This window comes from Chenopodium album, chromosome 23, assembly GCF_948465745.1.
Source record: "Chenopodium album chromosome 23, dcCheAlbu1.1, whole genome shotgun sequence".
Lineage (NCBI taxonomy): Eukaryota > Viridiplantae > Streptophyta > Magnoliopsida > Caryophyllales > Amaranthaceae > Chenopodium > Chenopodium album.
In genome coordinates this window covers 28,931,162-28,992,109 of record NC_137856.1, presented here as the reverse complement: position 1 = coordinate 28,992,109, position 60,948 = coordinate 28,931,162, and the positions used below count along the sequence as shown (strand labels likewise).

General features: G+C 33.9%; 6 protein-coding genes and 1 non-coding gene across 9 annotated transcripts; 2 read left to right on the top strand and 5 right to left on the bottom strand.

The window, feature by feature from the left end:
- Window positions 1–6,277: 6,277 nt before the first annotated feature.
- On the top strand, window positions 6,278–13,107 carry LOC145607294 (serine carboxypeptidase-like 13). Its single transcript, XM_081662999.1, has 14 exons — window positions 6,278–6,396; window positions 7,595–7,740; window positions 7,931–8,010; window positions 9,083–9,202; window positions 9,495–9,597; window positions 10,171–10,208; window positions 10,673–10,774; window positions 11,147–11,236; window positions 11,351–11,425; window positions 11,699–11,773; window positions 11,868–11,998; window positions 12,395–12,511; window positions 12,703–12,757; window positions 13,024–13,107. Exons 1-14 carry the CDS (start codon window positions 6,278–6,280, stop codon window positions 13,105–13,107), a joined length of 1,335 nt encoding a protein of 444 aa, XP_081519125.1.
- Window positions 13,108–13,936: 829 nt separating this feature from the next.
- On the bottom strand, window positions 13,937–15,172 carry LOC145607293 (putative F-box protein At3g23950). Its single transcript, XM_081662998.1, has one exon. The coding sequence runs from the start codon at window positions 15,170–15,172 to the stop codon at window positions 13,937–13,939; it is 1,236 nt and encodes a 411-aa protein (XP_081519124.1).
- A 662-nt stretch (window positions 15,173–15,834) lies between these two features.
- On the bottom strand, window positions 15,835–24,017 carry LOC145608202 (aspartate--tRNA ligase 2, cytoplasmic-like). The gene is made up of 10 exons (XM_081663816.1): window positions 23,399–24,017; window positions 23,185–23,295; window positions 21,558–21,671; window positions 20,447–20,737; window positions 20,248–20,358; window positions 20,051–20,104; window positions 19,673–19,752; window positions 18,921–19,036; window positions 17,306–17,420; window positions 15,835–16,124 (listed from the first exon to the last, which is right to left on the bottom strand). The coding sequence occupies exons 1-10, from the start codon at window positions 23,924–23,926 to the stop codon at window positions 15,998–16,000; spliced, it is 1,647 nt and encodes a 548-aa protein (XP_081519942.1). The 5' UTR covers window positions 23,927–24,017; the 3' UTR covers window positions 15,835–15,997.
- Window positions 24,018–26,123: 2,106 nt separating this feature from the next.
- On the top strand, window positions 26,124–35,791 carry LOC145609175 (uncharacterized). Of its 3 annotated transcripts, none has more exons than XM_081664724.1 (15): window positions 26,124–26,436; window positions 27,009–27,261; window positions 28,491–28,577; window positions 28,667–28,757; window positions 29,463–29,529; window positions 30,736–30,779; window positions 31,083–31,253; window positions 31,365–31,463; window positions 32,529–32,591; window positions 33,518–33,656; window positions 34,166–34,367; window positions 34,605–34,711; window positions 34,858–34,897; window positions 35,081–35,239; window positions 35,327–35,791. In XM_081664724.1, the coding sequence occupies exons 1-14, from the start codon at window positions 26,302–26,304 to the stop codon at window positions 35,236–35,238; spliced, it is 1,656 nt and encodes a 551-aa protein (XP_081520850.1). In that variant the 5' UTR covers window positions 26,124–26,301; the 3' UTR covers window position 35,239; window positions 35,327–35,791. The 3 variants fall into 3 exon arrangements, with proteins under 3 accessions (XP_081520850.1, XP_081520849.1, XP_081520848.1); XM_081664723.1 differs by having other exon boundaries at window positions 34,596–34,711; window positions 35,332–35,789; XM_081664722.1 differs by having other exon boundaries at window positions 34,596–34,711; window positions 35,327–35,788.
- Window positions 35,792–36,437: 646 nt separating this feature from the next.
- Window positions 36,438–42,675, bottom strand: LOC145609176 (uncharacterized). Its single transcript, XM_081664725.1, has 6 exons — window positions 42,274–42,675; window positions 38,707–38,898; window positions 38,397–38,513; window positions 38,166–38,315; window positions 37,105–37,163; window positions 36,438–36,790 (listed from the first exon to the last, which is right to left on the bottom strand). Exons 1-6 carry the CDS (start codon window positions 42,448–42,450, stop codon window positions 36,655–36,657), a joined length of 831 nt encoding a protein of 276 aa, XP_081520851.1. The 5' UTR covers window positions 42,451–42,675; the 3' UTR covers window positions 36,438–36,654.
- Window positions 42,676–45,833: 3,158 nt separating this feature from the next.
- On the bottom strand, window positions 45,834–53,207 carry LOC145607922 (outer envelope pore protein 37, chloroplastic-like). Its single transcript, XM_081663518.1, has 6 exons — window positions 52,656–53,207; window positions 49,694–49,783; window positions 49,198–49,368; window positions 48,862–48,956; window positions 48,647–48,767; window positions 45,834–46,156 (listed from the first exon to the last, which is right to left on the bottom strand). The coding sequence occupies exons 1-6, from the start codon at window positions 53,115–53,117 to the stop codon at window positions 46,025–46,027; spliced, it is 1,071 nt and encodes a 356-aa protein (XP_081519644.1). The 5' UTR covers window positions 53,118–53,207; the 3' UTR covers window positions 45,834–46,024.
- A 58-nt stretch (window positions 53,208–53,265) lies between these two features.
- On the bottom strand, window positions 53,266–53,339 carry TRNAI-AAU (transfer RNA isoleucine (anticodon AAU)). Its single transcript has one exon. It is a non-coding gene; the product is annotated as a tRNA-Ile (tRNA).
- Between the last annotated feature and the right edge of the window lie 7,609 nt (window positions 53,340–60,948).

The following is a 60,948-nucleotide window of genomic DNA, read 5'->3' as shown; positions in this document are numbered from 1 at the left end:
TGCTTCCTGCTCGTTGTGTGGTGCTGATGAGACCATTGTGCATACCTTATTGGATTGCGTGGTGGCTAAGGAGAAGTGGCAGCATAGCAAATATCGTGAGCACTTAACTGATGCGCCTTGCTCAAGTTTTGCTGAGCTATGGCGTTGGCTTTGTAGAAAGTTAAGTGTGGATGTGGTGTGTTTGATGGCGGCTTTAATGTGTGTTACGTGGAGTGGTAGGAATCTCATCCTATTCCAAGACGAGAAAGGCCTAATTTGGTGATGCTAACTGCTGGTTTCCTTAGACTCGTAAGGGATTATAACTCTTATGCGAAAAGGGTATTGACTTTGGGTCTTATTCGTGGGGTGCAAAGTGAGGCTGCTAGCTAGAAACACACTCCTGCGGGTTTAATTAAGGTCAATGTGGATGCCCATGTTCTTGCGGGCTCGAGATGTGGATTAGGGGATGTGTTAAGAAACGCTGAGGAGAAGGTTATTGCTGGTGCTGTAAGGAGAATACCATGCACTACCCCTGAAATTGCCGAGTCAATGGTAGTTCGATTTGCTATTCACATTGCTTGGAGGTTGGGCTATAACAAGATCGAAGTGGAGAGTGACTCGCTCAATGTCATCAACGCTGTGAAGTATGTGTCGCAAGGAGTAATGATATTGGAATTGGTAGCATGTTATATGATTTCTGTAATTTTAAACACATTAAAGTGTTCGTGTAATATGGTTGCCCAGTTGATTTGCTAGGTGGGAAATTAAACTGGTGTTAATACTAAATTTGTACGTTTGGACTCGTTTCCCCAAAGCCTTATAACTTTAGCAGAACACGATATTTCTTAATAATATGACATCGTATTGTTCCGTAAAAAAAAACTTGCTTTACGTAGTCTAACTTTTGGCATTTTATGATAAATATACACATAAGTCGGGGTACTACTTAAATTCTTAATAGGCCAATTAGCCACATTGGTATAAAAATTAGCTCCCTCATAACATATTTATTTGTATAAAATTTAGGCAAAATTGGCCTCAACAACACGAACTTTTAACAAGGTGCATAGAGCATGAAGTTTGACTAGTAGCCGTAACATCACCAACTTCTTCATTGGGTGCACAAAATATCATAAATGAAACCCAAGACCGTAAATTTTATCGAAGGCACGAAATCTTTAATATTTTATTAACTTTTTGTTTTGATATCATATTTAGTCCTCAAGGTCCAACGTCCCATGATCTTAATTGAGACAATTTATAGCATGCAAATCGATGCTTGTTTGTAATTTTTTTGCTAAATTTGATCTCAAAATTTATCCATATTGACTAAATTGACCTCAAAAACCTTATTTGATCATTTTTTTCCGCATACAAATTGAGGCACGCAATCGCAGACAATTTTAGATAATAATAAAATATTACATACCTAGTCTTCGGCAAAATTTTTGGTATCAAGCTTCATTATTAATGATATTTTTTGTGCACCTAATGAAAAAGTTGGTGTTGTTATAGCTACTAGTCAAATTCATGGTGCTACTTGCACCTTGTTAAAAGTTCGTGATGTTGAGGCCAATTTCGCCTAAAAATTATAACCGATGACATATAAATTAAGCTAAATGTGACAAATAAAGTGACAGATTAGTGTAAAATTACTTCGTAGTAAACAATGACAGTTAGCCCTTTTTTCATGTTGAAGTAAGTGTGTATCATATTATTTTTATATTTATTACTTTATTTTTAGCTTTAAATATTGTTTAATACTTTTAGAACTCTATTTTGACAAAATAATATTTTAAGAGCTCCAAAAAAAAGCAAAGAATAGCTAAAGAATAAAAAATAAAAAAAGAGGAAAAATTGAAATCAAATAAATAGAATTAAATTCAAGACAATGCAAAAGACTTATTCAAGAAAACTTGCATGATCAAGAATTAATTACACATTTTTTGCTTTACATTAAGCTTTCCATTTTTGCAATATAAAAGAGTGCAAATAAATGTGTTCCTAATCTCTATAATTTTATAACTTTTAAGATATTTTTAACTAGTTGTAACTTGTAAGACATGAAATCTCAATTCGACTTTTTTGAGAATTCTTTTGTTGTTATTATTTGTCAATAATCATAAGAAAATACTATAAATGTTAAAAACAATAATAAAAAAAAAAATTGCATGCAATTATATGTTACGCGCTTCCTCTGGCAAAAAAAAAGGATCAAATATCGCCATTAATTACCTTTAACACCAATATGTTGCAAGGGTGCTAACTTTTATAACAATTTGTCACATATATATTAATTTTTATACCAAGTTGTCACAAGGGTGTTAATTATATATCAACTAGATTAGGTCCCGTGCCATGCACGATAAATTAAATACTTTTATTCAATAATAGAAAAAAAAATTATAATGAAAATAACATAGGTAAACAACAACTATAATATATTTATTATATTCTTATTTTGCATGTATAATGATATGAAACATGAAATATAACGAAAGAGTCAATTAGACAGATAAATATATTAAAACTACATGTTAGACCATATGTATGTCTTAAAAATTCAATAATAAATTAGTATCAATTTTCTTTTTATTTACTAAATAAGTATTTAAAACTATCCTGTTCACTTCAGCTTAATTTCAGCTCAGTTCAATTCAGCTCTAATCAGTTCAGTTTAGTTCAGTTCCTAATTTCCTTCTCTCATAATATATTAATTTCAGTTCAGTTCAATTTAGCTCCAATCAGTTCAGTTCAGTTCAGTTTGGCTCAATTCAGTAAATGTGAACATGCCTTTAATAGGCAAGAATAAATAATAACCTCGATCAACATTTGGTCAAATTTTTACCTAAAATATGATAATATAATAAAGTACTAGAGATACAAATTTTTAAGTCACATGATGGTCACATGACTGGTCAACGCCGGAGCAAAAAAGTCAAACACCGGAATCCGGCGTCAAGGTCCCTCTAGACAACAAAGCATACTTATAAGATCCTTTTAGACTACTTTGAACATATAAGGTCCTTCCAGACAAAAGAGTGAAGATATATGTCCCTTTTAGACAAATTTTTCTTAAATAAATAAACATTTTACAAAACGGGTGCTCCCTATAACAATACCAAGTGTTTCTTTCGACCAAATAATAAGTGGCTTCTCTAATAAGCAATCATACATATTCTCATGGAATCATACATATAAAAGACATTGAGAACTAGGGGTGAAAGTTCGGTTTTCGGTTTGGTTTTTTGCCCAAACCGAAACCGAACCACCATGTTTCGGTTTCATGTTTTCCCAAACCACACCGCACCACTTTAGCTTTGAAACCGAACCAAACCGAACCACCTAAATTTCGGTTTTCTTAAAAAAAAAATAAAACACCAAACCGCACCGAATTTTCATATCAAGCATCATAAACATCAAATTTTGCAAAAAACCGAACCAAACCACCCCAATCAAAACCGAAACGAACCAAACAAAACCAAACCCCACCCAAACCGACAACCAAAACCAACCCAACCAAACCCCACCCACACCAAACCGAAACCACCACCACTAATTTTTCACCAAATATAATGAAATTTACCAAAACAAGCACAAAAATTACTAGAAATCATATCATATAAATGGATTTATTAAAAATTCAAAAAAAATAAAGAAAATTGAAAACAAGAAAACATACCTTTTAAACCAAAAATGGCCATGAATTTCATCTCGAATTTGATTTTAAATGGTCAAATTCGACCATGAAAACTCTATATCTAGAGATTTCATGGTCGAATTTGACCATTAAAACCTTCGTTTTGGCCAACTTTCACAAATTTTGTACGAAAACCTTCGTTTTGACCATAAAAATATTTGCTTCGATGTAAAAACCTTTGTTTTGGCCAAAATAAGCGGAATTTGTGACATTGTGCTAGTTTTGATAGACAAAGAGGAGTAAAGGCGAGGAGAAAGACAAGAAAAAGGAAAAGAAAAGAGGAGATAGAAGAAGAGAAAAAAAGAGGAGATTGAAGAAGAGAGTCAGACTCTCAGAGTGCGAAGAGGAGAGAGAAAGAGAAAAGAAGATAAGAAGAAAGGAGAGAGAAATGACGGAAGGAGGCTGAAAACAGATTAGGTTTTTTTTTTCTTTATATACTCTATAGAATTGGGCTAGGGTTTTTTAGGGTTGGGCCGAAAATTCGGTTTGGTTTCGATTTTCGGTTTTTCATTTTTCGAAACCGAAACCGAACCATATAATTTCGGTTTCTTCATTTTGCAAACCGAAACCAAACCACTCTCGAAAAAAACCGAACCATATTTGTTATTCGGTTCGGTTTTTGGCTTGGTTCGGTTTTAAACCGAGTTTGTTTCACCCCTATTTAGAGTCCTAATAAGAAATTCTTGATGAGAGTTGATGATCGAAAACGGAGGTCTAAGGACCCTATTTATAGGAAAATAGTCCAGAAAACTGATAGAAAAGAGTTAGAGTTTCAAACGGAATAAAACAGGATCTGTCGTTAGGCGACAGGCTTGTCGCCAGAGCCAGCGACAGGCTCCACCAACGCCTGACGACAAACGACAGGACTGTTGTCAGGCGTTGCTTCACGCGGAATCCACTTTTTGATAAAATTAAGTCGTGAAATTCGTACTAAGGCTAAAATCATATTTTCATACAAAACACTTATTTTATTCCAAGTAAAACTCGTAAAATGTAATTATCAATCCTAATCCTACAAGGATAAAAAAGAATCTTCTAGATAATTCTATAAGACTATAATCAATCCTACTAGCTTTAGGAATAATAATAGGCGCTCCTCTAGATCATTGGGCCGTATATAAGGACCAAACCACACTCGGTTTAATATTCTGGCCATAACTTCCTCATTATTCATCGGAATTGGGCTTATAATATATCGTTGGAAAGCTCTTTTTGAGCCCTATCCAACTACACTATTATTGGACCCTTATCATGGACTTAACTAAACTGGACGCTATTTTCATAAAATAATGTAGGTTTTCGAAAACAAAAAGAAAGATTTTAATAAAAACTAACTGCAACACTAGAATTTTCACACTTTCACTTCATTTGATTATCAATCGACGCGAAAGGTATTCATCACTGGGTTTGGTTTTGGGGAGACACAAATGGGTGTCTACAATAGTATGTCATTGTGAGTCATATTCTTAATGATATAGTCATATTTTAAATAATTTAGTCCGATGATATAATTATCTGAATGCTTTGATTGTTGTTTGATACATTATTTAATGATACATTCACTTTTTGAATGATATATACATTTACTTTTTGAATGACTAAGGATTCTTACCGCACGCTATGGCAAGTGTTTGAAAAGAGTTTATAGACGATAAATGGGTTAGATGTTGTAACCGTGCAATACTCTTCGAAACTTTAGTAAAGTGAAATTTATATTTAGTGAGGAGTGACAAAAATTATCAAGTTCTAGAAAGATAAATGTTTAGATTTAAAAATGTAAATGTTTGAATATATACTTTTTTTAAGGTTAATATACTATTACCTAGGAGTATTTATTAAGAAATTGTATTAATTAATAAGAAAAAAAAAAATTCTTAACTTATAAATGGGAGCAAATATGTAAACAAACATTTTTATTTTTAAAAATAAAGGAGCTTCTTAAACTTATAAATAAGGGTATAGTAATTACTAATTATGTAAACCAAAATTTAAAGAGATTTAAATGTCTTCCTCCCGAATCCAGGAGATCCTGGGATCGATTCTCACCCCCGCCCTTGTGGCTTTCTAAACACCAAAAATTATATAAGATCTCTCTTATTCTGTTAAAGAGTAGGGATACATTTACATTGCATATAATATAATCAATTTCTGGATGATATACTTACATTTTGATACTAGTTGGTTGGGTGCACAATAAGCGGGGGTGTATTTTAGAATTTTCACCATTCTTTTATATTTGGATTTTTATGGCTAACTATTTTTTAAATGGTTAGACGGTCACAAATATCACAAGCGACGCCGATAATACAATTCCCAAGTTTGTCTGCCCAAATAATTTATTAGCATTTGAAGTATTTCTTTGTCGTACACCATTTAACATTACCATATACGAATGATTTAATTAATCAAAAAAAAAAAAGTTCGTAACTAGTGCCGAGTAGCTTGTTCAGACCTTCCTTAATTTCAACTATATAGTTGTAGTTTATATGAACGTCTCTCTTCATTTCTCAGTTTCAACATTTAATTTGTTTCTTCCCTATAATTTCAAGAAACGAAATGAGTAACAAATTTGTAACTCAACTAATATTAGTATTGACGATGAATTTGGTATCATTTGTGTTATGTAACAATCATCATACCACTCCAAATACAAATTCAAATGTTGTTCGATTTCTACCTGGCTTCCCCGGAATTCTTCCTTTCAACCTTCAAACCGGGTATGTTTTTATGTCGATTACTTCCTCTATTTATTTAATTGCATTATTGGTATATTTACTCTCATTAAGGGCCTGTTCATATTTACTTAATTTCAGTTCAGTTCAGTTCAGCTCCAATCAGTTCAGTTCAGTTCAGTTCAGTTCCAATCAGTTCAGTACAGTTCAGTTCAGTTCAGCTCTTAATTTCCCTCTCACATAAAATATCCATTTCAGCTCAATTCAGTTCAGTTCAGTTCAGTTCCAATCAGTTCAGTTCAGTTCAGCTCCAATCAGTTCAGTTCAGCTCAGTTCAGTAAATATGAACAGGCCCTAAATCACAATTTATATTACACATGGATTTATTATTTTCACGATATATTGAGGCAATTAACTCTAATAAAATGTCATGAAAATAGTAAAATAATTAGAAATTTGTGAATAATGTAAAAAAGACATGTTAATTCAATAAGGTTGTACCTTGTAGGCATTTTGTCCCATACCATATCTTGCCATTTATGGTGTATATATTATTTTTCTCTTTAGAAAAATTAATTCAAGTATACGAATTAAAGTTTGAATTTATTTATTTATTTATTTTTTTTTTTTTTTTGAGTAAAGTTTGAATTAATTTTAGTTGATCAAAAAGAACATAGGTTATGTTATGTTTCCCTTATTTAAGGTGTTTTAGTCTAATTTGAACTCTAAATTATAATTTTAGTGAGGTTAATTATGTTGTTAAGTTCCTACTTAGTATTGTTCTCTTCGTCCTAGCTAATATAAGAGGTTATGGCGAAATTACATATTTTGGAGAGGTTATGTTATTAAGCTGCTCTTTGGTATATTATTTAAATAGTTTGTGGATGTGAGCACCTAAGCTATTATTGACTTAGGACCTGTTCTCATTGACTGAACTGAGCTGAGCTGAACTGAAATGAATATTTTATAAGAGAAGGAAATTAGGAGCTGAACTGAACTGAGCTGAGCTGAGCTGAGCTGAGCCGAACTGAACTGAATTTCAACGTAAGAGGACATGCCCTTATTGTAGGTGATTAGAAATAATAAAGTATTTCATATTATATTAATTTTATTGGCCTTTAATTTACAGTATTTTAATTCTCTCTGTGCAAGTTTATTATTAAATTACTTTAAGAAAAAAAGATTAATTATTAAATTGCATTGTTGGGTTGCATGAACAATTCAAACAATATTATTATTGTAGATATATTGGAGTTTGGGAGGAGCAAGTGCAGCTATTTTACTACTTTATACAATCCGAGAATAAGCCAAAAACAGACCCACTTTTGATTTGGTTTTCTGGAGGACCTGGTTGCTCTTCCTTAACGGATCTTGTATTTGGACATATTGGTAAATCTACTTTTTTATGATTATTTATTTATTTAGAGTCTAGGGGCCGAAAAATTCAATTCTAACACTATTTTAGACGGATTATTAGAACATAATTTTATTCTAACATTATTTTAACAATACTCATTAATAGAGCTCAAAGATAACCTTTGTTAATTCTAATTAAAATATTGATGTGACGACAACAAAGGTCCTCTATCCTTCGACGCAACATCACAAAGGGAGATTGGTCTACCAAGACTTGAATCAAATCCTTATTCTTGGACTAAGGTAATCCAACTATCTATCTAATCATATTATCTTTATGTACTCATAGTTCATGCATCTAAAATGGAGTAATGCTTAAATAAGAGCTCTCGATCTCTGTCTCAGATCAATTCGATCAAACGCTTACATCATGTATTTTTAGTTGATTAGGCATTGGGTTTTATATGATACATTATTGAGAATTAGTTAAATTTAGTTTTAATAAGTAATTTGAGTTCGTTAAAATGATTTAAGTTTAACATTAGTAAAAATAATTCCAATTCAATGAAAATAATTATTTGAGTTTAGCAAAAATAAGGTGAAAAGAACAGGGCCTTAATATGAATGAAGGGAATATAAAGAATAATTTGAGTTTAGCAAAAATAAGGTGAAAAGAATAGGGCCTTAATATGAATGAAGGGAATATAAAAAGAAATTTTTTTAGTCCAGATTTTTTTATAGCCCGGGCTGAAGTTATAAATCATTTCAAATAATAAATTCATAAAGGGATATGAGTTTAAGAAACCTACACTAAAAAAAAGTGCAAACAAGGGGAATTGACCCCTTAACATTCCAAATCTATGCAACAAGTAACTAACAAACTAAGCCTGCTATAAAATTCAAATATTTGTACAAGATTTTTTACTTATATAATATCAAAATTTGGGCATTGGAGGGGGGCGGGGGCAAGGCCCGGGTAGGCCCCCCCTTGGATCCGTCTATGCTTGATACGGAGTTTATCATATCACATTATCATCTTCTATATTGAAAATTTTAGGTATTTATAAATATAAGAGAAACTTCAAAAATCAAAATTTCGTATTTGAAAATGTAAAGGATCACATAATTAATGGAGGAAAACAAAATAATTAAGGTTGTTTTAACTTTTTAGTGTGATCATAAAAAAATTATAATAATAATAAAATAAAAAATAAAAAAATAAAAAAAAAAACCATATGTTAAGCTACTAGCTTAGGGTGTACATTTATAAAGTAATTATCTATTATGAAGTAATGTATTATACAAAATATGATTGAAGTATTGATTTATCTATAATTTATTGTAAAGTCACGATACAATAAATGTTTTTATTTAGGTTGCAAACATAATATTTATCGATTCACCTGTTGGTGCTGGATTTTCCTATGCAACTAACAAGGCTTACCTTCCCGGTGATACAAACACGGCAAAACAAGCATATGAGTTTTTGAAGAAGGTTAGTTCAAATATCAGCCAATTGAGCTCTCTATACAAATAGGTTAAAAATTTAAAATTGATGCATTTCAAATGGTTCCTTACTTGCACTTCATCATGTGTTCGGCTTTACTAATGAGGTATTGGCCTAGCGATTAAGACTAATGGATCATGTGTGATGAATCACAGGTTTAAATTCAATCCCCCCACCCATATTTAATTTGAAATTTGTTTTGCCCTTGTGAAACATATATACATCTTTCCATGGTCCGGTTGATTTTGTTAATCGTAATTATAAATTGTGATGCATACAGTGGCTTATGGAGCATCCTGAATTTGCAAGAAACCCTGTATACATTGCAGGTGTTTCGTATTCTGGAAAAGTTGTTCCATCTCTTACATTAGAGATTGTAAATGGTACTTTCGATCCTCTATTCATTTTAATAAATATATGTTAATATGTACTCCCTCCGTTTTTAAATACTTGCTTCATTTTTTTTTTCGGCCGTTTTCAAATACTTGCTTCATTTCCTTATTTGAAAAGCTTTTATAATATTTAATTAATTTATCTCACCTAGTGGACCCACCATAAATCATATTTAATTAATTTCATATGCTCTCTCCTTCATTCTTTCCACTACCTTTATCCTTTGCTTGTTACAATTTTTTATTCTTCTACCTACCCCACTACCTCCATATTACGAAGTATATTACTTTCTCCAATTTCTCTTAAAACTACACGCATGAAGAAATGAACCAAATATTTTAAAGACGGAGGGAGTACCTAAGTTATGCATGTAGAATAAGTCTATGTTGAAAACTTAATTTCAATATTTTTATAGATTAAATGAAATAAATCAATATTCTACTCTTCATTAGATTTATAAGACATAAATAACAAAGAATTTGGTAGAAATTATAATTAATTATGAGCTATATTAATGCATTTTTTTTTATCTAACACTTGGATATGAGTCTCTTGTCCGATAGGAAATGAAGCAGGTTTTGGGGCAAAAATAAATCTTCAGGTGTGTTATATGTGTTATATATTTTTGTTTTTTTAATGTCGAGAGCATTTGATTTACAAATTTTAGGTATAGTCATATAAAATAGGTTTAGAAAGATAAAAATTTATACCTTGTTTGGGTAAATTAAAAACTTCCACAATTCCAGTATTCCACGGGGAGTTCAATATATACTACGGGCCTGTTCTCTTACGTTGAAATTCAGTTCAGTTGAGTTCAGCTCAGTTCAGTTCAATTCCTAATTCCCTTCTCTTATAAAATATTCATTTCAGTTCAGTTCAGCTCAACTCAGTTCAGTCAATGAGAACAAGCCCTACGTATAAGAGATGGGGATAAGGATAGGGATAAAAGTAAGATTACTGACAAGTAAACTACTTTAATTTGTATGTACGTACTAAGGGCATTATAAGTCAATATTAGAATTTTATTTGTCTTACGATCTCTTTCTCCAAAACGTTTGCGTCCAGGGATATATTCTCGGGAATCCGGTGACTACTACGTATCTTGAAAACCAAACGAAAGTTGAATATGCTCACCGTGTATCCGTGCTATCCGATGAGATATACGAGGTTAGTATATTGTCACTTTACTTTAAGCATGTTTGTGTCTCAAATAACCTTGAAACACATTATGCCATATGTTTGTGCAATACATTGATAGTTTGTCCATAAATACATACAACGAAACTTGGAAGGACAATGGTTAGCATAGCATTGTCAGTATTCCCTCCGTCCCTTGATACAAAGCCTCCTTCTAGCATTTATTACTCACATAAAAAAGATAAAGAAGTTTTGTATTAAGGGACACAGGGAGTACTACGTATCAAAGTTTTGAATAAGACATTATTTATGTTACTCTTTTACATAATTTGTTGAAGTGTTGCTTTTAATTATATTTTTGCTAATGGATCATCATGTAATCATGTATATTAAAATTGTTAGTCGGCCAAAGGAAGTTGCCATGGTGATTATCGGCCAATTGCAGCCAAAGATAATGCACAATGCAAGAAGAATCTTGAAACTGCATCAAAGGTGAGTTCATCTTTATATTCTTTCGCATACATAAATCTAACTCACATAGTCTACGTTAGAAACTTAATATCATGTACGAATATGTAAGATCTAACGATTATCCTACATATGCAGTGCATTAATCCATTAGAAGACGAATTTGTCCTTGAATCGAAATGCTTCCATCCATCACCAGATAAGTGGTGTCGGGTATTGCTTTGTTTCTCACTTTCACTCTTTTTTCAAAGTTAAGAGGCATATAATTTGTGTGTAGCTACTTATATACTTTCTTCATTCTTTTAAGATTTTAAAAGTAATTCTATAATTATAGCAACAGCAAATTTATTTATAAATGTGTATATAATTTTCCGTGCACATATTTTTGTGTGTAGGTAATGGTGTATATTTAATGTTTATATATAACTCTAAGGGCTGTGTATAGCTTTTTCCTATTTTTATTTATATTATTATTCGGTGGTACAGCAATACTATCATGATCGCATGTCTGAACTATGGGCAAATAACATTAATGTCCAAAAAGCTCTTCATGTTCGAGAGGTAAGTAAATCGATTCTCAATATAATCACTTTCGTATTAGCTAGTTGATGTTATCGTGTAGCCTGTTGCAGTCTAATCTTGAGAATGTATTTAGGGAACGATTAACCAATGGATTCGTTGTCGCGGTCACAACAATGATAAGTTTAACTACACTCACGATATCGATAGTAGCGTCAGTTTTCATCAAAATCTTTCTACACACCCTCTCAGGGCACTAATCTTCAGGTAATTGCCGTAATTCATTTATACTTGTATAACTATGACTAAAATGATTAAAGTAACAGGTGCAAGTTACAAAAAATTAACTATTTCATATAACCTTCGTTTCACTAAGATGGTTACACTTGTTTTATTTCCAATGCATACCTTTAACTACTTTAAGTTTAGTTACATATTAGTAAACATTTGATATATATTCTAAATGTTGCACGAGTAGATTAAACAAGACCTCACAGGACAATAATTTGATGCTTGTATGAGTAACATCATTAATCTGTGACAAATAAAATATACAAGGTAACAAACTAACAATTTAAGTAAAATGGAAGAGTAACATATAAGAAAAAACTAAATGCATCACATTAACTTAGATTATTAAACTGACTTTAATTTCTTAAACAGTGGTGACCAGGATATATGCATGCCATATATGTTCACGTTGAAATGGATGAAGAAGCTAAATGTCGTCCCAACTGATGTTTATTGGAGTTCTTGGTTTCTTTATGGCCAAGTTGCAGGGTAAACTTCCTACACTATCTCTCTTTGTACGAATAGCTTCACCATGGAAGCCGCGTCTGCATTTTGTGCTTCCATCATGATGAAGGTGTCTGATAAATAATGTGAATTTGTGATGCAAGTAATTATTCTGATAAATGGTTAATATAATCCCTATAAACCAATTTAGTCTGAGAATTTCTTGTTTCATACAGATATGTCACAGAGTATTCAAATGACAACTACAATTTGACGTTTACTACAATCAAGGTATAGAATTTCACTTAATTTTTTTTCAGATTATTGATTACTTCGTAAAATTTTGCTCCAATTAATATAGAATTTCATATTGTTTAATTATTAATTTGTGTATAATGTACAATTTCACCAATAACTAGATAACAATTTTTGAGGGGCATCAAGCGCTTTCTTAGTTTCTAAACGTACATTGTTAATCTCTTTTTAGTTAAGCACAATTAATATTAATCAAATTGTTAATTTTGTCTTGTCAAAAAAAAAAATTGTTAATTTTGTAGGGAGCAGGACATGTTGCCCCTGAATATAAGCCGCGAGAATGTTTAGCAATGTTTCAAAGATGGATCACATTTAGTCCTCTATAATAATGAAACTCATCTTTGTTATATTTGTTCATTGAATTCAAGGAAATTAAAAAATTTTACAATACCTTAAAGGCATGGAACTGTAAGGTAGGTTGATTTTTGCACTTTAACTCTCATAATGAATCTAGCACTTGTATTAATTTAGCAGATGAGTGTTAGAGTTCGATTCATTATGATTTTGTTATGTAACATTAATATGTTCTATTCTCTCAAATTGGTTGCTTAATCAGGAAACTAATTATTGGAATTCAAAGAAATTGAGATATTATTTCATTAAGTGATTTTTATACCTTTGGTCCATACTTTGCTCTCATGACGTATTATCATACCACCACCTAGAATCAAGAAGGGAGCTCTAACCACCTGAACAATCTCATCGTACCACATACTCTCAAAAATATATACTCCCTCCGTCCCTAAATTACATTCCTCTTTGGAAATTTACACGGGAATTAAGGAGGAAAGAATAAAACAAATAATAATAATTAGATAATGCAATGGGAAGTACAAAGATAGATAGTTATTACTTATCACAAGTCATCAATCCTTTGCATAAAAAAAGGACCAATCACATGCTCCTAATTAAAAAAAATTTAACCAATCACATTCATTGTAATTTGGCACAATGATTATGAGTGAGATTAGGTGAGGATGAGTGAAAAAGCATTAAATATAAAACAAAAAAAGAGAGTTGATTTACTAAAAAAAACTTACCAAAAATAGAAAGAAGGAATGTAATTTAGGGACGGATGGAGTACAACATTGCAAATAAATGCGACATAAATTGAATTTGCTCTCAAAAATATATACTTAACCTAAATCAAGTATCTTAATGATCATCAGTAGCAACCACTGTGCTGGTGATGGGGGTTGGCCAGAGAGGTGGACGATAAGGAAACAATCTGAAGGATGGGATCGGAGAAAATACGGAGGAGTTGAAATCCGAGACTAGTTGCACCGTCTTGCTTCTTAGATTCACAGCCATTAGACAATGATCTTTAGAATAAACGTACAACACATCTCCGTTGAAAGGATCGAAACCTTTGATAGACATACGCACATCAGCACGTTGCCAATTAATACTTGTGAGATCCACAAAATGCTTTATATTCCAAGTAGCATGGCCATTCGAGTAGTCCTTCAAATCCCACACGGTGACTGTTTGAGTAGAGGCAGTGATGTCGTGCCAATGATAAAGCCGCAGGTGTTGTTCAACGTTTGCTATGCATAAACTTCGTTGTTCAACATACATCTCATCGATTTTTGCTTCCTGTGGAAGATCAATAAAGTCGGGGTTGTCCCTGTCGAATGGATTATATACCATGATCATGTTGGTGCACCAATAAAGCGCCCCATCCAAAGTGGTGGCGTATTGAGCATCCGCTTCATCTGCTTTCGACACCGCCAAAAAGTTTGGTGGACTAGGCACAACAAAATTACACCAACCGCCAGTATCGGAAGAGAAGACGTAGATATCTAAAATCTCACTGCTTCTCACAATGTTGCATCCACGCCTAATTAGGCGCGGCGAGTTCTTTACAAGGACCACTTTGTATTGGGTGGGATCGTCAACGCTACATATGATGCCTGTGAAGTCAATAAGAGGATTTCTTTGATTATCATCAAAGAAACAAGGCGGAGGTTGAGGGAGCCTATAAGATTGCTTCGTTAAGGGGTTCGATACGTGTAGATGTAAGGAAGGACCACCACCAACACCAAGATTCGACGGCAACGACACTGTCAAGAGTAAATCATTAGAAACCAACAGCACCAAGTTCATAGGCCATTGTTGATTGAGGAAATCTAAGGATACTAAGGGCTGGTTCTGGTTCTGGTTCTTAGGTAAGGCGTGGACCTCTCGAACCAGTGGACAAGGATTAGAAGGAGCATTGATCATATAGTTGGCAAGTAGTATATGATTATGTTCATCATCAATTGTATGATTCACATGCTGTTTTCGATGGCAAAGGGCAAAGCTTTTACTTGATATCAAGCCGCGCCAACGCTTCGAGACCAGCTTACATTGATGGCCTGATTTCACTGGTAATCGCACAAGAATCTCCATTAAGGTCTCATCCCTTAATCTTCTATTTCTGATTTTCTCTTCTTCGTAGCCATATTAGATTTTTTTTTTTTTTTCTATACTTGATAAAATATGTATTAATGTATTATTCAAGAAAGGCAGGAGAGGGGTATATATAGATGGATACACCGACTATGCTACGATTCCTACTTTGTTTCAACTTTCAAGTCATAACAAACTTCTAATTCAGATAATATGGCCTTAAAATTTATCAATTATCTTTTAATTATTTCATTACGTCATAAACAAACTAACTAGATAAGATAAATCTATCATTATTTTTTTTCTTTGCTTTTTTAATATAGATAAAATTCATATGTCAATATTCTTTAGATTTTATTAATATATAGATAAAGAAAAGATAAACTTTCTGAATTTTTAATTGACGATAAATAAAATACTTACGACATTGTTAATGACTTTCATACCCCTAACTTATACTTCATACTGCCCCTCCATATAAACAAGCACTTGTTTAATGAAGGGTGAAAAGATTTTGCTTATGCATTTAAATGATAAATTGGGAACAAAGCCACCTCAAAAATACAGAATTTAAGGGTAATAATCTGCACTTTCATGTTGCCAACTGGGAATACAAAATTACTTCATACTTCGTAGTACAAAGCATGCAACACAGCCAAATATGAAGTAGAGACTTCATTCAAAAAAATAACTCGTCATATGTAATTCAGCAGGGATTACATGAGATTTTATATGACCAATTTCTGACCTAATTACTCTAAATTACCTGTTTTCAAAATCTCAACCTTGGAATGTAATCACAATTTTTAAGCCAAGCCAGCAAAATCAAGGTGCAAGCCTTTGAGGATCACGAGGGAACAGTGAGGTTTTCCGAATGTTGTTCAGGTTGCAGAAGAGCATAACAACACGCTCCAAACCTACACCAAAACCTCCATGAGGCCAAGCACCAAACCTGAACAGAAAATTTTATTAGTTGTGTGAAATTAATACACTTCCTAGAAATGCAAGTGTTAAATATGTATGATGGTTCAGAAAGTGCATTAAGGCAATTGAATAAAAAAACCAAAGGCAACAACATAACAATATTCCCACCACAGCAGTTGACTCGGAATGGTTTTGGAAAGGCTAGGCCACTTGCAGTCTAGGAAGTTTGGGGAAGAAAAATAGCACATGGGCAGTAGAAGATAGCTATGATATGGCTAATAACAAGGAGATGTTATGTACTGTCCACTTGGCTAAGCAACATTTCAAAGTCCGCCTCCATGGCGCCTTAACCAGATAATTCAAGTTTTGAAAGCAACAATCTTCTTTCAGTCCTTGCCCAATAATATAATGCCACCCATCCTTCTAGAAAGCTCCACCAATCGCCTCCAGCCCTTATTCTAGATAGACAAAAGTGAATATCGGGCCTCCACTGTTACCTTTTTGCAATATATCAGAAACCATACAAATTTTAATTACAGCCTCCAGAAATACTGAGTGCAGCTTGTACACACTTACAGACTGACTTCCAATATAAGAATAAACCTGTCCAGGTCAAATTGTTGATTAAAGATGCCTAGAAAAGAGCCTTAGTAAACCCTTGTTTATACGTCTCAAACACCTGGACTCTAATGTTACCAAAACTCAGCACACCAACATAAATTTTCAACACCCACTGAATTCCGACTATCGCCAATGATTGTAATTACTGATCTAAATTCTAGGTCTATCACTTCATGAAGCATGTATGCCATCAAATCATGATGCCATCAACTATTTAACCTAAACTCCACCCCCAAGTGTCCACAATCCACCACCCCAGGTAAAAGAGCAAGGCAATTTAGGCTCCACTTATTTTAATGAAAACATTTTCAGATACCAATTTTCAAGGGAAATACAATTGTAAATATTGTTTGCCTTTATTGGTTAGTTTACGATAATAAAACATTTTCTAGGAAAAAATTTCCGTCAAAATAGACGGAGCCTTAGCCCCTCCATAGATAATCAAACTTCAAATATCTGACATTGATAATTAAATAAATCATAATCTCCCAACAATTCAAGCAACCATAGCATTAGAGTTATAGTCATCCATAATTAAGCATTTTAATTAAAAGACAAACCCATATTCAACAAGAAAAACAAACTTACTTGAAGGAGTCAAGATAAGTAGCTATGGTCTTGACATCGATGCCACATTCTTCAGCACGCTTTGTCAAAAATTCAGGTTCATGAATACGCTGAGCTCCCGATATTATCTCCTCACCTAAAGTGGAGACAGAAATTAAGAAGTCAGAACAATTGAATTAAGAAGCATACATGAATGAAGAAACACCATTTCAGTTCCAAAGTTCAGAGACATAGTAATCCACCATAGGAGCCCATAGTTAACTGTCTACTTTGTGAGTTAATGACTATAATAGACCATTTCAAGCTCATTTAGATAAAAATATATAAATAAATAAAATTAAAAAAAAAAAATGGATGCACTGATAGCTTCTACGCCTAGAGTTTTATCGATTCAAGCCACTTTCTGCTTTGAGATGCACTATTCAGACAATTTTCAGTGGCTTCATTAAGCATAGCTCGATTTGCCAGGTCAGTGACCAAATAGAAAACATATAAACAGTCAAATGCCAACAGATCACATGCCACCAATATTTGGCTGGTCAAAGTTGTACCCATCTTTAGTTGTACCAACAAGCAAACCTCCATACACAAATACCCATCACGTATTCCTTTTGGGATGTTCACACAAAATCTTCCTATCACTTGAAATTTCACCCAATCCATGTGATGTAGACCCCTCCATAAACTCTTTCTCTTACACTTTTTTCATATTCTATTTCATGAGGTTCCTATTGTCCACTATGGGCACTATAATCAATTTATCTATCCTTAGTTCCCTACTATCTACCAAATTATCTACCTTGCCCTACTAAATTCATAGATATGAGTGTCCAAATTTCAAACCTAATAGGAAGATAAATTGAGGAATGAGGACAAAGGAAATATACTACGTTTTCTTTTTACCAATTAGGCCATGAGAAAATTTTGTTAAAAACAGTGGAATTAAGAAACGATATGAAGTTGTGATGACCACAAATTAATTGGCAAGCACTAATGCTGTACTTTATTTACAGTAAAGACCCATTACCTTTTCGTTGACTTTCTTTTTTTTGTGTCAAAGCCACAAAACAGGTTAACTGAGGTCTCCAATGCTCTTTACACTCAGCAAGATGCACCAATCCAGGAATTATTTGCTCCTAATTCCTAACAGCATTTTTCAAGTATAGAGCTAGAACTAAGTCCCAATAGAAATGACAATATTTTCACACGTGGAACAGAAACAGTGGGCAGGATCCAACCCCCTTCAGGCTACCTGTTTCACTTTACTTTAAGCACCCAAATTATAGTACTCAATAAGTCAATATTGAATTGAGACCAACCCTTGCCATTGCTCAAATACAGTGCTTACTCAAGGGGATAATGCTGAGAAGTTCACTATCTCACGCAGTCATAGTGACCCACTCTTGCTACCAACTTCAATGAAGTTAAAATATTTAGAGTAATAATCAAAGTCAATACGTTAACTCAAGAAAACCTACGTATCATACATCACACAAAATACAGAACCGGAAACAGCTACCAAGCAAAAATAGGGTACTCTCTAATCGATAGAGCAAGAAATTCATTTCACCTCAAGGTAAAAGATTAATAAAAAAAATTCTAATTATACGCTTCGTAGCAAAAAAATCTAACTCACCCCGTATAAAGACATCAAATGAATTGCTATATGACGGGTCATCATAGCAAGGCATGGTATAGAATGGCCTAATAGCTGATGGATATCGGTGGAGAATGTAAAACTCAGTGTCATATCTGCAAATAAAGAAAGACCGGTCAGTATCCAGCAAAATATAGATGAGAATATGATACATGTCCCCAATCAGTGAAGAGATTTCTATGTTCCAGCAAGGCATTCAAGTTATTTTGTAATAGACTAACCTAGAGGGATAGTATGGGTATTCTAGTAATATTAGTTTATTAGGGTTAATAGTCCTTAGTATAAATAGAGAGGTAAGGGTAAGAAGGTAGGTAGGCAAATATTGGATGAAACTTGTTGAGAGTTGTGACCTCAAGTCACTCCTTGGAGAGTTGTGAGCTAAACTCACTTTTGAAGATTGATAGCCTTGAGCTATTATCCTATCTTTTGTAACCATTCAACCATTATCAATCAAAATCCAAGCTTTAATCTTTATTTACTTACATTATCAAATCATACTATAATTCCAGAAAGTCAGTTCATAACATATTTTGTGTGTGTAATAAAGATGAGGACAATCAGACAAATTCAGGCCGAAAGGAAGGGGGTGTTTATCAATCAAGTAGAACATACATATGAGATAGACTACCAATAAGTATGCAATTTGCATCATTGTAAAATGATTGTCAAAGTGAAAGGGAAGTGCTATAGAGCTTAGTATGGCAAAAGATAAAACGCAGAGATAAACTAACTTGTCAAGGACTAATTTGCCAAGCTTTCTCTCAATATCAGTATTAAGGTCCCCATAAGGATCAACTTCAATACCCGCCTCCTGCAAAAATATTGTCAATTGCAAATGAAATTTACGTGTAGAAACAACAAATGCAAAAAGGTTAGATCACTTAATGCAACAAGACTTTCAGAGCATAATATCAAGAAACTCATCTCAGCATTTAACATGCCCCGGATATAAATCAATGAAATCTATATGCTGCATAATGTCAGAATATTTTACAGCATATAAGCAAAGGAAGCTTAATAGGCTGCAGAAGTTTCTATAAAATTTTCCATTCATCATTGTATGCTACTTTAATAGATTTACTAAGGTAAAATGTACGATATTTCCTTACCTTCAGCATTTGAACTCCTTCTGGAAATGTCAGCTGCAATGTCTTCCTCAAATACTGCAAGTACATAAATCCCAAGTAAATGTGCAAGCACATAGTAACATGAACGTATAAAACTATGAAGCTGTACAAAAGAAACCAAGAAGTTTAATCAATTTTCATAAACACAATGAACTAAAACAATTAAAGGATAGAAAAACCTTCAAAGGCTGAAATGGATACTGCCTTGAAACAGCTTCAAGTTCTCCTTTGCAGTTCTCATTTAAATGGTTAAAAATGGTCACAAACAACCGGTCAATTATGTCCATAACCTGTATGATGCAACCAGAAACCTTATTTAACCTGCAAAAATGTGAGATATTTGAACCTGGACAAAGAGATCTGAAAACCCTGTTCTACCTCTGAATAATGCTCTTTGATCTCCATTTCTGCATCAAGACCCGTAAACTCACAGAGATGCCTATGAGTAAAGGAGTCCTCAGCTCTGAAAACAGGACCGATTTCATATACTCGCCTAAAATCACCATTAATCGACATTTGCTTGTGAAGCTGAGGTGACTGAGCAAGACATGCAGGCTGGCCTTTGTAGTCAAGTCTGAAAACTGCTGCACCCCCTTCACTTGTTCCTCCCATTAACTTGGGTGTATGAATTCTTCGAAAACCTTCAGATCGCAAAAATGAACTGAATATCTGCCAAAAAAAAGTATAAACTCAAAAGAGGGCCCCAACTAAGACTTCCAGGCATGGAAACAAGAAACAAGAAACAAAAAACAAAAATAACCAAGAAGATAATCTTCCCCATCAATATCACCAGAAGTCCAGAAGCACATCAATTGTTATTTAAAAATAAAAAAAAATAAATAAATAAATAAAAAAAAAAAGAAAGAAAACCAATGATTGACATTAAAGATTCACCATCTTCATACATTTACAAAACTGTTTTTGCTATGTTAAGTTATGGATAACAAGACAGCTCAACAAACTCATTATGCAGACTAACATGCAACATGAATGCTTGAGAGCTTTCTTATAAAACCTAACAGATTTCCCAGCAAAAATACAAATTCCTCATCTCACCCCCCCCCCCCCCCCTCCTACCACTCGATCAGAGGATCTAAAAGACATCAGTACAAATTTGCTCTTTTCAATAGTAATAAGTTCAGAAAAGGGCCAAAGGTTAAGAGAAGATTAGATGAGGGCTACCCAAATTCAAGGCACTAAAAATACAAGTACAGCTTAGGGCCAATTTGTGCATAAAAAGCAAAATTTCAGAGTTTTTCAGTACATATACAAAAATTTTATAAGCACATATCATTATCATTTACCAAGATACTTCAATGCCCAACAAAAAATAATAAAGTTAGCAGGTACTATACAATTACGACTCTATTAAACAGCTCCCCAACACTCCATATAATTTTTTTTTTTTTTTTTTTTTGACGGGAACACTCCATATAAAGTAAATACTATCAATGTTAACCAATCTAAAGCAGCTAAAATCATTTCTTACAAAACCAACTTCACTTGACAGATGAAAAATGGCCTGATTAGCTGGGGTCCTTATGTCTAAGACTCGGTAATTCAACCGTGTATCTTGGTTTACTCGAACCAGTTGCTTTCCATCCTGCATACATGTAAATAAAATTGATAAGCTTTATTTTTTATTTTCTTTAATTTGTAAGCAACAAAAGTATAGTATCAGGACACCAAAAATGTGTAACCCATGTACATAGAAAACTAGGGAAAAAAAATAACGGGGTAAAATCACACTCTGACATTACCAATGCACGCTGTTTCATTTACAATATAAAGCAAAGATAATTGTTGCTCACAATAAGCAACAGCTATCTGGCATCATTTGATTTTGGAGGGGGGACAAATCAATATGAATTGTAGGCAAGAACAACAAGGGAATTAAAGTAAAACTCAGTGGTAAGAACAAGTAAAAATCACAATGTAGTTTAGTAAATGCTACAAAACTAAAAGCTTTGATTGCACTAGAAGAATGATATGATGCCTAAATAAAGAGATCAGAGAAAAGTAGGAAATTAGGGATATAAGGACACTTCAAGATGACTTTGCACCAAAATGACCTCAGCGCTAGGGCCTCAAATCTCTCATGTGCTTCTGTAAAATTTGCAATAACACCACCTTTTTTGGATAAGGGTGGACAAGGTATCCTCTCAAGATATTTTAGTCAAATACTTTTAGCCAGGGCCTCTCAAATCTCTTATATGCTTCTGTAAAATTTGCAATAACACCACCTTTTTTGGATAAGGGTGGACAAGGTATCCTCTCAAGAAAGTACTAAAATAAGTTACAGATTAAGTGATTAACCCAATTCCTTCGTATCTCCCTCATTGAATATAATCTCCCTCATTTTTCTGTTGTCAATTTTCAAAATTGTCATGATTTTAATAAGTTTGACTAATTTTTAATTCATTATATGACATATATCATATGATTTTAAATTAAAAAAAAAAAAACAAAACAAAACAAAAAACTGAAAACTGAAAACCACAGTGATACCAAACAAACCCTAAGGGTGTTGCTTTACAAAATTACAATATTGTATATCCTTGTCTTACCAAATTCTAAGATCATTGATTTTGAAAACCATGTTTCACAATAATAGGAATCAGTTCTAGTGTATGACTATATGGTGCTTACTTTCAGTTCTTGGCTATTTGCAGAACACCAGATACACCTAGACCTGGTGAATAGACTTGCAAAATCAAAATTAGTCACCAGCCAATCAAAGGGCAAAAACATATATTCACAGTTGACTAAATTGGAGTAACATTGTAACTGGTTTAAGGAATCAAAAACTCAAACTAACTGCTCATACAAGCTATCGTCGAGCAGGAAAAGATGAAGGTTGTCAAAAGATAGCCGGAAACAAAAAAAAAAAACAAAATCCCTTCGTTCTTGTCTTTCTACAATAAGTTGCCATCATGTCCATATACACGATTTCTTAGTACACATTTTTGTATTCATAAGACTTCCTCCCCTGCATTCCTAAGGTGCAACGTTCATATAATTCTAAACCAGTGACCCTGATTACTACAAGTAATAAAGAATTATGCGTCCAATTGATCTTAAAACCTGAAATACGCAGCAAATAAGTGATAAGTTACCTTCTCGGCTTTTTCAAACTCCTCCTCGCTCCTAGCCGCATCCTCGATATTGATAGGTAGTATTGCCGCAGCTCTGCTAATACAATAAATCTTCCTCACCTGAATTTCAACCTACACAATTGACACAAACAATAACCAAATTTAATTCAAATTCCACAAATCTTCTCAACAATCACAATTTCACACTTCAAAATCAAACCCTAAATCACATTACCTGTTGAGAAGTGCCTTTAAGGGCTTCACCAGGAACCGAAACGATTCCAGCAACATCAACAATCGATTCACGGCTCAATGCACTCGCAAACCTGACCATTTGCTCACTGACTTTCTCCTTCGCAACCATTAGAACACATTGAACCGTAAACAAACCTTCTCGAATGACAACGAACACCATCTTCTTCGACACGGCTCGAATCGCTTGCACTCGTCCTCTGATGAGAATCTCCTCGTCTTTGAGATCGGAGGTGAGAGATTTCACCTCGGTCCATTTACGACCAGTGACGGGCTTCGATTGGAGCTCAATGAGCGGGACATCGCCGTAGTTGTCAGCGAGAGGATCGGCGATTGAGGCTTCGGCGAGTGCTGCGGCGGCGGCTGCTGCGGCAGCTTCTTGCTTCTTCTTGAGTTTTTCAAGCTTCGCGGCTTCCTTTTTAGCGGCCTTCTTGCTTTGCTCCGCCGGTTGGTTGGCGTCGTCAGCGGCGGCGGGAGGCGGTGGTGCGGAGGTTTGGTCGGAGGAGGACATTGTTTCGGGTGGAGGAAAGTGAACGATTGGAGAATTGTGTAATAATATTGTTGTGGTGAGAAAGCGTATGCAATGGTATATACAAAGAGTGTAGGGTTTTGCGGGGGAGCCCCCATTCATCTATTTGATAAACATTTTTTGTTTATCTAATGGCAAATTTGTAATAAAAAGGAACAGTTTAATTGTACACATCAGATTTGACTTGTTGACATATGATGCATTGTTGGTTGGATGTGTTGTGCTGGACATATGATAGTAACTCTGTTTGTTGGTTAGGTAACCATGTACCATGAAGTCATGAAGCTCCTTCTTCCTTCCTCCATTTCCATCCATCTTCTACCGACACCATTTTCGCCATCTTCACTGTGTCAACCTCCACCGACCATTTTCACCATCTTCACTGTGTCCACCTTCCATCGACACCATCTTCCTCGTCTATACCTTCCACCATCAATATTACCGACGACACCACTATCTCCGGCGGCTTCGCTGCCAAATTAAACGAAAACCCTATGAATAAAGGGTGAAATTAAGGGCATGGTCAACCCCAAAGGGTAGGGGTGACCATGTCCTCCATTAGATTTGTCATTGAGCTTAAGATTAAATTTTTATATGGGAGATTTCAATTAAAAAAAAAAAAGTTAAGTTAAAAAAATAATTTAAAAAAAAAAAACAAATTATTACTACCCAACAATTACCGGTAATTGTTACTCCGTATTATAGGTACAAATAATCAAATTTCCATTAGTGACAGTTTAAGGATGAAATTTTGTTACACCTTAGCTTGCGAGAGGTTTCGGGCCAGGAAGGCGATAAGCCACTTCATTTCACGGTTCTCACCTTTAATGAAAAAACGAGTAATCAGTAAATCAAATATTGTAGGAGTTAATGAGAGTGAAAAATAGCTCAAGTGATTAGAGCTTGATTCGCGGTTTGAGGAGATCCTGAATCAATTCTCATTATTTGCCTTTGTGGCTCTCTAAACAACATCAACAACAAATAAACTCTTTGGGAAAATTTGTTCAAAAGGACCACTTAAGTGATTACTTTTGTTCAGAAGGACTAATTAAAACAAAAGTTGTTTTAAATGACCACAAAACACACTTTGGGTTATTGAGGGGACCAAGTCCTAATTTCAAGTAAGGGTCTGTTCACATTTAATGAACTGAGTTGAATTGAACTGAACTAATTGGAGCTGAGCTGAACTGATTTGAGCTGAACTGAACTGAACTGAAATGAATATTTTATAAAAGAGGAAAATTAAGTACTGAACTGATTGGAGTTGAACGGAACTGATTGGAGCTGAACTGAACTGAAATGAAATTAAGTAAATGTGAAAAGGCCCTAAGTCAACGCCGGACTCTGACGTTGAGTCACTCTTTAGGTTGAGTCAGTTTTTTTTTTTTTTCCCCTTTTTTGCCACCTTTTTCACGATTTCCTCTAACATTCCCAATTTTTATCCAACTTTTCCATTTCTTCTTCTTTCTTTCTCGTCTAAGCTTTGTTCATGGTATTTACTAAAGTCTGCCATTGTTGGTGAGGTCAGAACAGCGACAATTATATAGGCTATTAAAGGTAAATTCTTTGAACTACTCTCTCTTCCTGTCACTTTCTTTTCTTGTTTTGGAGTGTTTCCTCACCATTTTTATTCAATATTTTTTTTTCGACCTTATCAGTGGCAAAAGGAAAGGCAAAGGGCAAAAAATGCACAATTTTTAACCGACTTGATATTCAGCTACACTTAGTTCTCTTCATTTTGCCCAAATTCATGTTGCTGCAAATTCAATTTTAAATAAACACAAAAACGAACAACATCAACCAAAATTGCAGAAATTCGACAAATTCGAAAAAATTTCACAATTCACAATGCTTATACATTCTGTTACTTGTCCTCAATTGCATTGTGGATGTATTTGTTAGGAGAAAGAGGGCGCAATTGCACATTCTAGTCAATTTGTGTTTATACTTTGAGGAGAGAGAAAGAAGAAATGAAAAAAAATTGGGTGCAATTGGGAATTTGGGGGAAAATCGTGAAAAAAGTGAGGGAAAAAAAAAAAAAAACTCAACTTATTTAGTCACATGCCTGGCACGTGACGGTCAACGCCGGAGTCCGGCGTTGACTTGCCTTTTAATTCCTAAATTCTTATAAATTGGTATTACCTATTAGTTTATGTCTTTTAACCCAAATTATATTATTTCATACTCAAACATTTCCATCCATTAGTAGTGATTAAAATTATGCCTATAGACAAGATTGTGGAAATGTTGCCCTTTAATTGATGAAGATTAGCGTGATTGATATCTTAATTTTATTGCTCTACTAGATCTCTTATCATATTATAGTTTGTTAATTGATAATTATACAGCTCCAAGTTATGGGAGTCATTGAAGATGGTACTGCAAAAGGATTTTTACCTAGTGAGGAATTGTTTGCAGTCCACTACCCTGCATATCCTTCATCCATGTCGCGTGCTGTCGAAACCCTTGGTGGAATTGATGCAATTGCTAAGGTAAATTGTAGAGTTTTAAAACCAATTAAACGCAACAAATATTTAGGGTTTTAGGAATTGTTCTTTGAATTCAAGGTCAATTGATGTAACTGATAAAGGTTTATCTTTTTTTTCTTTCCCATACAAAGCCTAGATAAAAAAAATGTCAAATTGCCTGCTTTGCTTGCTTCTGAATACTGCTAAAAATGATTTTATTTTATTTATTTATTTTATTTTTGGGATCAGATGAGATGCAAATCGAATAATATAGCACATAAAGACTGGTCGAAGATTATGTTGTATGACATATCGTATTTCAACTCATAGATTATGTTTGACTTTGGTGGGCTAATATAACTGTAATTTTCACTTACTCTACCATAGTTTACTTGTTAAAATTGTGATTATGAAAATAATTTATATAATAAGTCTAGCAAATTTTTTCTAGGGATAATTCAATAGTAATTCTTGTTTTACTTTAACTTTTAGATTTGAGTCGGTTTATTAATACTGAAATGTTGTATCAAGTAGACTCTGCAAATTCTGAGCAACTTAAAGTAGTTGATGGTTACTTTTGCTTTCATTGTGTGCAGGCTCGCAGCTCCAAGTTAAACAAATTGGAGCTTCGTTTCCGTCCTGAAGACCCATGTTCACATCCTGCTTTTGGGCAGATTTATCCTTGTAATAATTTGCTGTTGAAAATATCCAAGGGGAATAGTGGGAGTATTCAAAATAATAATTGTGGCAGCAGCCAATCCAAGGATTGCAGTTCTGAAAAACCTGAAAAGCCTAATGTTCTCTCTGCCGATATTGTTGCTAGAGTGCCGGAGGCTTATAATTTTACTGGTGAGCAAACTATGATTTCTTTCTCTCTTTGAATTAATTTATATCGTTTGATTTGAGACATTATTAGAAATTCAATACAACGTGTAGTTAACTAGGGAGGGGGGGGGGGGGGGTAGGAGGGGACGGTAATCTTACAGATAATTTTTGTATTTATCTCTCTAATAATAATGGTTAGGATTCTGAGATATTGTTGAACATGAAGTAAAGAATTCTCAATGTATATATGCTTGTATATGCATTGAATACTGCATATGTACTTCTCACTAATTCACATAGGGAAGGCATGCGAAGGAATTTAATACACCAAATGCGTAGTTATTCTTTTGAATTTGTTTTAGCAAATGTGAGCTGTCACGTGTCTGGAAAAACAAAATCTTGTGCTGAATTCAGTTTGTATGATTCCACACTAGACTTTCCAACTGAATTAAGGAAAGACTGCTATTGATATTTTTGAACCGCGTAGCTAGAAAAGCTAAGACTTGTGTCATATGATCCCTGAAGAAAAAGCTAAGCTTCCTAAATCAATTGATTTGCTATGAAGACTTGAAATTATGTGTATACTGCCAGAGACAACAGTATATATTGATTTTCAAAGAGTTATTATTTGTCTATGTTTCCAAAGAGCATGAAAGAAAAGTGAAACAAGGACTCGTAAATTTTGTCCTCAATGTACTTTTCAGCAAATGTGAACAAGTCTTGAAATGACTCAGACGAGGCTTAAATGTTGCTGTAATGTTAAGTACTCTGTTTATCTATTTAGAATATGGTTATGTCAGGCATTTAAAGCTATATTTAGATTACAAGATTTATTTATTCCTCGTTTCCTAGTCTTTGAAGATTCTCCTCCTCCCTGTTTTTTTGTTTTCTTGCTAGCGGTGCTACATAGCCTACATAGGATATCAGGTTATCACTCTCTATAGAGGTTCCTACTTACCTTGTGACTCAACATCTCTGCTTATCTAACTTCCTGCAGGAGGACTATAACTTCACATTCTCTTACTTTGGACTAATATTCTTCTACACTGAGTTGCCTTAAGCACTGTTACATAGATCCGTTTATGATTTTTGAAGATTGATTTAACCAAAGACGTCGTTTTCATAGCATCTTTGAACTTCACTTGGTTCCATAGCCACATTGATCTTAAATGTGATCAGGGTGTCTAATTAGATTAGATAGTTCAGTAAGTGCAGTCATATTTCCTGATTTTTTAATTTTTTTTTAAATGTAGGAATGGTGGATTATCAGCATGTCCTTGCTGTACATGCTGATGCTGCACATAAGAAAGGAAGCTATAATGAAGTGAAGGGGCTATTTGGTAAAATTGTTTCCTTTTTGTGCAAGTATGATATTTATATTTTGTATTTAATTATTTATGTTCTCATTATTCAAAATTTACTTTCACAGAGAAGGGAGATCTTGGTGATGCTGATGATGAAAATTTGATGATGCTGGTACCTCCACTGTTTTCACTGAAAGATGTTCCTGAGAATATAGTGTAAGCTATGGGTTTTGCTTCTATGAGCATTTCAAAATTGAATTAATAAGGGGTGGTTGAGCAAATTGCTTGTGGTTTGTTTTTTGCTGTGGATGTTGTCGTTGTTGAACTGTTTTTCCTAAGCTCTTATCATAATAGATATAACTCCTATTGTGAGTGGTGATTGTCTTTTATTCTTTTCCCCAGTGCACCTTTTATATTGTTTTAAAATATTTAAGATAAGTGAGGATATCCTTATAAGAAAATTTTGGATAACCACCTTTGAAGTTCATGTATGAGTAAGCTCCAATCAGAAATTTTAATGATGAAGTTTCCTTTTGATAAATACGGATAATAATGAAAAAAAGGATCTAATTACTTATTGTCTTTTTATTTCCCAGTGCACCTTTTAATTTGTTTTGGAATTTTCAAGATAAGTTAGGATATCCTTGTTTTAATAATTGGGACAAGATGCATGAAAGAACTTTGGATAGCTAGCTTTAAGTTCATATATGAGTACAATCCAATCAGAAACTCTAACGATGAATTTTTGTTATAGATGATATGGTGTGCTTTGGTTTCATAATACTAGTACACTACTATATTGTGTTGGCCATGGCTGTTTCAATCTTATTAAAATTGATTATTTTACTGAACGTCTGAATATTAGGGAGTGATTTAAGCCTGTTTGAACTCATTTGTTATGCCTTCTTATATACTTTTTAGGTTGAGGCCATCAATCACATTGAGTTCCAAAAAGAAACAGGAGGGAGTTGTACAACATCGGTGGGAGGTACTCTATTTTTCTTGCTGCTCCTACTCTTTATTGATGAGATATATGACCAACTATTAGTTTGAAGTGAATATGTGAGTTATGATTTTTTGTTTAATAGATGACTTTTGGTTCTTTCTATGGAGCACAAAGTAGAGATTATCGATGTTTGGATTGTTAAAGAGTCGAAAATTTCTCAAATTGAAGAGTTACTTCTATATTATATGTTCATATGCATATGTGCAATCCAATTAGGTTTCATTTTGAATGTTATACTATTGAACCATCGTTTAAACCTTAGTGTCTACCTCTATGATGGCTGGACAACCTATTATATGCCGGCAGGCGGCAGCAGCTTGTAAGTTGCATAGCATGTGGCAGTCACATTCTCACAGACATCATTATAGCATCCTTTAGTTTCTGCTTGAAGTTCTTGCAGTGACATGATTATATCTAGTTATTTGTGCATACTTATATTTGGGGGATTATAAGCTGTAATGCTGTGTTCTAGTCATTACTATCAATCTCATATACACAAATAGATTATTTGAGTCTGCAATATGTATACAGGTTTTGGTGACATAATTGATGTAATTGACAATTTGAAAGGCTCCGAAGGGTTTTGTAGAAAATAAAATTTATGTACCTAAAGTGTGTCTCAGGTAAGAGGAGTGGTTTTAATTTATCTGTCACAGGTCGATAATCTATGATGCACACAAACTTTCTACTTACTGCAGATACTCTTTTTATGAAAAGACTTTCAAACTACATTGTTGATACTTGCGAGTGACTGCTAAGAGTGCTAATATTTTGAAGTTGAGGTTGTCTTGTGGGATACTTCTACATATATTAGCACTAGAAGGTTAAAGGAAAATTAAGCACTAGAAGGTTTAAAGGAAAATTTTCTGTGCTCCTTAAACATCTTATAGGTTATAGCTGCTGGGGTCAATGGTCTCATAATATTGGGATGGCCAAAGCCTAGGCATAGTTTATAAATCTATTAATTGATCACTATATGGTTGCTTTCGTTTTACTATGTTGTCATTCTTATGACGAATGAAATAAACTGATTTCTGATGCTTGGCAGTAAATATAACTGCTATTTTGGCTCAGGTTTCTGGAAATACTTGGACTTAGAAACAGTTAGTCCTCCTTATGTTTGTCTGTGACTCTGTGAAGGTGGGTTACATATGCCGAATGACTGATATGCCTTTTTCCTTTATGCAGATGGAGATTGAACCATGTCTAGCTATCGATTTCAATATCAAAGATATCCTCACTTGGAGATATATTTCTGAAAACCTTAAGTGCTTATATTCTTGTGAGGGTTTCCGGATTTATTTCATTTTCCATCTGATTGTCTGATATTCTTTATGCAATTTATATTCCTTTGTTAGAGAATACGTATAAGTTACGTATCTTATTCAAATTTTGGTATACAGTGTTTCAATTTCTGACTCGAAATATCTGTACTATCTACCTATTGAAGGCACTTTATTGTGCTCTTCTACAATTAAAAGTACACATTACTATCCATCTTTCCCTGTTGCTTAGTAGCACTTAACTATCATACAGATTCCTAAAAGGGTTAACTGGGAGGATTACATATCACGAGGATCAGATCAATGGAAATGGCAGATGGTTGTGTCTAACTTGTTTGATGAACGACCCATTTGGACAAGAAGCTCTATCCATGAACGCTTGTGTAAAGAGGGTCTGAAATTTGGAGACCATATGCTTAAGAGGTTTGTTCTGTCATTTTTATCTTAATGCTTGTTGATGTGGCAAAAATCTGTAGGTTTATATATATACATTTTTTCATTTGTGGCTTTTTATTCTGCTGTTTGGTGGTACAGGCTTCTTTTTCGGAGTGCATACTACTTTGGAAGTGGACCTTTCCATAGGTTCTGGATAAGAAAAGGTTACGATCCTCGCAAAGATCCTGAATCTCGCATGTAAGCTCATTTATAAATTTATCTATGGTGCTAAATAGCCTAAATTTCTGTCTTTATCCTTTTTGCATTGTGCACTGAGAGTTGTTCTTGTTACACTCCTACTTCTGTAATTCTGTTCGAGCTTGCAGGCCTTGGTGAGTCAAGTGTCTTAGATCAAATCAAGCAACTGCTTGATGATTTCTATTTTCCAGTCATGACATATTGATAATGCTTCTAAAACAAAATTTGCATGAAATTTAATTATCATCATAATTTTGTTATAATATTGTCAAACTTGCCTACGTGAGTGTCTTACTTGGAAAATTCATGTATTACATCACCTGGTAGATTTATGTATGCTGTGTTTACGAGCAGTAGCACTTGCTTATTCAATAGAAACAATTGTGAATTTGTAATATGAGGTTCAGCTTGAAATTCTTTTTTGTCCGCAAATATTTTTGTCTTTTTACGTGAAGACAATAGGATGAAGATGTAGAATGATGATTAGTTTATGTCTGAAAAAAAATGCATCTTTTGGACTTATGTCCATGTAGCTTTTTTTCGGGTCACATTGGGAGGACATTTATTATTCTCTGCAGTACGGTTTTACAGTTTGATTTGGGCAATGTGTACACCCCTAAATGCCCCTTTTGAGGAATGCTCTGTTTTCTTTCTGTTTCCGGGGGAAAAAAAAAAAAAAAAATCACAAAGCAGAATTAAATTTCATGAGGTTTTTCTGGGTGATTCTTGGCTTAATAACTCCTGAATTATAAACAATTGAATTAGTCATCTTTGATCTTTTTTTTTTGGGAGATTGTTCTGTGCCTTCTGGCTTGATTGGCCACGTGAACCTTTGATGTCTCTGAGACTGCTAATTTGACTGCAAGGATCTCTTTTTCAATTTCAACATGTAATTTGAACTCTGAAGAGGTGATAGTTAACCTGAGTCAACCTTAGATGTCACTGAGACTGCTAGTTGACTGCAAGGATTTCTTTTTCAATTTCAATGTGTCATTTGATCTACTGAAGGAGATAGTTAACCTTGGTTAACCTGAATTTTAATTTCACTATTGTAAACTTTGACAGATATCAAAGAATTGATTTCAGGGTTCCCCCATCTTTGAGAGGGTATTGTGATTCTGCTAGTGGGTAAGTTATCTGTTTGATTTGATCTCTAATAAAGTAGTTTAGTTTTTGTTTCAATGTGCGATTCTGATTTCTGATGATATTTTGATGATTAATATTTAGATTATGTTTTGTATGATATTTGTTCTGTTCTGTTATCATAGCCAATGTAATTAAATGATTTAAAAAATGGTAACACTTGCAGTTTATTTACTTTGGATAATATGACCTCTTATTGTATTATTCTTTTCTTATATTACACTACTGTACATTATTTTCATTATCTTTTTCTTACAATATTCCACTTTTTTCTCTTTCCTCTCTTACATTTCGAATGAAACCATGGTTCTAAATCTTCCAATGAAATGAGAAGTGTAACCATTATTTCGAATTGGAAGCATATTAGCTATGACATCATAAACTAGATCAAGTGAGCCAAAACCACCGGAATCTGGAAAGTCTTTTCAACGGTTACATTTGGTTTATTAAGCGGGTATTAAGAAAAAGAAGTTGGGAGTATGTATAATGAGAATATTTGTTTTGGGAGTAGTTAAATATTTTGTTAAGTGGAAATATTTGCTTTGGGGATGGGAATAGTTGCATTGGAGTGTGTAATACGAGGGTAAGTGTAATGGGAGTGTGAAAATATGGGGGTAAAGGTGTAAAATTAGTATTTTATTTTAGGAAAGTTCATAAATGTAACCACAGAAAGGATACACCCGAAATAGAATACGTAACCATAGGAAAGTGACGGTGGGAGTAGTAAAAATAAATTGCTTTAAAAAGTTGTTAATTAGATCAATTTAAATTTTTTTTGAAAAGTTTACAGGTCAGAAATTGACCTACTGAAAAGTTGTATTATCTGGAAAGAGGTATTATTAGTAAAAATAAGTGCTCAAATATCCTTAATTAGCTGAATTTTGTTTATCTTGTAAACATTTGTTTTACAGAAAGAAGCGTAACTGGGAGGATTTGTGCGCATTTCGGGTTTTCCCTTACAAATGTCAGACATATTTTCAACTTTCTGAACTTGCCGATGATTACATTCAAAATGAGATACGAAAACCTCCAAACCACACTGTTTGCACTGTTAGTCCGTACTCATCTTTTTTTGATAAAGATTTAATTACATTACTTCCTAGTTCATCTATAGAGCTGCCAGGCTTCCAGCTGCTCAGCATTGGTTAACAATATCCTCATTGCAATGCTTTATAAGACTATAACTTTGGTGCCGTCTGCGTAATTGCTGTCTCTAATCTTGGCATAAAGCTGAAGCATATATTTTGAAACTGACATGTTTATATGGTATCATGTTTATCATTATGCATTACCAAGTGAGCTTTTGCAGCCACCTGAACGGATTCATTAGGATGAACTTATACAGTTATCACAAATTGCTAAAGATAATCAGTTTTATAGAGGATTTACTATGTAATTTCTCATTAGCTTCCAGCACCCTTGCCCTATCACTATCTTTGTGATTTCTTCATTTTCTCAAATGAATACTACTCTAGATGCCATATACCTATCATATGCTCATTATACAGGTTCATTTCATCTTATCTTTTTTTTTTTTGTTTTTTTTCAATACTATGCAGTGTTCAACGGGATGGTACACATCATATGTTCTTGATAGTTTAAGATTAGGTGTTGCAGTGAGGTTTTTATCAGTGTATCCTCTGGACGGTGCTGAATCTTTGCTGAAACGTGTTTCTGAAAAATTTGAGAAGTCAAAAAAGACGCGCTATCAAGCAAACAATCTCAAGCCCGGGGAAGAGGGTGAACTGCAAGCTAATCCAGGTTTATTTTATTTTTTTCACTTCTTCAGCACTCAGAAGATTTATTGTAGATTATCCCTCTTTTAATTAGCAACTTACTCCCTCTTTAATTCTAGTAATGCTTTGCTTTTATCAGTAGTAAATGTTTGCACTTTAGTACTAATGTCGCATGTCAGCCTTCTCGGGCTTTTTCCTTTGTAGTTTCGCCTATTGCTTGCTTGTCAGATATAGACTAATTTTGTCATAGCAGAGATGACAGGTGATGAAGATAAAGGAGATGATGACGATGACGATGATGATGAAGACAATGAGATTGAGGATGAAGATGGTGAAGAGGAATTGGACATAAATGACACTGTATACCTGGTGAGATTCATACGCTTAGTGGTTTTGGTCCAGATTTTTCCTTAACTACAGGCCAATGTTGGGTTAGATGATGTCAGTATGCTACAAGTAGGTATCTGTTTTCTATATATCCCATTTCTAATGACGTGTATTTTGTTCTTTTGTAGGATGGAGAGGATGCTGATTTCACCCTGCAGTCTGATTCCTGTATCCACCTATTGTGCTATTATTTGTAATAATAATTGAAAACCTAGCTCTGGCCATGCCTTGCAGAAGTGAAGCTGTGCCAATTCTGTCACTTACAATATAATGTCTTTATTGTTGTATGTAGCGTTTTTTTTCTTTTAGATACATGTTCACTACCAATTGTATCTCCTTTACATAGTTCAGATTTAGGTGCAGAGAACATATCAAGGAATTACCTGCAGGAACTATTTGAAAGCTTTCCATCTACAGGAGCTTCTAATCAGCAGTTGGATGGTGCAGATGTTGGGGAATATCAGATATATGAACAAGACAGTGATGGCAACTACTCTGATGACTATTAAGGTTCGTTTGTATCTGCATAAATATTCTTACGCTACAGCCTATAATTCGATTTTTAAACCTGAAATTCACATTTGTCTCCATGAACAGTGCAGGGAGAGATGAGAACTGAAGTTGATGAAATGTCACTCATCTGCTTCCTAAAATGGTAGATCAATTGTGCAAATTTGATTCTGCTTGCACTGGGCCTCGTAAGGTTCACAGTATTGCTAATCTCCAGCCTTCCAAGTTTGGTGAGTAAATAACTAAATATGGTTTCAGAAGGGCTGTAGGATACTAGGAAATTTTAGATACAAGTAAAAAGGACATTTGTAATTACACTTTTAAGTTTTGACCAATGAGTTCTCTTTTGGCAATTTTAACTTATCACTTATAGTAAGTGATTTACTACAAACAAAAAATGGTTAGTAGAAATTTAGTGAGCAGAATTGATACTCCAAGTAGTAGCTTTAAAAAGAAAGTGCAATCTCAATTCCAACACCATTGCAAGGTGTCGAATCAGTCCCTCGGCAATATAGCAGCATCGTGGCGACACCCAAGGGGGGCAAGGGCTACCAACAACAGATCCCCCCCCCCCCCCCCCCCTTCCTCCTCCTACAGAGCTTTACTTTGAATTTGATACTCATTGAACACTCATTCTAGCGCGCTATCTACGAGTATCTAGTGCACACTTGTACATAGAATTCTCAAAAATAAATTGAAAAACTTACTCCATTGAATATTCTAGGTTTAGTTCATGAAAAAATAATAGTCAAACGGGAAACTAGTATGTCAATATGAAAAAAATTAATCTACATTATATTATAAAACTATTCCACGTATAGCAAACCAGTAAAATTGCATTGTGAAGTCTATTACAAAGTAAATCTTGGTAACTTGTCAAAAAAAAAAAAAAAAAAAAAAAAAAGTAAATCTTGGTAATAATTTTTCATTACATAACCTAAAATTTATTAGAAAACAATTTTATAAATTAACCAATAACACAGACAAGTAATAAGGATCTTGGAAAAAAAAAAAAGTTTAATACATGTAAATAATTTCTGACTACTAATTGTAAGAAAAAATAACAGAGAATTATTGACAAATGCTGAGATAATACAAATAAGAATAATAAATAAATGATTGGTTTGCAAAATGTACAAAGATATAAAAATAAATCAGCAACTACAAATCTACAACAATATGTAGACAAGGGAGCCAATGGGTTCCTTTGAATAAAACAATCTGCAAGAAAAAATTCAATTGTTTTGTATAATCTTCTATTCTAGAATGCTAAACAACCATTTCTCTCCTAGAAATTCATCCACCGGCATAGCGAGATTTGTTTAACTGCTTTCCTATTCATAAGAATCTCTCTTTCCACCTTCCAAAATAATATATGAACAATCAAAAGAAAGTTTGCTATCTTTGATTTTAATTCAATCTAAATAAAACAGAGTTACAATCTTTCTAAGGTTCTTTGCTTCTTGACATGTTTCCATGAGTAATTTGCTGTCATGGAATGCGAAACAAATAACCTGCTGAACTTGTGAAATGATGTCCATGTTGCATAACCTACAATTTTAAAAAAGTTAATCCAAATTACACAATCACGGATTCACGGCTCTATCTGTATCACAACATAAATTTTACAGGACAAAATTGTTTAACTATTAACTTTCATAAGAGTTTTTTTTTTTTTTTTTTTTTTTTTTTTTTTTTTTTTTTAATAGTTCTGTTTTATGTGGTTGACGATATAGTATAACACATGGATATGTAGACAATAATGTCAAATGATATCACATGTGGAAAGATTAGCATTAGTTTAATCAACATCAATATAAAGGACTTTAAATGTGAATTGTGAAGTACATGAAAGATCTTTATACCTGCTGGCTTCTAACAAAGGTAAGTGATCATTGTATGGCTTCTCAATGACATTCTTTACCTGTAAAATAATAAAATAAATAAAAACGTAGCAGAAGGATAGGCTTTCAGTGACATCAAAGAGGATGAACGGAAAATCCAACAAAATTAGAAGCAGAAAAAGGAATTCCAATTACATTTTGTATAAAACGCGGCAAAACCAAATTATGCAAAACAAAGATGTACTCAAAGATAAGTAATTGAGGTTTAAAAAAAAAAATCTTTTCATCAAAATAACCTTTGCAACATTTGCAAAACAGCAGTCACTGAATCCTAAAATCACTCATAATGAAGGGTATCTATCACATCATTCATGAGTTGTGACATGCAAACGCACAAAATTAGTTAGGAACGGGAGGAAGGAATTAATTAAGAAGAAATGGGAAGAGATGAGAGAAATTGTATGACAAGGAAGAGTGGAGGCTCATAGACGAATTCCAAAACACTTGCAAAAAGTACATTAGCTTTTCCATAATAAAGTCCACTGCAACTTAAATATAGGAAACTTTTACTCTGTTTAACACGGTGGATGTAAACCAATCAAATACTTATCACAAGAAAATTAATTATATCGAAAGAAAAGGGCCGAAAAAGAAAGAAAGACTGCTACCAATCACAATATTCCAAAATGTTGAAGGTGACATATTCACGTACATTAAAAGTTGAATACATGTATTGTATCCTTTTCACTGTAATATTTAGTCTTCCATTTACAATTAATAATATATGCATTAACATCCAACAACAAAATATAAACACAAGTAATGTCACAACGGGGGGAGACAGAACAAAAAAAATCAAAAGATGTTAAGTCCGCATGATACATTTCTGAAGACATTTACATTAGCTGCAATAACTTTTTAAAAAGGATTGGCACATAAAATACCTCCTCCATTTCCCTTTTGCCCCCTTCCAGACACACACACACACACACAAACACACACAGAAGGGACAACAACAAACAGAAGTAGGTAATAACATGTTATGCATCGACCATCCTTATTGCAAGGCATTAAATTCTTACTTTAGACAACAACTCCTGGCTTTCTGGAGGCTGCTTTGCCAAACTTTGAGGTAGAATTACAGTAAGCAGTTCTGGTGCTTCGGCTCTCAAAGCACCTCTAATGACAGCTGCATTAGTGCCTGAGGCACCAGAAGTATATATGTGGTTTTTCTGCAGAAACAGAATTCGTTCATGATTGAGTGAAGAGAAATATTAGCAGCCCAAAAAAATGCAGATATTAAGTAGACATACTGTGATAACCATAGCATAGCTAAGTATCTCAATTAGCTCTTGATGCATGAAGCCCATATTTCTGGTTCCAAAAAATCCAATTGATCTTGGCCCTTGCTGCTGAATAGCTAACAACTCCTGCAAAATATTTGGCAAAGATGAGTTTCTCAAAACAACCAATCACTAATATAGGCATCAGCATATAACACTAGGCCACAGGGGGAATGCCATTCACGAGAAGTAATGGGATGTTATCAGAATTGTTCTAATAACAAGCTCAAATGCTTAAGAAGAGATCAAGTAAAAGGAGAGTACAGTAAAAGAATTGGACCTGTATATAATCAACATCACGAGCAGGTTTAAACTCAGACATCATTACTGTGCTTGACCCCTCCACAATAGACTGTGCTTGTGTTGGTATTTTAGTGCCAGACTCTTCGTCAGAACCAAACATGTCAATGACGTTTTCAATTCCAGTCCTTCCTTTGTCCATGTTCTCCGGATTCCTCATATTTGCACCAATCTACTATACCATAAAAACAGTCCCTGGTAGTAAATCATTAGTGAAAACCAAATGTCCACAATTTAAGACGAGAAATGATCTCAAGCTGACATGAACTCAACTGACAAGGATTAAGACATATGTATCTCCATTAATCTACTTAAAGCATGAGTGCATACAAGTCATGTTCCACAAAATGAGAAAACTCAAGTACTAAAATCACTCATGTGTCCAAGTGTTAGACTGGTCTATTATAAAAAAAATTCCATCTTTGGTCCAAACTCCAAAATCAAATGTCAAATGTCTATCCAAGTTCAATTATTGAGAATCCAACATGGGTATTTGAGGTGAAATGAAGAGTTTAGAGTAACATAACACAAAACACACACACATATACACACACACACATTCTATAAAACTTTGCATACATATGGAATTCCAGAAATACAAGATCTTTCATTAAAACAGTGCCTAAAATATGATGATATTTCATTTAAATATAGCTTATTAATTCTAAGTCATGATAAATGGCTAAAGACAAGAGAAGCCATTGAGAATTGCATTACTATCTCAGTTAGTTAACTTTTACGTGGTGAAGAACTCTTTATTTATTTCTGAAATACAAAAAGGCAATGCTACAGAGCCCTCACATAAAAAGTTGTTAAAGTAGCATCACCAAGGAAATTGTCCCAACCTTAAAGATTTTAAAACTATCAAATTCACTAGATGCAGTAATTATTTTGGCTATTGCAATTATGGTCTCATGATCTCATAGACTCATATAGATATCACCACTCAAAGCTACCATCTGAGATCCATACCCAATAGAGAAGATGTTGCTTAAAAGCCATCATCAAGGCAACCAAATTGACCAACAATTGTCATCCCAGCAAAGAACATGGTCCATAATATTAAGGGGGGAAAAAACAATTTAAATTTGCATTCAGCATTCATTGCATTCCACACTTCAAAACTAAGGCAGAAAAATACAAAGAGGTATTGGTTATGCATTTACTGCAGCCAGAAGTATGCAGAAAATTTCTGATCATCAAATGGAAGAATAAAAAATTTATATAATATAAGCACTGTTAAACAATCATGCTTGAGCAACACAAATTAACATCCAATCTTTATTTAACACAGTAAAAAAATATATAAATTAAACATATTGTAATGAGTAGGTTTAGACGTTAGATTTACCAAATAACCTACGAACAGCATAAAAAGATAGCTCTAAAGACCCTGGATTCCATGCTTTCAAAAAAAAAAAAAAAAAGACCCTGGATTCCATAAAAGACCATAACCCCAAAACAGTAGCTGTATACATGAAACGTCACAATTACAAATAGCTAATGTGTAGGTTTTTTTGTGTTTTTTTTTTAGTATATGTATCCTGAACAAAAGCATGTGTGATAAGTTCCACCTGCAATAATTCTACTTTATTACTTCACCTCAAATTCAGCCAAAACTAATACAGAGTTGCATTAAAAAACCACTTGAGCGTCAATATGATCGCATTACTTATCAGGCATTACACTCAACAATTCTATCTTCCCCCTTTTTACTTACTATATTTCATTATTTTTGCACCAAAGTAGTATTTGATGAAAGTAATCAAGGACTTGAACTTGTTGGATATTTTACCAAAATAACACATTTTGGAAAGCTATTTCCCACAATGACTAATCCGCAAATTTCATTCTCAAATACGACCGTAACAAACCCACATATTCCCAATGAGTCATCATCTTGCCATGACTCACCCCTTGCACCGCTTATTTTTTAGTTAGACAAAAAATTCAAGAGTTCCGGTAGTCTGTATCGGTACTTTACTGCCATACACCCATACCACCAACTAACAAAAATGAAATCGAATATTAAGGGCCTGTTCTCATTGACTGAACTCCGCTGAACTGAACTGAACTAAAGTGAAATGAATATTTTATAAGAGAAGGAAATTAGAAGCTGAAATGAGCTGAATTGAATTGAATTGAAACTGTATGAGAATAGGTCCTAAATCTCTATAGATAGTTGGCAATATTCCAACTACTTGATGCGGGAATATTGGAGAAATCAATGCCACAAATGACTTTTTGGTTATCATTGAAATAAAAAGGTTCAAGGGAGGTTTTAGACAGCTTCGGTGCAATCCGGATGCCAAGATCTAGTATATTTCCAGTTGATGGCTTCAATTAATACGACTTCATTTCTAATTAAACAATAAAACCAGCTTACAGATCCACGTTGACTTTCAATTCATTAACACCGGCATATTCAAGATATGCGCCTCCATCTGCTAGCCATGAAGGTCCTTAGCATTTGAGTGAATCAAAATATTCCTCTCTGTTAAAATACCCATAAAATCAGTCAAACCAAGAGAAGGTGGAGCCTTGGTGATGGTTATGATGTCAAAGCAACAAAGTGCAAGAGGGGAGACGAGTTGAAGGTAATGAGACTAATGACATAATTAATGTCGGTCTTCTTTTTTACAAAAAATTAAAATATAATAGGCACTTCTTTTGGTAATATTGAGTTTTACAATTGCAAGCTATCCAAACTTAACTAACTTGGTAAAAGTCCCGGTTAGTCGATTACTATAAAATATCCACCCACCATCAGACATACTTGATCCATCCTCCACCGTTTGAGAAGGGTTAAACACTGAAACCTCATAAAAAGCACACCCAAACTAAGGTACTAAACTAAGCAGTAAGCACACAATCACAATGGACCTTTGATCCCAAAAGCAACTGGCAATGATCAACCTCACTGAATTTCATGAAAGTGGCCATATGGATTGATTTTCTAGCTACATATCAGAAAATCGAACACAAGTGATAATATTCATTCCACACAAACAAATCCGCTAACTCCTATATAAATGAACCACAAGATTCCAAGTGCATACATAACTACATAAGTTACCACACATCCATAAAACAACATTAGTCGACAAATATCAAACTGATACAAGAGATCTATTCAGAAAATTCACTCCCAAATTGTAGTTCAGCACAGCAGCATTACCCAAACACTAGACAGATTAAAATTCAGCTTATATAATTCAACAAAAAACAAGCATTGTCCATAATTTTATTATACAAACAAACATTTATACACTCCATCAAGCCCACTATTTAAAAAAAAAAAAAAAAAAATTAGAAAAATTTCAAAAACAACACAACCCAATTCAAATCCAATAAAACCCATGTCTCTTATCCAAATACACAGCAAATAAATGTAAAAAAAAAAAAAAAAAAAAAAAAACCCCAATTCCCAATTCCTAAATTCCCATTACCCGTTTTCAAGGAAAAATTCAGAAACAAACAAAACCCATAATTCTAATCAACATCTTAAGCAATAAAAACCAGAGAAATTAAGAGAAAAAGAAATTACCCCAAAGCTGAAAGAAGATCTCTTTGGCACAAACCATTTTCGGTGAAATGAAGAAGAAGATGAAGAAGATGATGGAGAAGAAGAACAGAGGCTCCAATTAGGGCTTGAAGAAGGTTTAAAGGGTGGTGAAGATGGTGAAAGAGACAACAACAGCCGCAATGAGGTGGTGGTTGACATGTTTTCCGAGTGTTTTTTTTTGGGTTTATTTATTTATTTGAATAACACAATTTCTCAAATTCTGAAATTGTGAATTTGATTTTCTGGGGTTTTTGGATACTTTTAATGATGCCAAATTCCAACCCCACTAAAATTTTTGTGTGTGAGTGTGTGTTGTATGATGAGGAAAGAAAGATGGCGAATCAAGAAACGAGAAAGATAAATATGCTCCTATGATAAACCCAAAAAGGTGGAAGAAAAGGTGAAATAGGGTATCTTTGAAATAATATTATTTTTTTGTTGTTGAATTTCTTTATTGTTCTTACCTTGAGGAGTATCAAATTCTTAAATTAATTACTAGTATTTCAACATATGGAGTAACTAAAAAGTGTCACAATATTTTATTTCAAATTTAAAGTTTCTACATTTCCCCTAACTTATGGAGATAAGTGATTATGTGATTGTAATCTATTAAAATAGGAAGAATAACGGAAAATAAAGATGATAAGATCCAAACAAATGCAATTGTACAACTGTATCACTACTCCTTCGTCTCTAGTTAATAACTTTCATTGTTTGCTTGTTCTTTGAAATTATAAACTTTCATGGTTTTGAACTTTTGATGGTGGTATAACTAGCTTAGCTACACCACTAAGCAGCTAAGAATTTGCGCAAGATTCCAACCTATTTCTCTTTGCATCCATGCACTTCACAATTCCATATTACCTTCAAATGATCAAGTCAACTTTGAGAACCCAAGAAATCTTGCTATTTTATTTTACAAGTTTCGACTGGATTTTTATATTTGCTGATGAATAACTCTGTATATTAATCTATTTAATTATGATGAAGAATTTGCATAAGATTACAACCTTATTTTTCTTCGCATCCATGAATTTCACAATCCCATATTACCTTCAAACTATCAAGTCAATTTTGTAAACCCAAGAAATCTTAAGAGATTCCAATACAAAAGTCCTTCATTTTATTTTATCAGTTTCAACTGGACTTTTATATTTGCTAATGAATAACATCATATATTAATGTATTTAATTATGATGATTTAATTAAAATTTGATATTGTGATAGTATAAATTGTGTCGAATCTAGCAAGATCTCATTTTGATTATAGTTTCCATATATATATTTATCACCAAATATTATGAAATGGAGGAGTATATCTTATAAGTTTTAAACATAAGAGCATATCCAATGGTGCAGATATAATTTGTTAATGTTATGTTGCTTGATGTATATTATTGTTATTGATCACGCCTTTTATGCAGGTTTAAAGGAAAGTTGTATTTGAAATCACGCCTAATATGATAATTAATAGTTTGATTTAGGCTAATATGATTTTAATTCAAGTGATCACCAATAATAGTTTTATTTGTGCATTAATAATCAACCAATATAAATTAAACATGTTTAGGGTTAATTTAATGATTGCATATTAGTCAGAAAGCGCACATGAATATGAGAAGAATAAAGTAGAGGCCTATTTTAGGGCGGGTTCAATCTCTTTTAGGTTGGATTCGTACCTTCATCTCCGAATATTTAGTCATAATTTTAGACCATTATGGAGTTAGCGATCTCTAGGATCGTGAAGGGGTGTAACCTTCACCCTGTGAACGGTTTACAAGTTCCTAAAACTTGTTGGCGACTCTTTTGCTCTTGTATCCTTCCCTTTAGATGCCACCATGCTTGAGTGTATGATTACAGTGGGGTTCAAGTTTGGGATGCTTGAATATTCCCTACAACTATGAAGAAAAAAAAGTATCTACAAACAGTTTGTTGTATGTTGTAATAAGGATGGCGATATTTTGGGGTTGCTAAACGCAGCCTAGATTTACTTAACGTAACCCTTTTTCCCCTTATTTCTCAACCCTCACAAAGCTCTAAAATTTAAATTTCCTCTCTTTTACCTAAATATAAAATCTTAATAAAACTTAAAATATTTGCAATATAAGTACTACATACAATTTAAAATACTCATTGGCTAGAATTGCAATGAATGATTATTGTTAGCCTAGGTCTATCAATTATTTTGACTTGAAGGATCTCAAAATTGATCTAAGTCTTCAACCTTTTTTTATTTTTTATTTTTATTTTTTGAGTACATTTCATGTAAAATGAGTGAACAAGATAGGCCCTTTTTGGTTACATACTTACATTGAACAAAATTAGAGTATCAATTTCACGCATATTGAACAAAATAGTGTACTCTATTTCACACATATTGAACAAAATAGAATACTGTATTTCGCACAAATTAAGCAAAATTCTATGCTCTATTCCACACAAATTGAACAAAATCCTTGTGCATTGCATATATAGTTTCAATTTTAGCCCAACTACACAAAACTTTTAGTCTATATAATCTAGATTATTCGTATCCTAATTTGATTTTTTCACTTTAACAAAAAAAATCCCAATATAAAGATTACATACTCTTGATTTCTCAACATGTTTTATCTGTGCTTCTCTTAGACAAAAAATGCAGCCCTTATTATTCAACTGATACCAAAAATTATGGAAAACAGGATGAAAATACACAAATTTAAATTTAATTTGCACATCGTACTACAAAATTTCGTCTCTTTTGAATCTAAGAATAAATTGTTAAAAGGAATTTAGGGGAATGAATTAACTTTCATTGTTTGATTATTTGACTTTAAAAGTGACAATCCAAAATGAAATGGGGAATGAGATTATGGTATTGATTTGAATGACGCTAAATAAACTGGAATATTGGGTAAATATGAATTGAAAGGGTGAGGATTAAAGTTTTTGGGTTTTTAGGCTGAAAAAAGAGAGCATCAATTAAAAAATGAGGAAGGGAGGAATGGAGGGGGTATATTTGGTTTTTTAGGAGGGTGTGTTAAGTAGATAAAGTTGTATTTAGCAACCGTGTTTTTTTTTCTCTTGTTTGGCCAACCAGTGTCTTAAGCACATGTCATCTTTAGTCGCCATATTTTTCCAACAAATTTAACCCAATGTCTAAAAACTTCTTAAAATTTATTACTTAATAAAACAAAGGAGCATTTTTTTTTTTTTTGAGGGAACAAAGGAGCATTATTTAGTTGGATTTCTTGGACACATTCATCTCACAAGGCAGAGTAATATATACGGAGTATTTTCCTTGCCTTTCAAAAAAGGAAATTAAAATATTACTGTAGCTTCATCTATTTTTTACATACAACACTTTTATTTGTACACTTAGTAACACATAATTTTAACCATAAACTTGAATATTAAATTAATGAATAAAAAATATAAAAACCTTGTTTAATATAAAAAAATAGAGGAAGTAACATATAGAGGTTGCAATACACATCCAAAGTTTGCATGATTTCCATTCGATCTTGCAATTAGAAGTGGAATAAAATCCCAATTATGTGTACTTACGCTTCTCAAATATTCCTCACATTAAATTATACAGAGTATAAGTGCAAATATCAATAAATTACAAAAGAGTTTTATTTGCAGAAACAAAAATGCCTACTGATTAACAACTTCTCTAAATTCATTAGGAAGCTTGAAGACTAAGCGCCCAATAAAAAGGAAAAAAAAAAAAAAATCTACCTAAACTATATCATATATCCCACCTCTTCTTTACCCGAAACATCAAAACTGAGGATCTTATGTCATCCTGAGGCACTTGAAGCATGAATTGCACTTTCATTTTCATTGGTGCAGCTTTAGCTTTACCAGCTTCATCTCCAACCTGGAAAAATAAAATAAAATAAAATTATATAGATTTGTTTACTTCTAATATATAGGAATCATACGTACGAATAGTAAACTTATTTAACCCTACCATCTACCAAACAGACATTTTAAAGACACTATTATTCTCCTCTTCTAAAATACTAAAATATTACCATGATGATGGTCAAGGATAAAATACATAGCGAGCCCTCTGCTCATATTTATCTTGCTAAAATAAGCTTCACGAGGGATCAGCAAATCCAGCAGACACAAATAACTAAGTAACCCAGGATGTTTGAGCAAGGAAATAAATCCTATTAAGAATATAATTCTTTTACTATTTATAGAACGTTTAAGAACATATAATTGTTATTACTAAGATAATTTGTAGAGGCAGAAACATCAACATTCTCCTTAGGAAGCAGGTATCAACCGGTCAGACAAGAGCCCACTACTATTCCTATTTTACAGCTTATATGTTTGAAAAAATCTTACAGTGAAACCATCAAATTTCCCATCGGCATGATGTTTACTCGAGAGGTCCATATTTTAAAGGCACATTCACAATAAAAGATAAATCAAACCTGTAAGGATTTCAACAAAAATAAAAGCAATACTACATAGCTATACTCTCTAAGAACCCAATTTTGCATGTTCCAATGGATTCATTGTGGAGATTGGAGTGCAAAACATTTTATAACCAATTTCCACTTCCAGCAGCAATTTGTGATGCTGTTTTAGTGTCTAACCCCTTTAGACTCTATCCAATTCCCTTGAGCCACCAAGGCTATGATGCTCAGACTTGGACACAAGTGTCGAATGCAGGTAAGGATTCCAAAGTCTGGCGTATTGAATTCTTAGCTAGAGAAGTGGTTATGAGTTCTCAGTATTAGAATATAAATAAAGAGCATGGGACATGGATACTTTGCTTCATTACTATATGTTTAAAGATAAAAATAACCAACTGTCCCCTTTTTCACCAAATTTAAGTGTCCAAATGTTCATACTGTTTGGTGTTTGGGGCATCAAGTATCAGTCACAGGTACTGCATTTGGATTTGGGTTGAAACACAAAATCATTGTAACAAGGTACAATATCTCTCATAAAATACTATCTCCGTCCCACATTAGTTCGAATTATTAATATACAAAGTTTTAGGAAATAAGTTGTGGTTGGATTACTTACTGTTACCTTAATTGAAGTAGATAGGATGGGAGTTAGTGGATTTATATTATTATTTTAATCGAAAAGTAGGTGTTTTAATGAGATAGTAGGCCCAAAAGAAAGGTAGGAAATAAAACGAGTAAGTTGGAAAATTCTACATGGTGGCCTCCAAGTTTCAAGTTTTCTATGTGGTGGCAAGGCTAAAAAAAACATTTTATAAAGTGATTCCCAACTTTAACAAATTCTATCTGATGGCCTTATTTCATTAATTAGTGGCTATTCTAGGATGGAGGGAGTACAACTGGTCACGAAATCATTGCTTTATTTTTGACAAGCTGAAATTCATGCAAAAATTACCTTAAGCGAAGGCAGCAATGAAAAAACCACAATTGCCCATTAATTTACAAGGATGAAAATTGTAAACAAAAAGAGTTCTACACTAAGTGATTGTGGGAGTCTAACGTTACTAAGCTCGTACAATAAGAACTATATTAGCATAATGCATATGGATGCCTGAACAACTTTTCCAGACAGCGTTAGTAAGCAAATTCAAAGACAAACATTCACTTTTACAGATATTTTAAAAGAAAATAACACGTTGAAAATGGTTATAAAACCTATTTTCATCTTGGGAGATATGAAATCAGATCAAAAGAAACCTATTTCTTCTCCAAGTCTTATTTTTCTGAAAATTATGTTCTTGGTCTTCTTGTTTTAATTATGTAAGGGAATGCCTTCAATCCTTCATTGACCTCAGCTATCCCAAGCATTAAATTTACTTTGTAGATTTTTAACTGTTGTGATTTGTGAAGCATTTTCTGCAGCAGATTGAATTTTTTTTTTTTTTTTTTTTTTTTTTTTTTTTTTGGTGAACTTCAGCAGATTGATTTTAGAAAAACAAAATTGTTTGTTTTTTTAAGAGAGAAGGAAATGATTTTAATTAACCAGTTTCTATGCCCAAAAAAAGACAATGATTTGATGATTCAGCTGTATAGTGGATCCACACCAAGCTTGATGCACAAAAATGGAATGATAAACTACCCAACAAGTTCACAAGATGTACACATCTATCTCAAATTCAACTTTGGAACTTAACAAAATCAACCAAAAGAATCTTTTGGCTGAGGACATGTATCCATCCTCCAAGCGTCTTTAGTTATCTTAGTATCACAATGATATAGCAACAATTAAAAAAATTAAAAATAAAAAAGGGGGACAAAAAAAATCCAACCGTAAAAGGGATTCCATAACTGACACATCATTGCAAAGCTAAATTTGGATAAACAATTGAGTATATACGTTGGCAAATGTCAATAACAGGATCAAGACAGGAAAAACTTACCCAAAGTGAAGCCCATCCAAGCCTGACCTCGGAATCATACCCAGCTTTAAACTTATAATCTTTGCCAACAGAATGCTTGTATGCAGTACTCCAATAATTTGTATCAAAGTCGTACCAGTAACTGGAAGCAGTAATTTTACATTGCAAAAAGGGGACCAAGTGAGCTACGTACGTCAAACTCAGGGAGATTAACATATACAGAGAGAAAGATGAACCTTAATTTGTCTGAAGGACCAAAGCGTCGCTTGAATGCAAATGAAACAGCATTTGAAGGCAAAGAAATGCTTGGAATAAATGACATTTCATCATCCTGCACAGAGTTCATTCAGTTCAATAATTCAACTCTGGGACAACAACACAAGAGAAAGCGGGAAAGGTGATAACAAGCAGGAATGTGGAAGTCAGCTCTGAGCCAAGTCAGATCCCTGTATCATTTCCTCCAACAAGTTCATTACATGCAATAAAGTATTGGTGATAAGAAAACTTATATATTAGGAAAAGGGAGCTTCCAAACAATATAACCGAAGCAAAAGTGATGCAAGAAACCTTACCTTATAGGAGTATCTTAGTTTCAAAGTGTCATCACAGTACACAGCAGTGCAAAGCCCATTGAGAATTGAACCTTTTGCAATACCACTTACTGACAAAACTCTCTTCAAATCTTCATCATCTTTCTCTACTAATGAAACTTCACCACAAGGAAACGTTAAAGTTGCCTTTGGCTGCAGCATCACAATCACAGAGTAAAGACATTAGCATTCAGTTGTATTAGGACAGCAACTTAAAAAAGAACATAATGAAACTCTGAAATGAAGAATTTAATCTTCCCAAGAGGCCTACCCCCTTTCTCGCAGTTTAGGATAGCATACCAACAAAACACAGAACCAAATATGGACAAGGGCAAAAACTGACAACCAACTGACCTCCCCAAAACTGACAGTAGTGACAGATGGAAAGGAAAAAGGCCATTAAGTCATAATTTGGATCACCAACTGCTAAAACTAGCCAATTAGGAAATAGGACACACTAAGAACCAAATGAGCTCACCAGACCAATAGAAGGAAAATCAGTGGCCAGTTCAAACTTGTAGCCTGGATCAGAGAGATTTGCTGCCAATGAAACTTCTCCCTGTCGAGCCTGTAATTATGGAAGTCGTGTCAGTTCACAAAAGTCATTCTTTAGTTGATGATGAAATCACAGCCATCAGTAGTGTGTCAAACACCAAATAAGAAATAGAAATTCCTATCAAAATAAGATGGGCAACAATTGAATGGACAAAAATCAAATAGCTGTGCAGTAATTTCTATGAATTCTAGCCAAAATTTTCTTTAAGTATACAAAGTGTCAATTAAAATGTATTTTGACAGAAATTGTACATAACAGCACACATAGTATAATAACACAGAGAGAACCACCTATTCTTTCCTTTTTCAAATATCTCAGAAAAGCACGGATGATATTCAGCTCCAACTGAGCATATCACCACTACCAAATATTGGAATACAAAGATTAAAATCAAACAATGATTTTAATGCCTTAACATTGCCAGACAAAGAGCCCCGTTATTTACAATCAATATCTTAATGATAAAGTTATAAAAGCGAACACCAGATTGACAAAGCTTATGGCTCTCTTACTGTCTTACTAATTTCCAATTCAAAGAGCACCATGAACTCTTCAAACGCAGCAGAAAGTTAAAATAAAAATACAAATACTATTATGTATCACCAAACATTAGCTCTTGGGGTGATGGCAGACAAACACCAATAAAATAAATCACCCAAAATATGGCAGAAATAGCTAAAGGATCAAGGATGGCCCTGCTTCAGATCTATCAACGAATATGATGTACCAGATAATTTTCAAGATATGTGAAAATAAATGGTTCTGGAGTTGTCCAAGGTGATACTATTATAGTTTGAATGTGATAAGAAACTGGTGTGCAACATAATCACATGTAGCTGAGCAGAATATTAATTTATATGGAAGAAGAATCTGATTCCATAAAGCAACTATGTGCATCCTCCCCCCCACACACACAAAACCATCATCCACCTAACCCTCCACAATGCGGAATAAAGTGAAAAGGAGATTCATTACGTACAAACTACAAAGCACAGTGACGACGACCAAAAAAAAAAAAAAAAAGGATCTGTTATTTTATGATCTGCTTAGATGCACATAATGAACTGAATGGTCAAAATAAAACAAAATGATCTAAAATGAGGATAATCTCACACTCTCGAAGAAGGTACTACAATTTACCTGACACATCTGTCATTCTGGCATCCTAGTCAAAGAAGCAGAACCAATTACAAAACAATCTCAAAGTATATGCAAAATGTACAGATAGCATTGTAAAATAATTTAGATTGTTAAAATGAACATCGCATGAAAAAAGATCATCTAACGTGAAGGAGAGAGAGACAAGGTGGAGGGGGCATCAGAGACCTTCGCATCATAAGCAGCTCTCAGCTGCAATCTGGAGCTAATGTGGAGTAAACCTTTAACCAGTGAATTCTTCTCATTCAAATAATAGTGCATAGAGAAGTTCCTTGTCAATAAGCTGAGTTCAGGCCTGTAGGTTTCACCCTTCTTGTTATTCTGGTTTGATTAGCATGGGTGCCTAGTCAAATGCCAATTGAAGCTAAAAATGATCCATACTACGGTTCTCACATAATGTAACGTATCCCACATATAACCTCTAAACTCAAAGCTTCAAAGAGTAATGACCAAGATCAACAAAGAACAAGTTCAATTATTTTAATCAGAAGACACGTGGCATTGACTATATTTTTATAATTTTTTTTTTTAAAAAAAAAACCATCATGAAATTCTATACTTAACCATCCAAAATTAAAATAATGACATTTACCCCAAGGGGTAAAAAAAAAACCAAGAGTAATGACCCTTAATCTGTACTATTTGGATAGGCAACAATAAAATAAAATAAAAGATCAGCTGCCAGTTAAAAAAGCAATAAAGACCGTTGGTTTTGATTTCCCTACAACATTCACAAAAGAAAAATGCAACATCATATAAAGTATCTTATTGTTTATGGTCTGAACATGAGTAATTAGTACCCTATTTATAAAGAAAAGCCCAAGCGACATGGCAACATACTCAAGCACTTAGTTGAATCAACACTCAAAAGAACTTTAAATACTACGTATTAAAAAGAAGCAAATGTTTATAGCATATATTGGGCCAAAATTATGGATATTCTTCAAAAAATACCCAAGTTGGACACTTGGACACGTGGACGTGTACCCGTGTTACACATGGTACCTTAGTCCGAGTAAAAAAGGTAATATCAGACAAGGTATGCACAGTTTCCAAGTTGAGCCTCAGTCTCACTCAGAAGTCAGGCATAGTTAGTTAGACATTTTCCCGCAAAGCAATCTATGCGCAATTTCTCATAGCATCTCAGCAAGAACACAAGTGTGTTGCCCATCATTAGACTCCTTGCCCTACCATTCTTCAAGCTCACAACTTTATACACAATATAAAACTTGCCGAACAATTCACAAAAACGAGGCGCCATCACTAAAAAGACCAACAGCCATGATGCATTTTCGTAATACCATATGCCAAAAAAGCAATTTGCTTCCCATTGATTTAGCTACAATCAGAAGGTAAAAAATGACAATCTTTCGCAGCACAACATCACATATAGTAATCAAAACTCAAAATCCACCACAAGAAACCTAATTTCGAGTCAATTCATAGAAACATATTCCAAATTCAAACCATCTACCCTACATTCCTACCAAAAAAGTACAATTTACCATAAAACCAAATTCAAGTACTCCAACCAATAACAGCCACACCCTTACCACCAAATCATCAATTGGCGATCACGAGTACATGCAACACTAATTAATTCATTATGAACCCTAACCCACCAAATCATCCGAAATTCCAATTCGATAATTTCCAATTCAATAACAAACTCCAAAACAATACAATCAATTAATCAAACATAAAATAAAAAAGAAAAGAGAATAACCTGGATATTATGAGCAGCCTTAAGTTTAAGATTAGGGCCAACATCAAGGAACCCTTTAACCAACGCATTCTGCTCCTCAACATCGTAATGAATAGCAAGATGCTTCGTAATAAGCGCGATTTGCGGCTCAGCAACTTCACCCTTGGGATTATTATGGAAAGTGAATTTCAATTTCGCCAATCCATTGAAAAGCTTCGACGATACTTTGTGGAAGAACACCGAGCTTTCGCTGTCGAATTCTGTTGTTACCCTCAACGGCGGACGTTTCTGGAAGGAGAACAGCCCAAACGCCGGCGATTTCTGCGACGACGGCGGTAGATTTTCCGGCGACGGAGGGAGATTTTCCGGCGAAGAAAACGGCGGCGGAGGAGGAGGAGGTTGGGGTTGGAAGGAGGAAGGGCCGCTGAAGAGGATGAGGGAGTCTTGGGGATTAGGGTTTGGAGGTGTTTCAGTGGTCGCCATTGATGGAGGTTTGAGGTGAGTGAGAAGAGAGTGGATGGAAATGGTTTGAGGAGAGAGAAAGTTGGAATTTTTATTTTGTTTTTTGTTGGTGAAAATGTAAAAGGAAAAGGAGAGTGAATAGTGATGTATGAGGGAGAAAATTTAAAAATGGCCCATGCAGGTCTCGAACCTGCGACCTCCGCGTTATTAGCACGGCGCTCTAACCAGCTGAGCTAATGGGCCGGTTTGGAATTTGTGATTTGGATTTTGAAATTGTTCTGAGATTTAAAATGTTTAAAAAACTCTTTTAACAGTTGAAAGAATTTTCAAGGTCAAAAGATGGGCCAATATCTTACAGGTCAACTCTATTTGAGTTAGCAAGTTAGTTTTTTTGTAAAAAAAAATTTACTGTACATGATATATACACTTAAAAACTATTCTAAAGTGTCTTTAGTAAAGGTTGAGTTTTTTAGAAAAACTTTACGTGTCATCAATGACAATAACAAGTGTCTGTTTGTACTTTTAACCTAATTATTTGGTAAAGTATTGTACAAATATAAATATTCATTCTCTTCTCATCAACTCTTTGCTTATTGTAAAACATCACATCTATCAATAAGCAAATCCAATGAAAAAACTTTTGCAGACTCATAACGGAATCTCAATCCGCAATGGTACTCAGGCTGAATGGAGTCTACCTCAGACGGGCTACAAAAAAGTCAACACTGATGGAAGAGCGAAAATATGGCAGGTGGAGGTGGAGTGATTCGAAATGATGATGGTTCGTGACTGGCCTGGTGGGTTTCACTCTGAAGCTGAGGGCTGTCTCTCATCCTTCATGCTAAAAGGCATGCAAATGCTGTTGCTCATGGCTTGGCAAAAATGGGTGCTCAAATGACTCAAGGGGATGACATCAAGTACTACTATTACCTCCCACGGCATGTTGCAGATGTCTTCGCCAAAGATCGTAAGAGGGACTAGTAGATCTAGTTCGTATGGACAGGCTCCTGGGTTCATGCCTGCTCGCTTCCCATCCCTGCTGCTACACTACTTCAGCTGCTGTTGTTTGTTGTGTTGTCTTTATGGTTTTAGGGAAGGCTGCTTCCTTTTAAGTACTCTGCTTTTGTAGTGAACAGCTTTAAGCTGTCTAAAGGCCTTTAGGCTATATCTATAATACTAGTATTTCTCTGGTGTGTGTTAAAAAAAATCCAATACATGATAGAGTAGAAAATGTAGTTCATTAAATAGCAAGCTGCCTTCTTCGTACCTCACAAATTGATGTTGCATGTATTATCATAGGGGCAACCATTCTCTACGGCATGCGTTTTAATAAAGAGGTTAAATAAGGCCACTGAACAAATTAGCTAAAATAATTGACTTGAACACCGTTATGCTACTCAGGCTATTCATTTCTATTCATGTACATGTGTTGCACCCTTATTACTTGGACATGAGTGCCACTTGGACACTTCACTTTTAATTGAAAATCATGAAATTACTTTACAAAATAGCTGAATTGAACACTTGAACAACCGAACCTGAATCCATGTAACATAGCAAAGAACACATGTCTCTCTTACCGATGTTCAAATTAGATAGGCAAATTTCTCCATTTACCTCTTATAATTTTTTTTTCTTAAAAATGCATGCTAAGTAAACATATTACACTTGTTCAAAACAGAAGAAGTTTTAGGTGTATTGGAAGTTTCGCCAAAACAATGTCCTTTTTTTCATTTTCTAGGGATATTAAGATGAGCTTATTTACGAGAAAATAGATGTTAATATTGCATATAAACAAATTTTGTTAATATAAGGGTGCCAATGTCATTTTCATATGTAAGTTAGGGGCAACATGGTAACTTGAATGATTTTAGAAGTTTGTCCGTCAATAACACCGTTAAAGTGAGAAAATGAATTTAAAGGGTCCTCTCTCTCCTTTCCCAAACTGAATTTTCTCTCTCCACCCCAAGCTGATTTTTCACCCTCCTCATGTTTGAAGATCATCTTTCACGGCAAACACTTGTCCCCTTTAAGGTTAATTATTCCCTTCATTTTATATTTTTTTCTTAGAGTTTTCTTAAAATTCGGCGGCGAAGCCGCTGCTACCGTCGATAGGTATGAGAAGGTGAAGAAATAAAAGTTGAATTTACAAAGATTTTGCCGCCATCACCATTGATAAGTGCGAAAAGGTGAACAAATAAAAGCTGAATTTACAAAGATTATGGATGATGAATTGATAAGTCAAAAAGAATTGTAGTTGCAAACAATCAGAAACATGGTCGACTTTCATGGAGTCCATGAATTTGAAGAATACCATCTTCCTCACTTGTTTGTTTTTACTATTTTCTCACTCCTCTAAAACCCAAATACTTTTTCTTTGTTGATATCATTGAAATTCAGGCAACGGCGTTAAGTAACAAGAATATAAATGTCATGTCATCAAAACAATATTATAACAATATAATACAAACTCCAAGGTTACTATTTTCAAATATGCCACTATATTAACAAGATATATTAATATGCCATATTAACCGGGGCTAGCTCCTTATTTACCTTTCTCATTCTCAAAGGTTCAAGTTTTTACAAAGTTGAATGACACACTTGTAACAATAATTCTTTTGTTGAGAAAAATTACAAGTGAAGTTCACATGAGCATGTAAACTAGTACAATAATTTGTAACAAAGTACAATCATGCAAAATATTTTAATAAGAAAATTTGCCTATAAAAGGCAAGTTCACTATTGTGAACTACACAAGCAAAAAAATAACCGGAGTAATACTACTACACTACTTTTACTTCTTTACTTCTCTTACTCTCCAACATCTTTCTATTGGTAAAATATTTAACACGTTATCAGCACCAGTTTCCAGTCAGGTATATTTATACCTACTTCTAAAAATTATAACAAATAATACTATCTACTTCTAAATGTTTCGAGGAGTATGCTCTATAGTTGCCCATATTTGGGATCCTCTATACCAGAAACTCAAACATTTAATGTATTATATATACCTCAAAAACAACAGTGAAAGTTCTCTTACTTGTGAATTCATTACTATCATCTTTTGTTTTATTCATGTTGATGTTTCTTTGTTTGATTCATGTTGATATTACATACTCATTTTACGTAAATTTTTGATCTTAGTTATTATAATTGCTAAGTAGTAACTTTGCATGCATATTATTAACTAGATTAACAAAAAGATGCAGCCTTTTATACTTATTTTTTTTTTCACTTTTATATACTTTTTGTGTTTCTTTCCGTTTTCGAACCCATGATCTTTTATAGATATTAGGGCTCTCGGACCACTATGGCTTGCATTCCCAGTGTGATAACCTTTTACAGTTATAAATATATATATATGGACCATAATTTTATGCCAGTACATTAGACTATTAAATGATATATTTACAGTTGTACAAAACAGTAACGGATAAACCTACCTCTATAAAAGGCGGATTTTTCCCCCAATTTCACCACAAATCCCTTATCCCTTCCCACTTTTTATCCAAAAAAAAAAAAAATCACCTAAAAATTTTATCACCCCCTTCTTCTCCGATATGTTCCCCGACGACGGCAACCAGAACACCCAAAACACCCACAACTTCACCTTTAAAGAAGATTTAAGGAAGATAAAACAATATTTCCTTCTAATTACGGCGCTTGTAGTTCTATTAGTAGCAATATTAGTTTTTGTCATTATGTATAAGTAAAACTCACTTATTTTGTCGTTTTAGTATATTAAAAGCTTGTTTTTGTTTTATTATGTTTGTTGTTATTAATCATCATTGTATAATATTACCGTTATCATTATAATTGTTGTTACTACTGTTATTGTTGTCGTTTTGTTTTTTTTTTTGCAACTAACATGATTAATTTTTGTCTAATCATATAATTACTCACAATAATAAACCAAGGGGGAGAAAAGATTATATTATTTCTGGTTTATTATTATATTAAATTTAATTATCACGTGTCTTATTAACTTAACTATAAATATGGAAGAACTAAACATGTGAGTTGTACGTATAATTTGTTATTATAAACTAATTATAACGTAATTTGTTGTAGCTAAAATGGGAGACCTTATGAAAAGACAGTTCAGCATCTTAGATTTATCTGGAAAGAAATTTCTGGAATGGAAAGTGGATGCAATGATGAATTTGAAAGCTCAAGGCTTGGAGCACACTGTTAAAGAAAATAAAAGTCCCTCTGGTCAAACAACTGATACTACCACTTCTGCAATGACTGTTGCAAAACCTGTTACTGAACAAGATAAGGCAAAAGCCTTAGTGTTGTTAAGGCATCATTTACATGAAGGCCTTAAAACTGAGTACATGATGGTTGAAGATCCCAAAGAATTATGGGATTGCCTTAATGAAAGATTTGGACACCACAAAAGGGTGCTCCTTCCTAAGGCATTATTTGATTGGACAAATTTACGGTTCCAGGATTTCAAATCTGTAATTGATTATAATTCAACCATACATGAGATAGTGTCTATATTGAGATACTGTGATCATCCAGTTTCGGATGAACAGATGATTGAAAAAACACTCACTACCTTTCATGCAAGCAATATACTGTTGCAAGAACAGTACCGTGAAAGAGGTTTTAAAAGGTTCAATGAATTAATGAGTGTATTGCTTGTTGCGGAACAAAATAGTGAACTTTTGTTGAAAAATCATAACCTGAGACCAACTGGGTCTTTGGCCACTCATCATGAGACAAATGCAACAAATTCCTATCCACCCGAGTCAAATGCTACAAGAAGAGGTGGACGTGGAAATTACAATGGCCGTGGAAGAGGCCGTGGAAATTATCGCGGACGCGGCCGTGGTCGTGGTAGAAACAATTTTCTAAGAAACAGTAATTTCAAAAATTTTGAAAAACAGAAGGGGCAGTCATCTGGAAGCCACAAACAAACTCCTTCGAAAGGAAAAGACACATGTTACAGATGTGGCATGACAGGACATTGGGGACGTACTTGTCGTACAGCCAAACATTTGGTAGATCTTTACCAGGCTTCTGTAAAGGGCAAAGAGAAAAATGCAGAAGCAAATTATGTTCATGAGGAAAATGCTCCTTGTCCCAGCCTTGATGTATCCGATTATTTCATGGATAATGCTGAAATTGGAAATGATTTCATTCTTGGAGAAAACAACAATGCTTAGGTTTCTCATCTACTAATGTAACATATGCTATGTTTTAATGTATTTTCTTTATGTTCTGTATTTTAAATTTCTAGTCATGTACTTTTAGTCACTATCATCAATAAAAGATTGTATAATATTATTCTAAACTAATCTCAAATTTATTTTATGAAGATATGGATCTACCTGAAGTTAGTTCCGAATATCAATGTCTTTTGGACAGTGGAACAACGCACACTATTTTAAAGGATAGAAATTATTTTTCACAACTAAAGTTGTTTCAAGCAAATGTGAACACTATTTCCGGGTCAGCTAAATTAATTGAAGGATCTGGAAAGGCTTGTATAATGCTTCCAAATGGAACAAAATTAATAATCAATAATGCTTTATATTCGAGTAAATCTCGAAGAAATCTCATAAGCTTTAAAGACGTACGCCAAAATGGCTATCATCTAGAAACAATGATGACAGATCAAAAAGAGTATATATGTCTCACGGCAGAAAAACATGGCAAGAAACATATATATGAGAAATTGCCAGCATACTCTTCGGGGTTATATCGTATAAACATACGACCCGTGGAAATCAATATGGTATCTAACCAGAAGTTAGATGACAAACATTTGATTATCTTATGGCATGATCGTTTGGGACACCCAGCAACTGGGATGATGCAAAGAATAATAGCACATTCAGTTGGACATTCAATAAGAAATGTCAAAATTCCCCGATCAGATGAATTAACATGCTCTGCATGTTCACTTGGCAAATTAATAATAAGGCCATCCATGAGCAAAATTGCTACTGAATCTCCAAAATTCTTGGAAAGAATTCAGGGAGATATATGTGGGCCAATTAATCCAGCATGTGGACCATTTCGATATTTCATGGTTTTAATTGATGCTTCTACACGATGGTCACATGTTAGTCTACTTTCAAGTAGAAATGTTGCCTTTGCAAAATTACTTGCCCAAATCATCAAATTAAGAGCACAATTCCCAGATCATACAATAAAGAGAATAAGACTTGACAATGCTGGGGAATTTACATCCCAAACATTTAATGATTATTGTATGTCAATTGGAATTGATGTCGAACACCCAGTAGCTCATGTTCATACACAAAATGGTCTGGCTGAATCACTAATTAAGAGATTACAAATGATTGCAAGACCATTATTAATGAGGTCAAGATTGCCACCATCTGCTTGGGGACATGCTATAATACATGCAGCAGCGCTAATTAGATTGAGACCTACAGCTTATCATAAATTCTCACCACTACAGCTTGTTTGTGGTCGAGAACCAAGTATCTCACATCTAAAAATCTTTGGTTGTGCTGTATATGTTCCCATTGCTCCACCCCAACGAACGAAAATGGGTCCACAAAGAAGACTGGGAATTTATGTCGGGTTTGAATCCCCTTCTATAATTAAATATCTTGAACCACTGACTGGTGACTTATTTACGGCTAGATTTGCGGATTGTCACTTTAATGAAACAGTATTCCCAGTCTTAGGGGGAGAGAAAGTGGACCCACGTAAGAAAGAAATTGAACTTATTTGGAATGCAACACAACTGTTGATGTTAGATCCACGAACAAATATGTGTGAACAAGAAGTCAAGAAAATTGTTCATTTACAAAGTGTTGCAAATCAATTGCCTGATGCATTTGTAGACACAAAGAAGGTGACAAAATCACATATACCAGCAGAAAATGCCCCTGCACGTATTGAAATCCCAACTGGTAATAAGGCCATAGAAAATGAATCTCAGGCACGCAGAAAGCGTGGAAGACCACTTGGTTCAAAAGATTCTAAGCCAAGAAAATTGAAAAGATTGGATGGAATAGGAAATGAGACTAATGATGTTCCCCCGTCAGAAGGTCAAGAAAGACCAAATGTGGATGAAAGTAAAGAAAATGATGATAATCCAAAAGGGGACGAACAAGAAGACAACCCTACGGGGAATGAACAAGATGTTCAAAACATCGATAACAATGAAATTTCAATGAATTACGTCTCTACAAAGACTCAGTGGAATAGAAAGGATGTTATCGTTAATGAAATATTTGCAAATTCCATCGCAATCGACATAGTGTCTGATGAAAATGATGTTGAACCTAGAACTGTAGAAGAATGTCGACGTAGGAGTGATTGGCCAAAGTGGAAGGAGGCAATGCTGGCTGAGTTAAAGTCACTTGAAAAACGAGAAGTTTTTGGAAAAATAACCCTTACACCAGCAGGTGTAAAACCCGTTGGATACAAATGGGTATTTGTGAGAAAACGTAATGAGAAAAATGAAATAGTTCGATACAAGGCAAGACTTGTAGCCCAAGGATTTTCTCAAATTCCAGGGATTGATTATGAAGAAACATATTCTCCAGTGGTTGATGCAACTACATTAAGATTTCTGGTAAGTTTGACAGTCACAAAAGGACTACAAATGCGATTAATGGATGTAGTGACTGCGTATTTGTATGGATCACTCGATACGGACATTTACATGAAAGTCCCCGAAGGACTAAAACTACCAGAAAATCACAAGCCTAGACAACTGCTTTCCATAAAATTAAAAAGGTCACTTTATGGATTGAAGCAATCTGGAAGGATGTGGTACAACCGTCTGAGTGAATATCTTATGAGAGAAGGATTCAAAAACAACCAAGTTAGTCCCTGTGTTTTCATAAAGCGA

Bases quoted from the DNA above. Each gene is read 5' to 3' on its own strand.
- LOC145607294 (XM_081662999.1), top strand. From the start codon at position 6,278: ATGAATTTGGTATCATTTGTGTTATGTAACAATCATCATACCACTCCA. The intron at 7,741-7,930 runs GTAAATCTACTT...ACGACAACAAAG, and splicing joins TCTTGTATTTGGACATATTG to GTCCTCTATCCTTCGACGCA. The intron at 11,774-11,867 runs GTAAGTAAATCG...GAATGTATTTAG, and splicing joins AAGCTCTTCATGTTCGAGAG to GGAACGATTAACCAATGGAT.
- LOC145607293 (XM_081662998.1), bottom strand. From the start codon at position 15,172: ATGGAGATTCTTGTGCGATTACCAGTGAAATCAGGCCATCAATGTAAG.
- LOC145608202 (XM_081663816.1), bottom strand. From the start codon at position 23,926: ATGTCCTCCTCCGACCAAACCTCCGCACCACCGCCTCCCGCCGCCGCT. The intron at 21,672-23,184 runs GTAACTTATCAC...ACATGTATGCAG, and splicing joins AGTTTGAAAAAGCCGAGAAG to GATGGAAAGCAACTGGTTCG. The intron at 20,359-20,446 runs GTAGAACAGGGT...TGCATCATACAG, and splicing joins TCAAAGAGCATTATTCAGAG to GTTATGGACATAATTGACCG.
- LOC145609175 (XM_081664723.1), top strand. From the start codon at position 26,302: ATGGGAGTCATTGAAGATGGTACTGCAAAAGGATTTTTACCTAGTGAG. The intron at 31,254-31,364 runs GTTTGTTCTGTC...TTGGTGGTACAG, and splicing joins GGAGACCATATGCTTAAGAG to GCTTCTTTTTCGGAGTGCAT. The intron at 34,712-34,857 runs GTGAGATTCATA...GTTCTTTTGTAG, and splicing joins TAAATGACACTGTATACCTG to GATGGAGAGGATGCTGATTT.
- LOC145609176 (XM_081664725.1), bottom strand. From the start codon at position 42,450: ATGTCAACCACCACCTCATTGCGGCTGTTGTTGTCTCTTTCACCATCT. The intron at 38,316-38,396 runs GTATGTCTACTT...CTGTTTCTGCAG, and splicing joins GCTATGCTATGGTTATCACA to AAAAACCACATATATACTTC. The intron at 36,791-37,104 runs GTATAAAGATCT...TTAAAATTGTAG, and splicing joins CCTTTGTTAGAAGCCAGCAG to GTTATGCAACATGGACATCA.
- LOC145607922 (XM_081663518.1), bottom strand. From the start codon at position 53,117: ATGGCGACCACTGAAACACCTCCAAACCCTAATCCCCAAGACTCCCTC. The intron at 49,784-52,655 runs GTTATTCTCTTT...CCATAATTACAG, and splicing joins AGGCTGCTCATAATATCCAG to GCTCGACAGGGAGAAGTTTC. The intron at 49,369-49,693 runs GTGAGCTCATTT...GTGATGCTGCAG, and splicing joins ATTTTCCTTCTATTGGTCTG to CCAAAGGCAACTTTAACGTT.